The 72,089-nt window shown below is 38.5% G+C and overlaps 1 protein-coding gene across 3 annotated transcripts; it reads left to right on the top strand.

Moving 5' to 3' along the window:
- The first annotated feature begins 14,669 nt into the window (after positions 1-14,669).
- On the top strand, positions 14,670-54,916 carry CIST1 (colon, intestine and stomach enriched 1). 3 transcript variants are annotated; one of them, XM_072405144.1, is made up of 9 exons: positions 14,671-14,773; positions 34,354-34,407; positions 34,702-34,776; positions 36,459-36,533; positions 42,926-43,036; positions 51,194-51,274; positions 51,813-51,830; positions 51,926-52,080; positions 53,566-54,916. In XM_072405144.1, the coding sequence occupies exons 1-9, from the start codon at positions 14,707-14,709 to the stop codon at positions 53,611-53,613; spliced, it is 684 nt and encodes a 227-aa protein (XP_072261245.1). In that variant the 5' UTR covers positions 14,671-14,706; the 3' UTR covers positions 53,614-54,916. The 3 variants fall into 3 exon arrangements, with proteins under 3 accessions (XP_072261247.1, XP_072261245.1, XP_072261248.1); XM_072405146.1 differs by lacking the exon at positions 51,813-51,830 and having other exon boundaries at positions 14,670-14,773; XM_072405147.1 differs by lacking the exon at positions 34,354-34,407 and having other exon boundaries at positions 14,675-14,773.
- Positions 54,917-72,089: the final 17,173 nt, after the last annotated feature.

The raw sequence follows: 72,089 nt of genomic DNA, 5'->3' as shown, positions 1-72,089 counted from the left end.
CCCGGCATCAGCTTCCCCTGACGATGCCAGCCGGCATCTGCTTTCTCGGTGTGTGAATGTTGGGAATGCGAAGCCAGGGAATGCAGATGCCAGCCGGGCCGTTGGAGTGTGCGGCTGGACAGCAGGACCGTGCGGCTGGGAGGCGAGGTAAATTGTGTACAGGGTTGGTGGCAGAGAGGACTGTATGTCAGCAATATGCAGTTTAATCAGCAAGTAGAAAAGTTGGGTAGTTTCTTGTACTTGCACTGTGAAGGTAATTCATACACAAAAATGTGGGGGCTGTGCAGTGCAAAGGGCAAGTAAGAAAAGACAAAAAGTGGAAGAGATGTGAGAAGGAGTCATGCTTTATGAGGTGAAACGTTATGTTTATGCTAGAAGCCTCCTTGCATCCTGAAAATCATGGTATACTTTTTATGGAAAATTATGAAAGTCCTTCTACCTCCTATTACAAAAGCTCTGCCTCCCTCTCCAGTTATGAGTGATTATTGACAATTCTAGTTGTTGCTAGGGGGAGATCAAATGTGAAGTCAGAAAATTCAGATATTTTATGCAACACTTTAGTTTATTTGACATGTATGGGAGTAAACAAGGTTATCTCAGAGGGCATTTATTGAAAAAAATACTGTATTTGTGGCTTTATACAAAAATGTACAATGGCTGCCTCAATTTATCTAAGTCCACCAGGATTGCCACGGTCCTCAACAATTTTGTCAATGAATGCAGCTTACAAATAGGAAAAAGCATAAAACAAGGACTGTCAGTTTTTCAAAACATGGCTGATATACTGGTATAAGACATCGGTGCCTGCCTACCCTACTAGATACACAGTTCCTTTTAGCACAGAAAAGAACAAAAAAGGAATACTTTAAACATAATTATGAGCTTTATCTTAAACGTTGCTTGCCTAACTTTATGAACCGAAGACTTATATAAGGCTAGGTCTAGATGGACGTTTTTAAAAACACATGTAAATGTTTCTATTCCGTTTAAATGCGTTTTTAAGCACTTTTATTAGCGTTTTAAAGCTTGTGATTTTTTTGCATTTTCCTGCATTTTTAATGTGTTTACTTTTTGATTGCAAGCAACGTTTAAGATAAAGCTCATAAACGTGACTTAAGGAAACGTCCTTGTGTAGATTAGCCCATTGGAATGCATGAGAATTTCAAACATGGGCTTTAAAAGCCTCAGGTTAAACACTGGGGAAAATGTCAGCGTAGACTAAGCCTAAAAGGCATTTTTTGTTATTGCCAGGAGGGAAAAGGTTAGCTTTTTAAAAAAAAATAGTAAAGTAGTAGCAGGTTTAACTCATATTTTATTCCTTTAATAACACTACATTGACATTCCCAGTAACAGTGCTTACCTGTTTCCTAAACCCCAACTAAAAGCTTAGACATCTTCTTCTGTCTTGCTGATGTAAAATGTGGTAGTATATATATAAGTGGATGCATTGCATGTGGCTTACATGCTGCAAAAATCTATCTACAGCTTACATACTATAGCTGACACATGGATCATTGTAGTGCATAGGTACAGCCTACAAGCCATAAGAAATGCAGAAGAAGAGGCAGGAGTTATTTGGGGCTGATTAACTAAGAAGGTTAAACTGGAATATATTTTGTTTATATATCTTATTGCACTTGGCTGTAGCAGTGATACTTTTAAGAAAACCCCACTTGCTTTAGTACATGTGCATGCAGGGAGGCACTCATGTAAACATGAGCAAATGTGATCCTGTAGAATAATTCACTTAAATAAAGTGTCAGGTGACATAAATACACTGTCCTAAAACCATAAGTGTTTATTATTCAAACTCGGTCCATTCTACAAAATAACTTACCATATATTCTTGCATTGAGAATGCACCCTCCAATGCAGATATAATCAGTAATTATCAAATTTTAACAAATCTGTACAGAGAAAAAAATATTGTATTAAAATGCATAAAGTTTAGCATGAATAGAGTGTTACTCATACATTTATGATAAATATTTTATAAATAATATGAATAACCTTTTTAGTGTAAAATATAAAAGGACAAAGAGTATACAGCATAAAAGATCTATGATTTCAGTTCTTTTGAGGTTCAGAGAGGGTCTTGGAGCTGTTGAAAAGGAAGTCTTTTTAGATACCTAGAGCAGTAGTCGCCAACGTTTTCGGACCTAAAGACAAATAAATTTCCCTTGCTCTGGACCGCGCATGCGCGGGGAGCTGTGTGTCACTCAAAGGGGAAGAAAGTTCCCCCAGAGTGATGTCATGATGCCAGCACCTGCCCACTCTCCCATTGCAGGCTTCGCAGTCCAGAGACACAACCCACCCACCTCCCTGCGATCTGTACGGGAGATATGGTCCGCAGCTCTGACCGGTACGCCCCCCCCCCCCCAGCGGAGTCCTTCTCCTTACCCTGCTGGGGGGCGCACTGGCCAGACTGTGGACCACCAAACAATTCTTATAGACCACCAGTTGGCAACTGCTGACCTAGATGACTTCTATTATCTCATGGTATTATTTCTCTGTTATCATTTTGTTTCCCTGTAAAAGCATACCCATATCCAAAACCAAAAACGTAATGTGTTGCAGCTTACCAGTTCTTAGAGTAGGTGGTTGCAAAGTTTTTTCAGAGCTTTTTTTATTTTCATCTGTTATCCTGACAAAAAATACTGCCTTGGCTAGGGTTACAACACTTACTTATCCTAACCTATGAGGACATCAATAATATGACTGAGCACCCCTACCCCTCTTCTCCAGAACACAGAGGGGAGTGGGTGTTGTAGATGACCGACAACTGATTCAAGAAGTTACTGAAGGTGTTCCAGCATTTCAGAAGCCTTCTCTAAATAAAACACAATTCTAACATGTGTTTTGCCATTTTTGTTAAATAATGGAAAGCAAATTTGGAATGCAAAATGTTTTTTATTTTGCTTTAGCTATTTTTTTTTATAAATCAACCAAGAAGTCTGCCATGAGTGAAAAGCCTGTTTCCTGTCTCCATGCTGCAGATTGGAATTAATCCCTTCTGAGAGGAAGTGGTAATCTTTTTGCAGAGGTCTGACATGTTAACTGCCAAGTCAAAGCTCCCAGTAAGGGCCCATGTCAGATTTCTGTACAGCCTCCCCAAAGGATCCTATTGTGATGGCAGGCTGTAGCAACTAGAAATAAAAGGTAACAAAAATCACAAATAAATATTTTCCAGCATTCTGCAAAATATTTTCAGTTGCCCTACAGTGCATAACATACAAGTGCAATAAAAAGCAATCAAACTATAGACAGATGAGGGTCGGATAGATTAATTGATCTGATTGACAACATATAGGGTCCAATAAAGTATCTATAAACTGTAACAATTTTTTAAACTTTAAATCAGGGTCAATTTTAAATCAGTACTTTCCTTTGTACTCAGCAGTGTTATCTGCTCTGCTTGCTTCCCTGTGTAAATACAGAACTCCTCCCCTCTGTCCTATGGAGATAAGAGGGGATTTTCTTGTAGTCTTAACACATTTTCTGCCCTAGGGTGACAATTTTGTTTTCTTACAGTAAAGTGATCATTGTCACCCAAAGAAAGGAAATTCCTTTTACAGGCAAAGTTTACAGGCAAAATTGCCAGGTAAAATACATTTTAAAAAGTCTAAGAAAATGAAACCTGTCACCACACTTAGAAGTATACCTTTTTGTTTAGGAGTTTAATGAAATATTAACTGATATTGATGACCATTTAAATATTAATACTAATGAATGCTATAAAACACAGCATACATCTACATTTCTTTGTGTCAAATAAAATGATCACAAAGGACAATTCTTATACTGCATTATTTAAAAAAATAAGTAAAGCTGGTAATGCATTACACTCAAAAAGGTACAGACCCTAAATTTTTAGCATTAATTTATAAGACACAGTGGACAAAATATCCAGTAGCCTTTTTTAACACAATCACTTTATTTCAGGGGCTCAAAAGTAATTGGACAAATTAAAAAGCTGAAAATAAAATGGTAATTTCTGATATTTGGTTAAAAAAACCCTTTGCTGGCAATGACAGCCTGTAGTCTTGAACTCATGGACATCACCAGATGCTGGGTTTCCTCCTTTTTCATGCTCTGCCAGGCCTTTACTGCAAGAAATATTCCACTTCTTTGCTTTAATAAACTCCTGGGTTGCTTTGGCTGTATGTTTTGGGTCATTGTCTGTATTATGAAACGCTTCCCAATCAATGTGACTGCATTTGGCTGGATTTGAGCAGACAGTATGTCTCTGAACACCTCAGAATTCATTGGGCTGCTTCTGTCCTTTGTCACATCATGGATAAACACTAGTATTCCAGTGCCGCTGGCAGCCATGCACGTCCAAGCCATCACACTGCCTCCGCCATGTTTTACAGATGATGTGGTATGCTTTGATCATGAGCTGTTCCACGCCTTCCCCATACTTTTTTCTTGCCATCATTCTGTTAAAGGTTGATCTTGGTTTCATCTGTCCAAAGAATGTTTTTCCAAAACTGTGTTGGCTTTTTTTAGATGTTTTTGAGCAAAGTCCAATCTAGCCTTTCTATTCTTGAGGCTTATGAGTGTCTTGCACCTTGCAGTGCACCCTCTGTATTTACTTTCATGCAGTCTTCTCTTTATGGTAGACTTGGATATCGATACGCCTACCTCCTGGAGAGTGTTGTTCACTTGGTTGGCTGTTGTGAAAGGGGTTTCTCTTCACCATGGAAATGATTCTGCCATCATCCACCACTGTTGTCTTCTGTGGACGTCCAGGCTTTAGTTCCTCACATTTTTATGCAATCTTTTTGTTGAACCCACTGAATTAAAGCTGAAGGTCTGCAGTTTAACTGCATCTGTGTTGTTTCATTTAAAATTGAGGTAATTTACAGAACCAAAATTAAATACAATTCTTTCTAAATATTTATGGACCTAACTGTATATACCAATGTACTTCACTACGTTATTGTTATTACCTGTAAACAAAATATATATTTCTAGCTAACAGCGCCACTCACTCAGCTAACTTTCAAGGCTGATTCCTGTACAGTACAGCATGACAAGATGACAGGGTCAGTTTAAAATAAATATTGTTGGTATGTTGGAGATGTTACATAAGAAGTTTATAAATATATGTGTGTGTGTGATTATTTAATAAAGCTCGAGAAGACAGACTATCCTGGGAGAACCTGGGTATTCCTAAACTGGAATAAATCTGGTCCAAAATATATATTATTATGGTTTTATTAAAGATATAGTATTATTGAATTGTACTTAGGAAACCCTTTTTCTAGGGCTCTAAATATTAAACATAATGCTCTATATTTTGCTTTTTCAGACTGTTAATGGAAATTAATTGTTATAAACCATGTCTCAGATGCAGGTGCGTATATGATTCCAGATTTAAACCATCAAAAGTGCTGAAGATGGCTGCTTCAGAGGATAACAGTATAAATAAGCAAACATCTTTTCTGTATTCACATCAGTGCTATCATACATATTGTAGGATTTGTCATGGTCATTATCATTTACAGATATCAAACAAACATTGTATTTTTAATAATGCAGCAATTATCATCCAAGCCAAATGGAGAGGTTACCTAACTAGGAAAATGTTATGGCATCTTACTAATGATTCCAATCAAATCCATTTAATGGGATTCAAAGCAAGAAAAATAGGTAATCTGAAAATAGAAGCTTCTGTTATGAAAACCTGTAACCAAGTCCAAAACAATATCAAGGAGACTAGATCTGCAAATGCAACTAGCTTAGAAGAGAACTCAAGCTGGAGAAATTTGTTGAACACTCACAAGTCAAAGGCTGGTTTTCAGGCAATAGAGAATCTAGTAAAAATGCAAAATCTATCTGTTCTATACTATTATTCCAAACAAAACAAAAAACAAATACATAATAAAGCCAAGTATCAACCAAGGAGATACAAGTATTCACCCAAGAGTGTCAGCTTTAATATTGCCCCATGTTACCCTTATAAGAAAAAAATTAAATCTGTTCGAACATCCAGTCCTACAAAACAATGGAGTTCTATGTCTACTGCTCATATCTTTGAAAATGACATTGCAGACAGCTGTACAAGCAAGCTTTCAGAAAAAGCCCCCTCAAAAGAAAAAGGGATGGATAATAATAATATAGCTAGTAATAAAGATATGCCCGAATCTGAGAATGCTATGGAACCAGCCTTAGTTCAGCGGGAGAATTGTGAGGAAAACAGTTTCAAAGGAGGCAAACATTATCAGCATTTGGTAAAGGAAGTTGTTCTGATCCAATCGTATTGGAAGGGCTTTATATTAAGACAAACCCTGAAGACACAGAGGGCAGCTGTGAAAATTCAGTCACTCTATAGAGGTTATAGAATTCGGAAGCAAGTGTCAGCCGTATTTCAAGCAGCCATAAAGATGAAAGAACAAGTTTTTTAATGTTTCAAACAACAGAGTCTACTGCTGTTACAACAGATAAAAGTTTACATCTTCTTGAGACTCTTTCTACCAAGTTTTAAATATACTCAGACTCTATAATAACACGCCCATTTGGTTTCATGTCTAGCAAAGCTGCTCAATTACAAGCACTTTCTCAAACATGCTTATGCTTGCCTGTAATAAACAGTTTAAATGAGTCATGTTTAAATCATTTTTTAAGCAAAGTAATAAAAAGAACCTCTGCATCCACCACTATACATTTTCCCCTCACATTGGGTCTGATTTATTAAAGCTCTCCAAGGCTGAAGAGGATACACTTTCATCAGTGAAGCTGGGTGATCTAGCAATCCTGGAATTGATTTCTTCAAAATAATTTTCTAGCAAATGTTTTGAATCCTGGACCAGATCCATTTCAGGTTTGCTGGATCACCCAGCTTCAATGATGAAAGTGTATCCGTTTCAGCCTTGGAGAGCTTTAATAAACCAGGCCTATTCTATCTATTATCATACCCTCCACACTCCTCTTATATATAGCCTTTGCAATTCTCCCTTGTACGAATTACTCATCCTCATGCTTATACACAGGCTGGTTGTCATCCAGCTCTCCACACTTCTCTCCTACATAAACATTTACAGTCAGTACAATCTGTATTCATCAATTTCCCAACCAAAGCTACGTACACACATAAGATAATCGTCATTGGAAAACGAACGAGTAACGAGAGATGAACTATTGTTAACGAATATTGAACAATTGTATTGTGCATGATTCTGTACATGCTGTAACGATAGGAACGTTAAGATATTTGACCAATAATGTACAGACACTAGATGCAATCATTTGAAAGATGCAGGAAATGACGTGCGCAGGAGGAAATGACGTTGAGGAAATCAGGGCCCTGTGTGATACAAAAAGAACATGCTGGTGAACAATCGGTCATTTATTGTTTGTTTGCAACTACGTTTATTTCAGGTGAGTACGTAGCTTTTTTTTCCCCACTTTAAAATATATAAATAAAAAACTACAATGTTTTATCACTACAAATTAGTCTCCTGAGCGGTAACCCCGAGTGTGGCTTGGGGTAAAAAACAACAGCTGCTAGCGGTAACCGCTATCTCGGGGTAGCAAAAAAAAAAAAAAAGAATAAAGACTTGCCTGGTCCCACTCGCGTCCTCCAGTGTCCTGCCTGTCCAATCCCATTATCTGTCCGCATCCTCTTCGTCCTCCGACAATTGCGCTGACGTTCCCTGGCAGTTCCGGGTGACGTCGGTGCGTGCGAAGGAACATGGCGGGAATTTCAAATTATTTTGTAATAAATTCAATACAAAATACCTGTATTGAATCCAATACAAAGTAATCATTATATATATATATATATATTTATTTATTTAGTATATATATGCTACTGTACAGTTATATTACAGGTTTCAGTATTTTTGATTTATTTATGCACCCTTGTTTTAACACAAAACATAAAACGCATTTATTTATGCACCCTTGTTTTTTGTGTTTTTTAAAGTTTATTAATACATTTATTAAATATTGGACATATTTTGGTGAGTTATGCCTAAGAATTACAGGTCAACCATGTAAAATAAATTTTCATGAAAGACAATGTACCGCTTTTAGACATATAAATCCAGACAGAAATTAACTGCCCAGGAGGCTAATATACAACAATAGCATAACAGGTACATTATTGAGGTTGAACTCCATTTTAATGTATTTTTTGAAATTCTCTCTCCTTTCTGTTGTAAAGAAAAAGTTCTTAATCTCTGCTTTCTCCAGCTTCCTACTTGGTCCAGCACTAACAACACAAATGCCATTCTGCCAATTTCTTGGGTCACAGTATTCCTGGACTAACTGGTGCTTACAAGTCATCACATGAATACTGCTCAAAAAAATTTGCCAAAATTAAATTGTCTCATATACCAAGAGTTAACAGCAGTCATGTAAAAAAAAAGCAGATGTGGTTTATAGTGCTGACCGAAGCTATCAGTGCAAAAATCTACAATAAAATATATTCCTGCAAAAAAAAAAAAAAACTCTACTCCTGCCCACACTACTGAATACTACTCTAATGGAGAAAAGTATTTACTTTTGAGAAAAGATTCTTCAACGAATCTCACTACTACAGGTATTGCTCACTGGTCCCCGCTGTGCCTGTAGCCTGAAGAAAAAAAAGGTGGCTGAATAGTACTTACCGTTATTTATCCTAGAGCTATGAGAACATTGAGAAGCAGAAAGGAATTGCTTTGGTGTGCAACTCCAGACTGAAAGTGAATATTGTAGTACATGCTGCTTTTTGTTTATTTTTTAACGCAAGATGGCCTGTTATTGTCTCCATCCAAAAATTAATTAAATCTTCCTAAATATACCTTGTGATGGCATGCCTACCTTAGATGACATCAGGGGAAATTGTTTTTGTAGCACCACACACACACACGCTACTCTAAATTTAGTAGCATTTGTGAAACCAGACAAATATTAATAGTTTGCAGAACAAAGTTAGAGGCAGTAAGGATTTTCCTTATTCAAATAAATGAAGGTTAAATGAATAAATAAATGAATAAATAGGTTTATTACTGCATGCATATTGGTAAAACATGGAAATGATAGTGACATGCTAAATAAAATGAAGGTTTTGTTAGTAGTTTAAGTTAGTTTAAATACAAAAATTACTATTCTAACAATCTATAGGCTCCTAATGGGCAGTTTTATATGCTACATAGGCAACAATTAGTCAGTTGGTACAACGAGCAGGCAGCAAACAAGTAATCTTTGCAATACATAGGCAGAAAATGGCAATTTCTGAATGCTTGATTTCTTGCATGCCTATTGTAATTTATTTTAAGCATATTTAGGGGATATAAACAAAACCAACTATATATATATTGATACAAGCAATCTTTTCAGCATAATAATTCAGTCTAGGTCTCTTGTAATTTGTGTATTTAGCAGGTTGTCTGGAGTTCTGCTTTAACCTGCTGGGGACATCTGGTGGTACAAGTTGTATACTGCACTCTCATTTACAATTAGCAGTCCTTTTTTTTTTTTTTGCATGCCCATTCTAGTCTTTGACCATCTCTCATTGCATGCCTGCAGTCTCTAACAGATTACTGTGGAATTATATTCTCTAAATATTATGCGTGGCCCTTTAATGATGTCAATAAGAAATATAGGAAAGCTGACCACCACTGCTGTAAGTATTTATATTTCCTGCTGTTTGGCCTGCCCATCACTCACAGGCTTCCAGGAAAACTGACACTTCCGGGAGTTTTGTGAGCACTGTGGTCAATTCATAGGACTCCACTCCACCATGGCTGGCACTTCTGCTAACAGGAGTCCCACATATTACTGTGGCTAGTGCTAAAAAAGAGAACTTCCTAATTAAGCTTCTGCCAAAATTTAAAATACATTTTTCACATGAAAAAATCTTGCAAGCCAGGAGAAATCTTCTGCATGCAAAAATCTTTTACCATAGACATTCCTCAAACAAAACAAATCTTGCATAAACCATCACTGCCTAATCCACACTGATGTTATAGGGAATGGAGGCCCCAAACCATTGGCATATAACAAGGCTGGTAAAGTATTCCAAAAGCAGAGAAAAAAAAGCAAAAATAAACATTTTTTATGATCTATACCCCTATCCTTCACAATAAACATTTTCTATATTTGTTTCAATAGAGAAATTGAACTAATAACTAAAGGCTGTTAACCTAGCAAAGTAAATTATCTGTAAACTATAATTCACTTAGTTTAGTGAAAGAGATTGCTTTGTTGTCTTCAGCCATTTAATCAAGAATTTACATTCCCTTGTATGTTATTGGATATTCTTTGCTAAATGAATTTTTAACACATTTACTAAGGTGAGTGAATTATCCAATGCAGGTTGACAATTTACTTTGGTAAGTTTATAAAAAATATAAAACAACTCTGCTTATTCTTATTTTTCTAATCATTAATTCTATTAATATGTTACATACAGACCCCAGTGTACTTTGACTATTAGTCACATCCTGTTTGCCAACATGATATGACATATCTGTTCCATAGATCTAGGCTTAACAGAGATGTGTCTCACCATATCAAAAGTTTGCAGAATTATCTAAATATTTTCCACATTGAATAATAATAGTGTCACAGTTTATTTGCATTTTTCTGATGCTAATTAACTGTAAACATGAAAACTTCTTTTCCACCTTTTCACTTCTTTCATAGAGGGAGGGGGAAAAAATCACATATAGGTAATATCACGTACTTCATAATAAGATGTTCTTTGCTAATTATACGAATAAAAACCTTCCAGGCCCAAGACAGACAATGACTGTTTTTTTTACTTAACATAAAAAAATGTAAAAAAAAAAAATTATATTGCAGACATATTTGAATCATCAAGATTCAGACACTGAATGCATTATTTCTGCTCACAGCATTAATTAATTATTTAATGGGATTAATCTCAAAGTTAGTATTTGTGTATTAGGCTTTCTGTTTACGTTTGGCCATGCATGCTATGTTTTTCTCTCTGAAAAAAATACTTCCCTGACTATTGGGTCCACAAGCCTTATAACATTAAACTTATTAAATCAGTGTTGATCCTTTTCAGCTATCTGTAGGCGTGACATTCTTCCCACCGGCCAGCAATGTAGGAGGCATTCTTCCCACTGACTACCATGCTAATATACTGTGAGATATGGATATAGTAAATATAGTAAGGGTCCCTGAGGACCCGAAAATTATTTCAAGGGGTCCCAATGTTAAAACGTTTGAGCTAGGCTTTTGTAGACTTTTGTAATTGCACATGGCTATAGATTAGCGCTATAGTTGGCTCGATAGACCAGTAGATAGAAGAGTGTGAATCATGCTAATATCTTTACCAATATGTTTTGCCTGCTTCCTTTGCAGGCTTAATCAGGGTGTGATTTTTAAACTCAACACATTCAAGTAGTGTAATGACTCCCCTTGTATTTTTCTTACAGGTGTTGCGAGTAGTTACTAAACTGAAAGTAGCTCAATAAGTAATGTACTATAACCGCACACACGCATAAAATTCCAGTTTGTGGTGTACTGGCAGTAATCTTTTTTGTAATTGGGTATGTATGTATTTTATCTGGTATTATCTCTATATTTAGACCATTTGAATGTAAGGTATCATGGTGCATAATGACAAAATAAAACATTTACATAAGGATTGTGTGAACATTTGGATGCTACAATGGCCAGGACACATAAAAAAGGTTAAATGATGTAAAAAACTAATAATCACAATATACACATTTTAAATAAGTAGAGTAACCTAGAAGTTCCTTGTAAACAAATCACTGCTGGTTTTACCCCAGACATTGTATCTTAGATACTGTGGCCCCACACACTTTCCATCCAGCACTCTACTTACACTGTTTTACTGCGATCATTGTAACAGTGGAGGGAGCTCAAAATTTAATTTCAGTAAGTCTGAAAGATAAGAATGCTCAGTTTTCATTCATTCATTTTATTGATAAATTGTTGTTTAATTAAGATTGATAAATTCACACAAGACAAAAAAGCCTATTCATGCAGCCTTTATCAGTGCAATGGTGAAATGAAACATGAAAGTAAAATGTAACCTGCTAATATTTTGCCCCCCTTTGTTCCTTGTTTCCTTCTTCATCAAATTATAAAGTATAAAATTAACCCTTAGGGGCTGACCAGGTACTTCACAATGCTTCCACAAAACATAAACAAACAAATAACTGAACAGGGAATTAAGAAACGTTTTGCGAAAATAAAATAATATATATATATATATATATATATATATATATATATATTTTTTTTTTGCAAAGACTCTAAACATGGTGTTTACCAAAACAGTTAGGTGTCAGGGGGATCTATAAGAACATGTTCCACATTTTAAGGCTATGTCCACACGTACAAGAATTGTCGTTGGAAAGGATCCTTCAGCCTCAAAGACAACGAGCGCTATACAAAACGCCAGATTCCCGTCCGATAATTGGCTCATTGCACGTGTGTACCCAGCTTTAGGCAGCAACATTCCAGGCAATGGGATGCTTTTATTCAGTCACATTCAGTCAAACCTAATTTATTGTATAATTAAGGCTGGGTCTACACGGACGTTTTTAAAAACACATGCAAACGTTCCTATTGCGCTTATATGCATTTTTATGTTTTTTTAAGCACTTTAATTAGCGTTTTAAAGCTTGTCTCTAAAACGCTGGAAACCGCCACATTTTCCTACGTTTTTTCACGTTTTCCTGCGTTTTCATTTTAAGTGCCTAAAAACGCAGGAAAACACGCGAAAACATCCCATTGAAGTCAATGGACCTGCATTTTTAAGCGTTTTCCAGCTTTAACCTAGCGTTCTAATTTTTTAAACGTTGCAAGTAATGTTTAAGGTAAAGCTCATAAACGTGCCTCAAGGAAACGTCCCTGTGAAGATTAGTCCATTGGAATGCATAGGGATTTCAAACATGGGCTTTAAAAGCCTCAGGGTAAACGCTGGGGAAACAGTCCGTGTAGACTAAGCCTTAGGGACATTTACTGGCTGCATCTTAGAGAAACAGTGTAACAGATGAATACACGAAATTTTAAATTATTGTGGTTAGAATGTCTTAAAGCTGTAGGTATTTATTTCTTTGTGTATATAAAATAAAATATTAAAACAAGACAATTTGAGGCATTGAACCTGTCTGGACAGTAAAAAGAATGGGCATGGGCCACAAACATTCAGGAACTCCTCTTCCCATGCCAGGCCACCTGTAACCCGACTGGCTAAAAAAGTAGGGGTTCAATAAGCATTCATCCCACCTTCTGAAGATACCAATATCCTGATTTCCCCAGCTGTGGGGTGAACTTAGTGGGCCTCATCCCCACAACTTATCCTCCCAAATAGTACACCTTACCAATTACCAAAATGGATTAAATAAAGACACTAACAATATAAGCACAACCTATACTTACAGATTTAATCAAAAGAACTTTTAATAATGCCTCCTTAGGTAAATCTATTGTCAATTACAATGTCCATAGATTTGAACTTACGTCAGTCATGTCAATTTGCTGCTCCCAACAATTTTCCATTCAGCATTATGTAAATAAAGCAGGTTTGCTTACAGTTGTAGAATCAGTCATCGACTTACACCAAATATATGTTAAAGTGTAGGGTAAGGAAAACCTGTTTTTACAACCTGCTTACATATTTTTGGTTAATTGCAAAGCGCTTGAACATAGTGATGGATTCATTCAAAGAGTCATTGACAGATTCTACAAATGTAAACAATTGAGGGAAGAACTGTGTTCACATAGTACCTTTACTAGCAAAAGTATGATGTACCCTTGTACTCATTACCCCCAACCATTTTACTTTAACTTTGACTGTCCACCCAGGTTTCAAGTCTGGATCCAATTTCAGTGGTAGGGAAACCAAACAATTTTTTAAAATAAATAAATAAAAACTATTGCTTTAGAATGGTATCTATTCACTGACTGCTTTCAAAAAATACATGCTTTTATACTAATATTACATGGTCCACAATCTTTTTCCTAGTTATTTACTTTTCACATACAGCCCTGTAAAAATAAACTTTGTTTGATTTGCAGCAGCTTCTAATGCACACTGTGATAAGCAGTGCACTTTACAGTGTAAAGGGCATTCAAAGCGATTTCAATACAGAAGTGAAACTTGTACAACTCTGCAGAATGTAAGGTAAGACTGGAGTTTGGCTTTATTGTATAGCTAAACCCAACAACAAAAATGTAATATTTTGCAGTATCAGCACTTAGTGCAGTAGATGTTGTGTTTGCATTTTTTTTCAAGCTAGGTACATTTTCTGTAGGTACAAAAACTAACCATTGATCCCTTAGTAATCATGTGTCCTTGTGTGATCCTTGTGCGATCAGTAGTTTACTGACTGATTTAGTTGCATGGTCTCTTTACTATATTTACTAAAGATATACATGAGGAACATTATAACCTACAATATTATTATTAGCATCTTGCTGAGTAAATAAAGTGTTGATGAGTAAATATTTTAGCAGAACAGAGTAAGGAAAAAATATAGTTAATGGAAACTAATTTTACGGTACAAAAGCAGCTGTCTTAATATTTACATTGACATTATATTCTTTTTTTTTGTCCACATGATGCAACCTCTATGTGCTTTAACAAAGAGTTAAGAGTAGGTCCTACCTATTCTCAGATTACACCTGTTCATATCCTTGCCACTAGGATACACAGACGTGGTTAGAAAGCATTTGTCAAGCAGTTGCCGGACTAAACACCTTTCTACCATGGCTGAACTTCACTGTCTCTGCTCATTTATACTTCTAGTTCTGCTGAGTGACCCATTTGTTCAAGGTATGTGTGTGTGTGTGTGTGTGTGTGTGTGTATGAGCACATGTATTACAAATTTCCTAAAATAGTATATATAGTATATATTTTGTAGCACTTTAAATATTATAGACTCATAAAGTTATATACTAGCTGACTTTTCCTTGGAAAAAGAGTACCTCATTGCCAAAAGTATTTTTCTGCAGCAAAATAGAATGTAGAATAAAGGATTATGGGTAATGGAACAATAAATTAGTTGTGTATTTCATTCTCTTTTTTTCACAGTGTCATACAACGTATTCTTAAATAGTTTGCCATTTCATGTGAGATACTTAGTCAAAACTCATTTAAAATTAGTTCAGTGGTTCAACACTATTCTAACTTATTTCCACTGGCAAATTCAATAATTTGACACTTTGTTGGGTCTTTATGTTTGTAAATATATGCATGATCCTTGTTCACATGCAAAGGAAGAATGGTTGCAAAACATCAAAAGGGCTGCAAATTGACCACATAGCAAAAAAAGTTTCATATCCCCAATTTTACCACCTGACTGTCAGCATGCAAAACAACTAAATCGGCACCTGAGGACATGTGTAAGGCATCTCCAGCAAAGGAAGAAAGAATATTGGCTGCATGGTATGATTTTCCTCTAACAGTTGAGAAAAGATTCATCGCAGTGCTACGAAACAACAGAGGAAAAAGTTTAAACAGAAGATACAATAGCATTGTGTGCAACATAGGTGAAAAGGTGTTACAGTTACCTGTGCTGATAAAGTGGCCATCTTTACGGGAGTTACTACATACTGGGCGAGCCAGGGCTGGGACCTGATAAAACCAGGATTTCATACAGATAAAATATGCAAGTGTTGTTTATTTTATTGAACTCCTTCCTATACAGCTGAGAACTGCCAAATGTTAAAGGGAAAGTATAGTTACTACTGAAATATAACCTTAGTGTGATTTTTATCCATTTTCACGTTGTTCGCTATGCTGTCTTTTTAGGTTAGTTGTACAAATACATGTATGTAGGTTCTTTCAAACTAGAGGTATATGATACATGTATACTTGTTGAACAACTGCTGAGATAGAAACAATTATTATTTGGAACACATTAATCTTATTCATAAGCACAAAAGTATTGTGTAAAAATTTCAGAGCTCATTTAGATCAAAGTTGTGGTAGTACACAGTAACATGCATAACTTGTGTTGCCATTCATTTTAAATGGCACACCAAAACACTAAGGCAATGCATTAGCTTGGCAGCACACCACAATAAATATTAGTGCATTGTTGTGCGGTGTCTTTGGAACATCTTTTGCACATTAGGGTGGTTTGCTCTTATTCATTGTAATGGACTGTCTAAACAAATGCATATAAAAGAGCAATATAATTCCCCACAAAGATCTGAATGGGCCCTTAAGAAATGTAATTTTCATTTATAATTTAAAACCATTAAAAAAACGAAACTACCCCAATATATGGTGTACTTATCTGTAAAAAAAAATCTCAATACAGACACACAGTTAAGGATTTTGCAGAAATGAACAATTATACCAAATCAAAACAAATATGCTAATAATCCCAAAGATAGCTTGTAGGACATGGTTCCCCTCTACGGTCTGGGAAAGTCTGCTTAAAAGTGGTTTTCATGCAAAACATGCATCTAAAAGAGTGGTGTCAAACTCAGAATGATGGAAGTTACATGCAAGTTTTGGGCTGTATTTCTGCTCATAAAATTGGTGCTTTGGTTAGAATGAAAGTATAAAAAAGTATACTTTTCCATCCTGCAAAGCCAATCATTTAGCCTGTCTGGAAATACATGAAAAGACAGAAGCAACTAGATGTTTGGAATAACCTACCGCCCAAATTCTTTAAATCTGAAGTCTTGGCCTCAATTTAAAAGAACCCTCAAACCTCCCTCTCTTTCTCTTGTGTAGTGTCTCTTAGTGCTTTTTGTAATTACTGTGTAATCCCACTTTTTGGCCCCATTGTAATACCATTACAAGGTCAATCCTGTGCAACCAGGAGAAAGAGGAGTCCACAGTTTAGGTGGTCAAGGTCAGTCTCTCTACTGCTCTCACATCTCAGCACAGTCACCTTCTAGTACCATACATGGTTCTCATACTCACCTAACAACAGGCATGCTTTAGATTGTAGTGTAGTTAGAGTTTTAATAAATCAGACCCACTGTATCAACACATGGTCATAAATAGACTTTATTTGCATATAGGTTGCCCTAGGACACACCCATATATGAAGCAGGGACTAAATGTCTGACAAGACTAAAAGCAAATAGATGAAAGGGGAGGGCCAGGACAACACAGATTGGGAGAAATGGACTTGATGATCACGTTAGTCCCTAAAACAGGAAATTATGTGGACTCAAGATACCTTATGTAACTTCTCGTACTTGTGGAAGTCACAGTGTGCAGGGAAATGGGATTAAACATTTTCAGCAAAGGAGAGGACAACCTACAAGTGTGCAAAAAGGAAAGTAAGGCAAATGCACAGAAAAAAAAACCCTGTGCAATTATACCTAAGAGTATTGATGCCATTGTAAAAGCACAAATTTCCAGTGGGCACATATATAGAGCACAAGGAATAGAACATTCCTGCCAATTCCAAAACCACCATTACATATCTACTCCCCTCATTGGTTTTAACCGACATGATTTTATATTTACGTTTCAAGTGTAGTAATATATTTTTTCGCTTTTTCATACTATTAAGCCCTGCTACTGTACATTTCAAGAAACTAAGCATAGCTTGATATTGAAGATGGTTTTAGTTTGAGATCTTTAGGGCTCAGAAAGTCTCATGGCCAATGCAGCACATTACATTTCTTCCCCAACTGTTTGGGCTGACTGCATACTCAGCGAACCACATCCAGGCCTTAAACCACTTGAATCCAACAATCCCACACAATCCCATGACAACAAATACTCTGTGCAAAAAGCAATTTTCATGCGTTAAATCAAGGGTACAATTTTCTCTTTAATTTTAACTGCCTCTCACTTCTGGTTAGAGAGCAGTGTAGTAAATGCAATAGATCCATACAAAACAATAGGAACCATGCAAGAACAATGCAAGTAACTTTCAAAACCAGAACATGCAAGATGTGCAGTTGAGGTAGAATTAAAACATTTTAGGTTGATGCTCCCTTAATAGGGGGATGATGACCTAAGTTACCCATGTCTGACCCAAATGCTACTCCTCTGCCTGTAAACCAGCATTTAGGAAGAATTATGGTCTGTCTAATGGATGCAGCTGAGCACCTCCTGTGGGTCTTCAAATATTATGGTTTTGCCGGCCCCCGTAACCCGCAGTTCAGCCGGATACATCAATGCGGAGCTTGCCCCCAATTCAACCAAGCAATGACATGCTGTGACAAACAGCTTAGGTTTTTGTGAGACTGAAACAGAGAAATCTTGAAAGATTGAGATCTTCACCTCTCCCACTCTCAATTTCCTTTGCCTTCGATAAGCTCTAAGCACAGTTTCTTACCATACCATACCATACCATGTAAGAACTTTGATATGACCAATCTTGGTCATTGGCTCACAGACGGTCGATCAGGGCCAAATCAGTACATGCTTTCAAGAGCACACGTGGTAAGAGGAGGAAGACTGAGGCCCCACATAAGATCCACCACCAAAAATTTCAATAGGGCCTTTGTACTCCTTCAGGATGCCAATAAAACGCAGATTAGAGTGCCTGTTGTGATTTTTCAGATCTTCCCTTTTCTCTTAAATGGATGTAAATAAAGTATATTCAACAGCTTAGTCTTCTATGTCCCTTCACACATTGCTTCAAATATATAATCTGTTTGATGTTAGAAGATATGTTAGTTAATGCCGATTCAATTTAGTTGAGGGGCATGAAATTTCCTATCAAAATAAGGCAAGGGAATATTTGAGACATCGTTGGCCATAGATCACAAGCCTGGGGGGTTAGATAAATCCCCCAAAGCCATGTCATGTGAATCCTCTTACGTGGTTAAGGAAAGTAGCTTTGGCAGAGCTGGGGATGCAGATGGTGGGGACAGGCCCTTTTTGTTTGGTGGATTGTTTGTTAGTAGATTTAGACGTCTTGCCCATGTATCTGTCCATTGGCCCTTTTTATGTTAATATGGTGCTCACAATGTAAAACCGGCAGCCAGAAGGATAGTAGATATTGAAGTAGTAAATAGTAAAAAGAAAAAGCTCAGTGCTGTGTTTAAGATGTAGATTTAGGCAGCATATATTTCTGTATGGCAAGGTTTCCTTCTTCACAAAAAAATAGAGAGAGACAAGTAAGGCAATAGGACAGTGGAGCCCAGGTGCATGTGTAAATAAACTTTGGGATAACTCACCAGACGTCCATCCCATGTGCTGCAGTGGTGGCTGTGGAGAACAAGAAGAGTTGGCCCCAAGGAGCAGTTGTGGCAAATGAGAAGGGGTAGAAAGCTCCCAGTCCTCCCTTGTAGCAGGTCCCATAGGTGACTGGTATTACTGCAGCCTGCTATCCCGGACTCCATATGGCTGGCCTAGAAGCTTGGACCATAGGTTTAATAGTGGAGAAGTGGGGGAGAAAAAAGCCCCCCCGCCTTTCCATATCTGCTCCCTGGCACTTGTCCAAGCTCCCTGAGTCCCAGGGGAGCGATCTTGATGAATGCCACCGATAATGGCTCTGCGCCTCTCAGGAGCCAAGCTAGATCGCCTATTTAATTTTCATTGTGATTTTAAGAGGATTTTAAAATACTTAGATAAAAACAGAGAAGTGAACGTGTTAGGGATCAGCCATGGGAAGCAAGGATTAGATGCAAAGTAAATTTTATGTTGTCACCTTGTATACTCTTTGTAAAAGCGCTTGTAAGCATGAAGCATGTCTTTATTCTGTATTCTGGATCCTGCTTGTTTATCCATCTACACAGCTTGTCCTGACATCTGTCATTGAGTAGCTTAGGCCAACAGCATGAAATACAACTTATTTGCAGAGTACACTCTTGCTGGTAGTCTCTGTATTTGACCATATAGCCTTTAATAAAATAGACCTTAAATAAAAATGACCTCTTTGCAGCCAACAGCTGGTAAGACAACTAATAGGTTACTCACAAGTATGTAATGTATAATATGGCATTTGGGATGCAAAGGTTAGATATATTTAATGTCAGAGTCCACAAAATGTACAAAGTGCAAGGGCCAATAGCATGAAATATACATCGCAATGGACAGAGAGCAGGGTCAAAAGTTTGATAGCATTATGGCAGTCAAGGGTATGTAACATACAGCAAGACATAAAAAGTATGGCAGCCAGTAGTATATGTACAAATTGTACAATATATTCCTTTGACTCCTTCATTGGGCCTCATTTATTAAAGCTCTTCATGACTGGATAATTCTTAAAATCATTTGCTATTATTTGGCAATTGTTTTATTTCGGGTTTGCTGGATCACCAAGGTTCACCCATGATGGTCTATCTTCTTCTGGAAAGCTTTAATAAATAAGGCCCATTCTGTAGGTTCTGTTGTAAATAGCATACTCCTGATCACCACACTTTAGCATACCTCAAACTGCTATACTTCTAACATTGTCAGTAGTCAGAATTACTTCTGCAGTACTAATTTAGCTACTAGCAAAAATCCATCACTCCCTAACCAAAAATTCCTTTCTCTCCAAGCAAAATTTTTCCCAAAGCACAAATTCTGACATCACCTAGAAAAAAATCCCAACACAAGAAGTAAAGAAATTTAAACAAATGGTTGTTGCATCCAACATATAAAACAGCGCTGTACAATAAATAGGAGTTGGTCGCCACTCCACAAGGCCGGCCAAACCCCTGACAGATACAGAAGAGCTTACAATCTAAGAGGTGGGGGCACACACAGTAGAAAGAGGGTATATGGAATGGTAGGTAAATAGTGAGGGTTTAAGAGACAGAAAAAGACGGGTAGGCAAGTTTGAAAGGATGGGTTTTAAAAGCTCCTTTAAATGAGCATGAAGTAGGAGCAAGCCGAATAGGACGAGGAAGAGACAGTCAGTGCAAGTCTATAAAAATCTTGGAGCGGTGCGTGTGGCGAGGTTATGGGAGAGGAAGTCATTAGTAGGTCATTGGAGGAGCAAGGGAGCAACTAGGGGGTATTTTTTTATCAGGTCAGAAATAGAAGGACAAGAACTGTAGAGATTTGAAAGCAAAGCACAGGAGCTTGAATTTGATTTTAAGGTGAAATCGAAGCCAGTTAAGAAAAGTACAAAGAGATGCAGCAGAAGAGGAGCGGTGGAAAGAATGGATGAGTCTGGCTGCAGCATTCATAACAGATTGTAGAGGAGAGAGTCGGGTTAGTGGAATACAAGAGAGGAGGATGTTACAGTAGTCCAGATGAGATATAGTAAGAGCATGTACAAGGAGTTTGGTGGTTTTTGTTAACAGCTAGGGCAGATTTGGAAATGTTGCGCATGACAAAGAAATGTTCTAAATATTGGGGGAAAGGAGGGGCAGAATTCAAGGTGACGCCAAGACATCATGCATGAGAGGAGGGATGGATAACAGTGTTAATAACAGTTAACATTATGGAATTATGGGAGAGATTTGGAATTTTAGGGGGGAAGATGATGAGTTAAGTTGTGTTTCAGAAATCTGCCAGCTATCCACAATGAGATGGCCTACAGGCAGCATGAAACATTATCCATGACTGAGGGAAACAAGTTTGGGGTGGACGGATAGATTTCAGTGCCAAAAACATGCAGATAGTACTGTAAACCAAAGGAGTATATGAGACTACCAAGTGAGGTAGTCCAAGGACTGACCCTTGGGGAACAACAGGGAGGACAGTAGGAGAGGAGGAATTACCATTGAAAAAAACTTGAAAAAAAAGAGCGGTCAGACAGGTATGGGGATAGGTGGCAGAGCCAAAGAAAATTGTTTCTTGTTGTTGCTTTCTGTAAGAGACATCCTAATACTACTTGTCCCCAAAACAATGGCCTTAGACTATGGTAATGACATATGATTATGGTGGGACACTAGATTGTGAACCCCTTTGAGGGACAGCTGGTGACATGACTATAGACTTTGTGAAGCTCTGCATATTATGTCCGGGCTACATTAATATTAATTACCCCTTTTATTCGATTGTGCGTGGCAATACCCCATATGTGTTTTACATTATTTTCTTTACATACCTATGTATGCTCAATGCCGAGGCTTGCACTTATATATGTGTGCGCAGGGTGGAGGGGGGACACTTTTACTACCATGCTCTTTTTAAGTATTACCTACACTTTACTGCTATCACAAAAGGGGTCTGAAAAGCCCCCTATATTATAGCACTGAATAGGTACCTTTTAATATGTATTTGGGGACTACATTAGACCTCTGATGTCTCCGCTGCCCTCTACACAAGCAGATTAGAAAAAAAAAATTGGTGAATCTGCCTCAGGGCCGAGGCTTGGTGGTGCTGGGCTCTCAGCTTATTACACAGAGGGAGAATAGGTTATTTCGGTTTACCTGATCCTCCTTTGGTGGCCATCCTGAGAAGTTTTTACTAGTCACAGTCTCCTAGAACCTGCGAAAGAGTCCTTGGACTATGCAAGGGGAGCACAGATATACAGCCAACAGCATCACTTCTACCTTACAGCCAGAAGCTTCCTGTACAGTTTGGGACCTTTGACTCCTAGCTCAGTTTTACAGTGCAAGGAGTAATACAGGTTGACATTCAAAAATCCCGCAATCAATAATCCGGTTCCTTCAAATTTCTGGCATGAATTTCAGAGTGCATTTTCAAATTTACACTGTTTTATGGAGGTGCCGTTTATGTTTTGATGGCGCTGTACTCCAGAATCAGCTGTTGGGTCTTGCTTGCACATGCTTTCCTGCTCATTCCTTCTCATTTATTTGCTGCTGTATAGCCCCATTATGAATTCAGCATCCTATTTAGGGACTGTACAGGTAGTAATTTTTCCGTTAAATATATACAGCATATATAACCATAAAAAATTCTGAATTTTCGAAAATCCAGCACTCCTCAGGCCTGGAGGTTGCCTTTTGAATGTCAACCTGTACATACAAAGTGTGGTGTTTAAGTTTGACGGATCTGAAGGATGAGAACTGCAGCTAAATTTCTGGGTTGATTGATCAGAAAAAGTCACAAAATAATTACAAGCACAGGCATATACAGTAAATGTAAAAAAGGCATCATTTCATCCTGTCTGATTTATGCCTGACAATATTGATCAGCTGAAGCTATTTACTTTGTAGTAAAGAAGCATTTAGGATAAAGTACAGAACAAAAAAAATTTTTTTTATACACTTCGTTAACATATTATTTTTGAATATATTCTCTCATATTAATTGAAGCTTATGATTGTATGAATTAAACTAATTACTTTGATATTTCTTATGAACTTTTCTTTATTAAATTAATAAATTAACTTTTAATAATTTCTTATTAGAGTTCTTCTAACTCTGTAATTGTAATATACCATTTAAGTCACTGTTTTTAAGTGTGTAATGTCATAGCAGTAATGACCTCTGCTTCCTTAAGATCTTGATCTTAATAACTAGAACAGACGCCTTCCCCATCCCTTCTGTCCTAGAGACTAGGTATCAAACACCTGGTATAAATTGTCTGGAGCAGTGTTTCTCAACCAGAGTTCTGTAGAACCCGGGGATTGCTCCACAGGCTGCTAGAGGTTCCCTGAGCAATTTGTGACTCTCAGGTCAGTTTAAGTGACACCAATGGTCTTTTTGGCTATCTGTAAGGGTGACAAACTTCCTACTGATCACCACACTAATATATTGTGAGCGGTGGATATAGTAATTATAGTAGGGGTTCCCTAAGATCTGAAAATTCTTACAAGAGTTCCCCCATGTTATAAAGGTCAAGAAAGGCTGGTTAAAGTATAAAAGAAGGCAAGTGCAACTCTTTGTGACTTTAGCAATGGCAGGCAGAGAACCCCCATTGCCCCTCAACTACTTCTCAGTCTAGTATGTGGAAGTCATTGCTATCTACAAAAGTATAAAAGTATGTAATAAAAAAAATCCTCATCAACCTGTAAAGTGATTATTTAATAGTGATAGTAATAGTGATTATTTGTGATCATAGTGAATGTTCTTTGAAGATTAATATTGTTGTAAAGACCATAGTTACATAGTAAGATTGAAAAAAGACATAAGTCCATCAAGTTCAACCACTACGGAAATAAACATATCCCAGATATAAAACCCTATAAGACATAGTTGGTCCAGAGAAAGGCAAAAAAAAAAACCCTGGTACAATTTGCTCCAACAGGGGAAAAAACTCCTTCCTGAATCCATGAGGCAATCGGATGTTCCCTGGATCAACAGTCACTGTTATCTTTACTTCAACTTTTTCTTAAAGCAATCTATAGTAGTTGCTGAAACTACTTCCTGAGGGAGCCTATTTCACATTTTCACAGACCTTACAGTGAAGAATCCCTTCCTTATCAGGAGCTTAAACTTCTTTTCCTCCAGACGCAAAGAGTGCCCTCTTGTTCTTTGTAATGATCTCAAAGTGAATAATGGGGAAGAGAGTTCTCTATATGGACCGTTTATATATTTATACAGGGTGATCATATCCCCCCTTAAATGTCTCTTCTCAAGGGAGAATAGATTCAGTTCAGCTAATCTCTCCTCATAGCTGAGCTCCTCCATTCCTTTTATTAATTTAGTTGTCCTTCTCTGCACTCTCTCCAATTCCACAATGTCCTTTTTGTGAACTGGTGACTAAAACTGGACTGCATATTCCAGATGTGGTCTGACCAATGCTTTGTACAGGGGCAGGATTATGTCTCCATCTCTGCAGTCTATTCCTCTTTTATTACAAGAAAGTACTTTACTAGCTTTAGATATTGCAGCTTGGCATTGCATGCTGTTATTAAGTCAATAATCTACCAGTAACTTTTTTTCTTGCTTATGTTTGCTGTCAATAGTATATAAGAGTGAAATTTTATATTCCACTGTGTGCATAACCTGTCATTCAAGTATGTGCAGAAGAATACAGTCAATTGAGTGTTGTTAAGTTCAGGGAAAGAATACTTTGTAGATACAATAGATACATTCTCTTTAGGCCTTTTGTTGTAATAGCAGTCTACAGGTTCCTGTAGTACAGGTTCTTCCTGTATTTCATATATGTCACTTTTATTTTTTTTGATAACTATACAGTTTGGCCCATAAATATTTGGACAGAGACAACTTTTTTCTAATTTTGGTTCTATACATTACCACAATTAATTGTAAAAGAAACAACTCAGATGCAGTTGAACTGCAGACTTTCAGTTTTAATTTAGTGGGTTAAACATAAAGATTGCATAAAATGTAAGAAACAAAAGACCTTTTTTTTTAACACAATCACTTCATTTCAGGGGCTCAAAAGTAATTGGACAAATTAAAAACCTGAAAATAAAATGTTCATTTCTAATACTTGGTTGAACCCCCTCCCCTCTCCATAGAGCATGAACGGTGCTGTATGTACAGCATCGTTCATGCATCTTGCACTCCCTTGTCGTTGGAAAGGATCTTTCAAAATTTCAAAAATTGGAAGTGTGTACGCAGCTTAAATGTCCTCATGTAGGCCTGTTCCCACTGCCATCAAAATGCATAAGGACTTTAGCTATATTTCCTCTGTCCCTAAAAACGTGCTTTTTTCATAACACCATGTACAGCTCCATCAGCAAATCTGGCTGCATAGGGACTGATTAAATAAACCTCTCCAAGACTGAAGAATATACACTTTTATCAGTGAACCTGGGTAATCCAGCAAACCTGAAATGTATTTCTTAAAAAAAAGATAACAAATGTATTGAAGCCTGGACCAGACCCATTCCAGATTTGCTGGATCACTGAAGAAAGTGTATTTTCTCAAGTCTTTTCTTCAGTGTCTACTTTTTGTGTGAAAGGAGTTAGTATACCGGGTTTGTGAGGGAGTCAATCAAATCTTTACCATGTTGTGGCAGAATTGGTTAGATCTCTGATATGAAATTTTAGACCTACCTGGCTGGAACTGTGTGCAGGGTATGTTTGAGTAGCTGGTTAAACCAACTACCCCTAACTACCCCATGCTGTTCCCTTTAGACCTACTTGCTGTTTTTGGGTACATTTTCCAGAATAGCCTTACATTGTATCAGTTGCAATGGGGATATAGGTGTAGGGAATGTGTGGGTTGGTGTGGTTTTTGATGCATTTTGCCTTTATAGTTATAGTGCTGATAATGATAAAAGACTCATTTAGTGACTGCTTCTGGCATTTAAAGCAGTTTTGTTTGCCTAAAATATTGACATCATTTTTGCTAACTTTGTCATTACAACTAAATGCTTTGAAGTTAAAAGGAAAGTTTAAACTATGGAAGTTTGGTTGGCTTTTAGGGCCTTTAGGAGTTTTAATGGGCTCCTGACTGTCTTTAGTTTATATTCTATTTTGTATTCTTTTTCTGTTAATTTTTTTTTTGTGTATATTCTGCTGTTGTCTTTAGTTTTTTCCTAGTTTTTTTTTTCTTAAGTGTCGTTTGTTGTTACCTGAGGTGTTTTAGACATCAGCTGAGCGGATCATGCATACATAGCAGCCACAAAATGGTGGAGATTTTACACTGCATTTTTTGGTGCTGGTATTTTATATTTTCTAAAGTGGACCTAAATTTAAAGAGTGAAGATTTCCTGTCTTATGTGAAACATTTAGAAATGGTTGCCTATTAAATCTTTTCTTAATGGGATATGTAGTAAGATTTTGTGATATTATCACTGTTCTGCTTGTTAGACTGGAAGCAGTTTTATAGGCAGGGCTGGTGACTAGGGGGTGAGCAAAGAAGACAAACAAAGACATATCTTAGGGCCATAATCAACCTTCTTCCTCAACCATAGTCTTTCTTGTAGCCAGGAGCTTTTCTGCTTTATCTGTATGTACACTGGGTCAAAAAAATGGAGGTGTGTGAATCTATGTATTGTCCAGGCATGTTTGCATGCCTGTTTATGTATGATATGTAATGGTGAGTTTTTGTTTGTGTGTAATGCAAAGATTGTGGGTATGTTTGTGCTTATAGTGCAAAGCACAAGGCCAAGTCTATGTTTGTCTACAAGACTGAAGAAGATGGACTTTCATGGGTGAACATGGGTGATTCAGCAATTCTGAAACAAATAATCATTTGCTATTATTTAGAAAATGTTTTGAATGCTGGACCTGATCCATTCCATGTTTGCTGGATCATCCATGTTCACCCATGATAGTTGATCTATTTCTATTCTTAGCTTTAATAAATCAGTCCCATTGCGTGTGCATAGTGCAAGCCTATGTATATATGTGAGTATATATAACATTGTATGTATTCTTGGTTTTAGGTTTATGTTTAACATGCAAATACTTTTTATTTGTGTGTTTGTATGTTTAATGCATAACTGTGCATATGATTGTAGAAAATATTGTAAGCGTATGTATGCTGGTCCAAATTTTATAGGAGTATATTGTATTAGTATGTCTATAGTACTGGATTATGCCAAAGTGCAAATGTAATTGTTTAGAAAACAAGGATATAGCATTGTCCGCTCCTTTAACATTGGCTGCATGCTTGTGTTACTGTTTTAAATTGCTTAACAACATACTTAAATGAAAATGCGTAACATTATTATTTACATTCTGATTGTGCAGCTCATTGATTAAGAAATCCAGTCATAAAAATGCAAACTTTGTAAACCCGTGCTGCAAATGAGACAGATCTGCAAAGTTCTAAAAAAATCTACCACTTGGGAGGAGACTTTCATTTCAAGACACACAAAATCAAGTAGTGGCCAGGGGCAGGTTTTATTATTTTGCAGTGCTACTTTAGTACAGATGAGAGAGGGATTTATGAATGAAGCAAACTTTACAGCAAACAAAAAACATGTTAATGCTTTCTTACAAGATTTTTAGGGGTAATGGAATGGACATTTCCTACTCTTGTGTGTAATTATGGTATTTTTTTACCAGCTGTAGGTGTGTTTGGACCTAAGCTCCACAGCCATTCCCTAAACTAATGCCCAGCACTTTATGTATATCTGTGCATTGAAAGTGCAGGTAAAAACTTCTGTTACCACATTTTAGTTTGCCTATATTACATTTACCACTCTGCCTGTTGTTACTATAGGACTTTAAAGGGTATATGGTTTGATATAATCTGTAGCTTGTCATTCCAGCCTAAAATATGATAATCACAGTTTTACTAGAATACAAGGGGTTAGTTAAAAAGATATTCCTTAGAAAAAGCCAAAAGCTAACAACAGGAACCACTAATGTGAAAAGAAAAGATGTACTAAACCTTATCCCATTGTTATAACAAAGGGTATAAATTAGGGTAGTCAAATGTCCGTCTGCTAAGCCTTCAGCAGATCATTATTCAGGCAGATTATAAAACCTGAACCGATTACTAGTGTTGGTCGGATATCTCACTATTCGATTCGACAGCTATTCGATCGAATAGTGAGATTTTGTTTGGGTGATCGAATGCCAAATTCGATCACCATTGAAGTAAATGCTGGGATAATTTGGGTTGTTTTTAGGGACTATTAAGGGCTGCAAGGGCAGTCAGATTGCTCTTGCAGCCCTTTACTAGTTGTATGTGTACTTAGACAGAGTTTCTCTATCCAAGAACACAGGGAGTCCTGTGTTCTTGGATGGAGAAACTCTATCGAGGAACAGCACTGCAACAGCGATCCTGATTGCTGTTGCTAGTAGTATGTGTTCTTGGATAGTGTTTCTCTATCCAAGAACACAGGGCACTAGGTGTGATAAATGGAGAAACTTGTCCCGATTCAACACTAGTGCCCTGAGGATTGCCTGCAGTCACAGCTGTGTCCGCAAAGTTCCCACAGTCATGTGACCATGGGAACTGAACTGCAGATGCACTCTGCAGTTCCACTACGTTCCCCTTAACCTGTAGTGCCCCGGGGATTGAACACTCTTCTCTACTGCAATCATTGAGGAGATGCCAGCTGGCAAATATCTCTTACTCTGTAAAGTTGCGTACACACTTCCAATTTTTGTCGTTGGAAAGGATCTTTCACGATCCTTTCCAACGACAAGGGAGTGCACGATGCATGAACGGTGCTGTACATACAGCACCGTTCATGCTCTATGGAGAGGGGAGGGGGAGAGCGACGGAGCGGCACCCTGCTGCGCGCTCTCCCCTTCCCTTTCATTAGGATCGGCTGTTGTCCACCATCGTCCGTGGATCCGGCAGGTCGGTCGTCCGGACGATGGACGACACCGACTGTACACACGGCAGATTTTCGCCCGATAATTGGCCGATGCCGATAATCGGGCGATAAAAATCTGACGTGTGTACGTAGCTTTACACGCACAGTAATATGAGACTTTTGTTACATTTTTCTTGTAGTGGATAAAAGAAAAATGTAACAAATGTATCATAATATTACTATGCTGGAAGGTGTGTTACAGGGTAAGAGATATTATGTCATTGTAGGATAACCTGTAAAAAAAAAAAAGTTAAATAAACAATTTTTTATCCGAATTTTTCCCATCGAATCTCGTTTTTTTCGGGTTGGGTCTACATGATTTCGAATAGCCATTTTCGAGTCGAATATAAGGACAACCCGAATTCGAAAACCAACACCACTGATTACTAAACCTTTGAACCAAAACATATATTTGCCAGCAGTATCTATCTCCTCTCTCCTGTCTGCTGAGTTTTTGAAGAACCCACAGCAAACAAGGCAATTCTGGTTTGGCTTATTGTCACCATTAGGCCATTGTTCACCCATACACTTACACTAAATGTAAAACAGTGAAGCATATTTATCACACAGTACGACTAAACAAGAAAAACCTGCAGATATATTATATAAATGTATTAACAAACTAATGTTTGTAAAGAAAACATTGATGTTGGGATTCATTGCTTACGAGGAAAGTGTCACACGTCAATTTTTCTTCCAGGGACTTTTCTAATGTACATGTCTTTAATAGATATTCCTGAATAAACCCATTCCTAGGTTGCTATCTTTTTACTATTGTACAACATTACGGAAGTTGATGGCATTATATAAATCATATTTATAAATGCAATTTTTAAGATTTCTAGCAGCCACCTTGGGATTTAAGATGTGGGTAATATAGAACTAAAGTGGAAAAGGTAAAAAGACACTGCCCACTTTTATTCACTTCAAAACAGGAAAAACAAAAGTTTAATCTGTGGTTTTCTTTTTGGAGGTGATCAGTGACATCACGCACCACTAAAATAACATATGTTTGGATACCTGGTTCTCTCGGCAGGTTTTCTCCAGACCCGATGGTCCAGTAGACTTAAATGTTTGGGAGAACTCCTTGGCTTTTCCATAACACAGGCTTCCCCCAGCCTTTTTGAATACAGGTCTCAAACAGCCTTGGGCTCCACCTCTACCTCCTAATCTGAAATTCAGATTTCCTTTTATTGGGATTAGGCAGGTGCTCCAGAGCTCCAGGAGAAGGATGGTGTGTTTAGTCTATCCAATCCTTCCAATATACTCCAGACCTGGATCTTAAATAAAAATCCACAAATAATTGCATCCTTATACACCACTATTCCTTTTTTTTCCAGATAAAGTTGAGGAAAACGCTGTAAAATTACCCCAAAAATAAGCCTTTTATTTCTCACTATGCTACACTGTTTAAAGAGCTAAATAGAGCTGGAGACCAAAATGTTTTAAACACCCAAACTGCTGAGGTTATGTCCCCCTTCGATTACTTCCAGTTGTGTCAAATATACAGTAAGTTAGGAAACTATTTCCAAACAGGGAAAAATACAGTAATAAGAAAGTATCAGTTGTTTTTACCCTTTTCCTATTCTTCTAAAAATCAAGAAAAATGGTCTGAAACTAGACTTTAAACAAACCTGGTATTACAATATGGTATATGCTCAAAATCATAACTAACAGAAGAAAATATTTTTTGTAGTTGGAAATAGTATATATTTGAAATAAAGGAATTTCTTAGTCCATGCAGCAATTCTGGAGAGCTTTGTTTGTCCTGCATTCCCATAAGTGCATGCACATGCTTTCACTATGTACCTGAGCGATTATAATGTTTTTATTTAATAAAAGGGTGTGAGTGCTTGTGTGTAATGTAGACTATAGCAATTGGGTGTAGCCATAGACAAACACACGAAACCTACTCTACTTAATAGTGCACTCAGTGGCACAACCACAGTGTGCTAACAATTTTAGTAGACAAGTAATGTGATTTTTATCTGGACAGAGAGTGTAATGTTTAAGCTCAGTTTTAGGTTACACTGCAAACACCCAAAATGGTAAGTGTTCTTGTCTTTTATTCACAATATCTGTATTCATTTATTTAGTAGTTTTTATGAGTAGGAAACAAAACAGAGGATTTTCCTGGTGAAGGTTGAATCATCAAAAAATTTAAAAGGATAGTTCAAGTATAACTGAAAATTCCTTATATAGCTGGGATCCCCTCTATGAAGTAACAGCAATATCCTCTTTTAGCTTCCAAAGTTTACTACGACCCAGAAACACATTTGCCAATATTACCAACAAAATCACATGCTGGTAGACTTGTGGCATGACAACACAGTTAAATTAGTTCTTTTTACTTGTTGCACCAATCTCTAAAAATAGGAGCAGAATAGGCATGGGCTTTCTTGATAGATTATTAAGGATTATTATATTATATTCCTATAACAATAACATTTAAATGTGCAAATATACAATGGACACCCAGGTTCTCCCAATAATGTCTATCTTCTACAGTCTTAGGGAGCTTTAATAAATCAGGCCCAATGTATCATTATTATTAGGCACTAACTCTGAAATACCTCATGTGGTTATAAAATATCAATTTTTATTTTTTTTATTATTTCTATTATTATTTATCCAAATATAATGATCTAGTATGATGAATCGAGTGTTTCCTATTTTAACTGGTATATGTGTGCCTATTTGATTGATGTACAAATAAGGTACACTTTTAAGTATGGTCTGTAGGCAGAGGACATACCCCCATTATACCCTCAGCTACATGGGCCATTTAAAATTCATTAATCATCTCTAACTTTATGCTAGTGTTTGCAACTAACAATTTCAATAGTTTTGACATTGGTTACAAGGTCTGGTGCACAATTGCACATTAAAAGTAAATTAACAAAAGAAATAGTTCTTTTTTTAGAGCGGTTTATACCAAAAAGAGTTTAGAACAAATAGAGCGAAAAAAGAGGAACAGAGGAAAAAGCTTGTCATCTGTATGGAACATATGTAGTCTAGTGCAGACAAGAGGAACTAGTACTCCCTTATTCATCCATTTATACTAAAACTTTTCTTAAACTTGCTGCCTATGTCAACTTTTGCCCCAAGTCCACTGTTTCATTCAAGTTGCTCAGTCAAATGTAGGGTTAAACAACGTAGTTAGTGGGTAGGAGAGAAAGAAAGTGGTTTGAGGCTCGAGGTTTGATGCAAAAAAAAAAAAATAGTGTATTTTATATTCATAGTTAGTACATGAATAAATATACAATATAGGTTTGATACGATATATCCTACACCCTGTTAATTGCACAGGTTACAGTTGCGTATTTCCCGATGCGTTTCGCCGAATAAAAGCTTCCTCGGGGGTATTTTGTTGCAGGGCTTGTATGGTTTCTTTATAGTACAGATGTAGGGCTGATGAACAACTGTGTTAACTATGTTTTATCAAATTGTCTCATAACAATGTATTGCATTTATTTAATCATGTCAGATACATTTTAATTACTGTTGGTTTATTTGCTTCCTTGCCGGTCAAAAAACTCGCCACAAACCACAGCCTCAACAACTGCAAATAATAGACACCTACAATCAGTACACTTATACATTTTATGTTCCACAAAGTCTCACTTTTTAGTTTGTAAGAAATGTATGCAATATCTCCCTCTCTCTCACTTTGCCTGTTTGTATCTTATCTGGTTTTTCCTCTTGTGTTTCACTTCCCCTTCCCACTATCTCTGAATTTTCATTAAAGTCCAGTAGGCACACTTCCTGTCTGCACACATCCAGGGGCCCACAAAGCACACTGACTGCTTTAAGATGTAGGTTTTGATATGAATTAAAATTAGATGTTTCCCTGGTAGTTGCAGCCCTATAAAATATTATCTGGCCTCCACCTACACTCTGACACTCTGGCAAATAACTACTTGCTGTTTTAGGTGTTGCAGTTTTTGAAACCCAGAATGGAAAAATGCCTTAATTAAAATAGTATTATATACTTTATTACCACTGGAATGTTTTTATTGCCTGAAATGTCTGCAGTAATAAGTTCTCCAACACCATGAGACAACTAAGAGTAGTGATTCAAGTCATAGTGACAGCATGGAAGCCTTTCATCAACCAAAGGACTACAGGTCATTGTGGAAGTTCAAGAGCCATTATCCCCAGCTACAAGTGTTTCCTCACAAAGATCTGTCATTAGGTTCAATTTAGCAAGATTTGAATCTCAGTCCATTAGGACTGTGTAGGAAACACCATTATTAGTTACTATGATTACTGAGCTGTAGTATATAGTTGCAGCCCTCCTGGAATGGGACATAATACTTTGCAGACAGAGTTAAAAATAATATTAAATTGGTAAAATTACATCACCTATAAAATTGGTATAGCTGTCTTTGTTCCTTGCGGTGGAGGTTCCCTTTAGAAATCATTATCTTCACCTCCAGTAACACAGATACCAATAACAGCCAGGTAGAAAAAGCAAATTATCTCTCCAGCTGGTTTAGGTGTTTGAGCTAGTAGTGAGAATCTCCAGCACAGAAACACAGGCAGTCACATAGTCTACATTATTAATGTACGTAATCTATCATGCAGTTATAGATGTCTGTGTTAATGGGGAAGTTTCTGAGTTCTGTGAATTTAGTGGTCCGTGAGGTCGGAAAGATTGGCGACCACTGTTGTATTACACTACCTAAAGGTTATATAACAGCAGAAAGAAACATGAAGCAAGAATGCATGGAAACAGGATACAGGTGTAATCTGTACAGGGCACCTTCTGAATGTGCATACATGGTATAGTGTAAAGGGAAGTACTGTAAAATGTTAGTTTGCCACATGCTGGATTTCTGCTTTAAAAAAAATAATCAAAACCTGTTTAGCATGCATTTACTTTGACACACACATGTAAACATTTTTTTTTAAATTTAATCTATACTGATCCTAAATAACTATTCATCTAAATTGTCCTATGGCACAGTGTTTTCCTACTTCCTCATGTTCATTGTCCAGCCCTGTTATTATAATTTAAAAAAAAAAATTAATAACATGGAGCTAAAGATGTAGGCACACATCTATGAAGGCAGGTTGTACATTTATTGCCCTTGCAATGTAGTTAAATATTTTCCTGTGTTCTAATTAAAAATATATCTTATTATTGGAGGAATTAGAATGTCACAAAAGTGATTTTTATATTGCTCTGTCCTCCAGTCTTCCCCTGGATTACGGTAAAGTATATGTTTCATACTGCCAGGTTGGGTTCCAAAGATCAATACTCCACCACTGTTCACTTGCAGGCTGAAAAAAGACACATGGCTATTGAGTTCTGCCACATGAAAAAAAGGGCAAAACTAGGCTTATAAATTGTGGAATAAACTAAAGACTTTTTTTTTCTTTGCAGGACAATCATCAGTTTCAACAACCACACATGCCTCCAGTACATTAACAAGTAAAGGTAATTCATGATGGGCATACGATTTACTAAAAACCCAACACTACATTTTTTGTGAACTTATCGGTATCCTATATTATCATAATCTTAGTGAAAACTCAGTTTTTCTTTGTGTGTAAACCTCTCTGTATCTACTTTTTATCCACTAATATTGTACTGGTAATATTATTAATAAACTACTATAAAAAAAAACTTTATAATCCCAGATTTATGATGCTGACAGGTTCCTAAAAGGGTAAACTAGGCTTTAGTAATAGTGGTTAAAAAAGTATAAACATATATGTTTTTCCTTTTCAGGTGGAACATCAGCATCCTCCTCCACAACAACAACAAAAACAACAACACATGCTTCCAGTACTTTAACAAATGAAGGTAATTGATGTTGGTCACGTGACTCAAAACTCAATATTTCATTTTTAGTTAACCTATGTGAACAAAATCCCAGAAAAGAGAAATCATGTATATTATAGTCTCATGCAGGCTGCACACATTGACAAAAAGACTATTGGGTGTATTTGATGAATTCATTAACTGAACTTCAATAATAAGCACACATTATCAGCAGGGAAAGGGGATAAATGCACCTAGGATCTTAAAGAGACTGCAGGAAGCTTGTAAAGGAACACTTAGAGTAAAGCTTTTTTTGTGTGCTTTGTGAATTATTATTATTATTATTAATAATAGTAATACTAATAATAATAATAATGATAATTATAAAAAACAGTATTTTTATAGTGCCAACATATTACACAGTGCTGTAAATTAACCTCCCTAGCCGTAACCCCATGTGTGACTCGGGGTAGAAAAAAGTTGCTAAAAGCAGTAACTCCGAGTCACACTCGTGGTATGTAAACCTATGGGAGGTAATAGTAAATACAGCCTTATCTGATCCGCCGACGTCCCGCACCGTCAATCGCCGCAATCTCATTCTTCTTCTCTCTTTCTCCGGCCTCTTCTGCACACGACGAGTCACCGGGGAGTTCCTGGTGACATCGGTGCGTGTGTGCGTTGCCGGCGGGGCGGGGCGGGAAATTCAAAATCCATTTGTATTGCATTCAATACAAAATAACTGTATTGAATGCACTACATTGGATTTATATGTGTAAAAGCAGTACATTGTTTTCAAGAACATTTATTTTACAGTATATATATATATTAGTATGTGTATAATATGTGTTTTTTTTTTAATTTAAAAAAAAAATTTGTTTTTAAATATATAGATTTTTTAATTTATTCAATTTATTATTTTACATGATTTTGTGTTTCAAACTTTATTATAATCATACTATTATATTATACTGTAAAATACATTTTCATGAAAAACAATGTACCGCTTTTAGACATATAAAACCGGAAAGAAATGAATCGCTAGGAAAGGTTGAATAGGGGTAAGGCCTAATACACATGAACAAATCAGTGATTTGTACTGTGTTGTAAAAACAACCTATGTCCCTTCTTGTTTGGAAAAAACATATTGATTTCTTTCTCTCACAGGAACACAAACATTTCTTGTATGTACTAACAATTATAGATGTACTAGGTACTTCCTACTTTGTATTATCACACAATATTGATTATTAAAAGGCACCTGATCTTGGTCAGTTTACCTAAAATATATTGATTACTGATGCCCCAAAGAAACCAAGGGGAGTAATGTGCTTTCCCCAGTGGATTTTTCCTCAATCAAGCCTACCAACTCCTCTTCTTCCCTGATTATTTCTAAGTTGTTGCACTTTTGTTTCCTATTTATCACCTCTATCACAGCTCTACACTTGTTTCCTGTATAAAAGTGCCAAGTGCAGGGACCCACTACCCCAGAACATCAAAATTGTGCAGCCACAAGACAAAGACAACCTCTAATAAAACTTTATTAGCATATTTGTATGCTTCTTTTTTATGGTACCACTCTTAGTTTTTTTAAAATTCTATGTTTTAAAGTACCATAAAAAAGCTTTATAATCCCAGATTTATGATGCTGTCAGCTTCCTAAAAGGGTAAACTAGGCTTTAGTAATAGTGGTGAAAAAAGTATAAACATATGTTTTTCCTTTTCAGGTGCAGCATCAGCAACCTCCTCTACAACAACAACAAAAACAACAACACGTGCTTCCAGTACTTTAACAAAGGAAGGTAATTGATGTTGGTCACATGACTCACTGAAAACTCAAACTACTTCATTTTTAGTTAACCTACCTGCATCCTATTTGACCATAATCTTAGGGAAGAGAAATCATGTGTATGATACTTTCATGCAGGCTGTTCATATAGACAAAATGATGAAGACACTAAACTGAACCTCAATAATAAGCACACATTATCAGAACGGAAAGGGGTAATTGCACCTAGGATCTTGATGAGGCTGCAAGAAGCTTGTGACTGAAGACTTAGAGTAAAGCTTTTATTGTGTGCTGTGTGAATTAATATTAATAACACTATTTATATAGGAATTGTAATAGGGAAAGTCTGTGACAAATAAGAAGGCGGGCATTACTGTCATCTTGAAGATACTGCATTTGCCAAACCACGAAAATGTCCCCATTACCAATTGATCAAAATTAGGTAAAGGTAGAAGAGAAATCATTGAAAATTTACCTGAAATAACCTCCCCAAGTCAGCTGAAAGGAAAATTCAACCCATCTAATGGAAAAAACTGTCTCAAAATATGCACTATATTAGCTAGAAAAGTAACATTCAAAACTTCTGATTAATCTAAATAAATTTTATAATTAGATAGTTCATAAAATCTACTAAATTCTGTTATAAATTAGGAAGTATTATTACTGGCTGGGAGATAAAAAAAGATCATCTGCAAAAGCAGCCTCTTTATGTTGAGACTAAAATCACTGGATAACCTTTAGAGGGGTCTCTTGCCTACTGAGCCGATAGTTAATGGGGTAGATGGAGAGGTTAATCAGGATAATCATGTAGGGAGCTGGGTAACTGTATATAGAGGGAGTGGTAGGGGCTTCCAGAAAAGGAAGGCCAGACCTGTGTTTGAGCACCCTAACAAATTTGCAAAGTTATGTGAAGATGTGCAGGTGACAAACCCAGAGGAAGCAGACCCAGATGTTACTGCTACCCCTAACAGCTGGGGGAGAAGCCCATCTAGTAGGTGTGGGGAAGGCAGTACAGCAAGCATAGACAATTGGTTGTAATAGGGGAATCTATGATCAGGAGGACTGATAGAATAGTTTGTAGTTAAGACCGCTTCCAACGAATAGTTTGCTGTCTCACTGGTGCCAGGGTTCAGCATGTGGTGGACCGAGTGGAAAAATTACTGGAGGGCTGGACATGACCCAGCTGTCTTGGTCCATGTTGGAACCAATGACAGGAAATATGGAATATGGAGGTTTCTTAACAGTCAGTTTAAAGAACTACGCTTCAAGTTTAAGGGAAGGACCTCCAAGGTTACATTCACTGGAATATTGCCTGTGCCATGCGCAACACAGGAAAGGCAGCGGAACCTTAGACAGCTTACAAAAGGCTTAAGTCCTGGTGTAGAAGGGAAGGGTTTGGGTTCTTAGAGCACTTGACACTCACCTAAATGTAAGGGGGTCTGCTGTGCTAGGAGATAGATTTATGGGAATGGTGGAGGAATATTGAAAAAAGGACAGAGGGGGTGGGACAGTCAAACAAGGTGGCAGAAAGGTCAGACAGGGGTCAGTCACCAGTGGAGATTTGATTGGGGATAGTTGGGAGGAGGGTTATGGATAAATATAACCAGATTCCTATGTTACACACGTTCATTTGAGGGCGCAGTACTCATTGTACTGAAAAACTAAAGGATTTGCCAAACACTGCTGGAAAATGCACCAATGATTTAAAGAGCCTGTCCACCAATGCTAGAAATCTGGTAAACAAAATAGGGGATTTGGAAGCTCTTAATGAATTAGGCATTATCACTTACTTGGTATTGCTGAATCCTGGCTTTGTTCTTCACATGACTGGGCTGTTAGCATTCCTGGCTATACTTTCGGAAAGATTCAGAAAATGGAAAGGTGGTGGTATCTATATGTGAGAGGTGATTTGAAAGTGAATGTGAAAGAAGATATTTTTTGATGGAGCATGTCATGAGGTTGAGACTTTACGGGTGGAGATGCATAATACACCAGTATATATTGGAGTATGCTATAGGCCCCCCAATGCGAAAGAAGAAATAACAATCTACCACTTGCACAGGTAGAAAGGGCTGCACAGGCTGGGGAAGTGGCAGTGATGGGTGATTTTACCTACTCTTACAATGGCCCAGATAGCAAATGACTTTTGGGAAATCTATTCCAGGTTTGCCACAATGGGTCACAATTGATATGATTGAGAAACAGCTGGATAAAATGAAGGTTGGTGAAGCACCAGGACTTGATGGATTACATCCATGTCTCTTCAAAGAGCTGAACTCAGTTATTTCAAAGCCATTGTTTGTATAAGGAGAGATTAGCTGAACTGAATCTATTCTCCTTTGAGAAGAGACATTTAACAGGGGATATGATCACCCCATATAAATATATAAATGGTCCATATAGAGAACTTGCTTCCCAATTATTCAATTTAAGGTCATTACAAAGGAAAAGTGGGTACTCTGTTGATCCAGGGAGCATCCAATTGCTTCAAGGAATCAGGAAAGAATTTTGTTTCCCTGTTAGGGCAAATGGAACCAGGGTTTTTTGTGTGTTCCTTTGGATCAACTATGTATAGAGTTTTAATCTGGGATATGTTTATTTTCCTAGTGTTTGAACTTGATGGACCTATGGTTTTTTTAAGCTAACTAACTATGTAACTACAATAAACCTATTGAAATACCATGGATATTTAGATTTGAACGAAAGTGAAAAAGGGCAGCCCTATAGTGTTCCGTTAGTGATAAGAAAAGGATCAGAAAGAACTTCAAACCTGCGCTAGGATCTGAGTACAAAGCTCCAACCCATTTGTGTAGTTTTAATTGTAATCCAACATGTGAAAGCCTGGAACTGAAAAATTTCCAATCCACCCAATCTAAAGCAGCATTGCTGGATTGGAAAATAGGGCTGCATAAATTAAATTTTAATAGCTCTAGATGCAATATCCCTGAAATCTGACCTGATCAAAGTGATTTATTTGTGCCAAACATGGAAGAAGCCTAGTAGCTAAAATCTGTAAGTATGACTTAGTACGAGACTGATTGTTACTGGATTCTTTCACTAAACCTCTTGCAGGTAAATTGTATAAAACTTAGCAAAACTATTGGAAGACACTTGCAATCTCTTCCTATAAGTGACAGAGGGACCCAGATGTAGATTTGATAGTACAAACATATGATTGAGCTTGTTTTTTACAAATAGCTTTAGCAAAGAAACTACCAGGCTTTTTACCATATTCATAAACAAAATGTTTTTAAAACATTTCTTCTTCACTCTATGGAGAAGAAGGAAGTTAAAGGACTCTCTGGTGGCAGTAGCTGTCAAATGTGTTGTGTCCAAGGAAAGCATAATCCCCCTTTTAAAACTATAAATGTGGGTGTCAGTAGGGTGTCAGTTTGCCGCTGTCTTGCTTTTTTTTTTTTAAGGAACCTTGTTTAAGTAAAACCCCTCTGATATACCAGTCTGTTTCCCAGACCACAAGTGGGTTAATTACTCCCACAGAAAGAATGGAGTTCCTGGGAAACATCAGTAATATCAGGAAGGGACGATAAATGTTCATTAGGCCTCCATTGCCAAGACTTCTGTTGTATGTTACTAAGATGAAAATGTATAAATATTTGGGTGCATGATCTGAAAAAGTGATCAAATCAATTTCAGACCTAGTAACCTCACTTAGCACCTAATGTGGAGCAAAGAAATAATTGATATGGGTATAAATTTAAAGAACTTTGAAATTATAAGAATAATCTCTATCGGTGATATGCTGGAGAAGCCAGACATTTATTAACTGAAATTCCCATTTCTCATACGTTTCACTGCTGCACAAGAGAGATAGGAAACTCCCTTAGAAACATCTAATATAGGATCCAAAGCAACGTTGAAATCTTCTGCCAATATAACAGTGCCTGCAGCAAAAGTACGTAGTTGTATCAATGCTTTCTCTAAAAAGGAAAATTGATTAGCATTAGGAAGATAGAAGATAGACAACGACCATTGTAATCCCTAGAAATGTCATTACACTGCTAGGGGAGTTACTTAGATATCAAAATACTAACCCCATGACACTTAATCTCAAAAGATAAACTATGGTACCTTTAGGGAAAATTCCAGGAAGTAAGTCTATGGAATTTTTCATGCTTTTAGTGAGTCTCTTGAATAAAACCAACATTAGTACAGTACACTCTGGACTATCAGGCCTAATGTGGCGGAAGGACAGGCTGGATGACAAAAAGGCTGGAGTTCCACTAATACAGTACATAACTTACCTCAACACAGAGGCCAGCACTCCACACGCCGCACCCGCGGACATCTGAACCAGAAGAAGAAGAGCCGGAGAAGTGACGAGCAGGCAGCAGGGTTGTCTCAACCGCAGCTGACGCTCGCCTGCAACGCCACCAAGTGCCCCCTAGGAGAAATTTTTTTTAACTAGGCGGGATAGTACGGAGGCCAGATAGTTGCGAGCCGGATAATCGTGAGGCTACTGTACTTAGTTGGATGGTGAAAAGTTCTCAAATTAAAATAAGTCAAACACTATGAATCCATTAGTAAACAAAAGGGAGAAAGGGTAGAAAATAGGAAGGGTTTAAGGAGATAATATACCTAGTACCAAAGTTTTTGAACTACAACAATAAGTGCACGGGGCCTATGTGGGTGGGAGGTGGGTCAACGACACGACACGACAGGTTACTAATTATAGCTGCTATTATATTACTGATATCAAACTATACAGCCTTAACAAATATAGCAAGCTAGAATCGATCTAAATAAATCAAGCTATAATAGACCTAAAACACTTCTTGGAGTTAAGCTGGTATAATCAGGAGAGAAGAGGAGGAAAGGTTTTAAATCTAGACCTTTAAAATACATAAACATAATACATTTATTACATTTGTACATTTATATACATTTGTGTATAACAATGACTAAAGTGACATCTTTCCTCCCTAAGTGACAGGGAAATCAATGAGTGATTAACTTTATCTAAATTCAAAACAGAGAAAAAACTCTAAAATCTAGACCAATAGTAATATACATAAAAATAACAAATCATTATTGTATAATGTGTTATTACTGTATACAAAAAAAAGCTAAAGTGATCTTTCCTTTCTTTTGTCCTTCCTTTCTTCTTTCCCTTTCTTCTTCCCTTTTCCCTCCCTTCTTTCTTCAAGCATAACCAGTGATCAATCACAGTCAGGTTTCAGAGATTTTAGAAATCTGAGGAGGGCTATTCCTGTTACGATCTATATTTCAATTCTGACGTGGTCGTTAATCAATATAACTTGATGGTGAAGACCCAAAAACGCTTTCAGGAAGGTCCAGCCTATTAGGAAACTGAAAAATCTGTTTCTAAAAATTGAAAAAGGGTAGGCAACTGGCCAGGAGTATGCAAAATAAATATTCTATATGCTTTACGAATAATATTATGAAAAGGATGACCCCAGCAGTATTTTGCACAAGACTGTTGAAGTAAGAGTTTTTGAAGTAAGAGAAGTAAGAGTATGTAAGAGTTTCTTCTTTAATATTAAAAAAGTTTATGTGGCAACGGACATCATGGGGCTGATTTCCTGCAAAAGAGCAATGCAGGGCCACTGTATGTACTGTAATATCAAATCAGAATCATGTTTAAAATATTAGTCACAGTAGTGCACAAATCAGAATTTCTAGTGGTCTCTGGGATACTGCATAAACTAATATTGTTACATCTATTGCCATTTCCCTTCCTGTTAATCTTGAATTTTAGGGTAGTAATATGTTGTAGTACAGAAGTTTGAGAATGCTCCAACAAATTTAAATGAGATTCCAAAGGTTAGCTAAAATTAGAAATAGCAGTGATGAGCTTTCGTATCTTCTATCTACTTCTACACATAGGGAAGATGCAATTTTAGTAATCCAACCATTTATATTAGCTTTAGTAGGAAGAGAATTGAGAATTGCCCTTACCTCAGACATGAGCTCAGGAGGTGAGCCTGCTGAAAGTTATGACAACTATAGCTGGCTAGAGGACAACAGTGTGTTCTCCGAAGATGGAGGATTCCGAGCACATGCATGTTAATCCTCCACTGGAGGCATCCTAAATTGGGCTTGCATAGTTTGAGAGCTGCCATGCTGCAAGGGTCCCTTACTGGCAGACTTTGCAGGCACCATTCCAAAGCAGCTTGTAGAGATTTCCTCAGCATCCAAAACTGGAAAAAAAAAGCACAGAGCTCTGAAGGCTGTTGGATTCCAAGAGATCCTCCCATTTGAATTGATGAATCGACAGAACTGATAATTGAAAATCAGGTTGCTATAGGTAAATATCAACGTCAGATTTATGAAACTTACCTATAGTCAGAACATACCGGAAATATTTAAACAGAGGACTGGCTAATTCAATAAAGCATTTAACATTTGTTTTGTTTTTTTGTGCAGTTACTAGCCATGGATCTACTGAATTATCAACTGGGACACAGACAGAACAAACCAGTAGCAAAACTACAACACATGCTTCTGAATTTACTTCTAATACAACCAGAAGTACAGGTAAGGAATACTGCAAAGGCATTGGTATCATCAGCTCTAAATGAAAGGAGTGCACAACATCAAGCATACACTATTTATGAAAAACCCCCCTGCCATTTAGTGATATAAAATAAAAAAAGAAACCATTTAGGTTATATATAAATATTTTACCGTGATGATTAACAGCACTATCCCTATAACATATCTTGTGTAATAAATTATAAAGTGCAAGTACTCTCATACTTTACTCTTAGGCTGGAGCTACGCAGACTGTTTTAAAAATGCATATAAATGCTCCTACTGTGTCTATATGCGTTTTTACATATGCGTGATTTGCCATGATTTTTTTACAAGTGTTTATTGGAGTTTTAATTGTAACCCTGGCGAATGTGTACAAAGGTACATAATACCCCTTACTCTTTCCCCAAAGGGGTTAATTATACCTATAAATAATGAGATGACACTTTAATGTTAAAGAATTGTTACTATTATTATATGTATGTGATTTGTACTTAAATGTGCTTACCAGTGCTACCAAGGAAGAAATAGAGAATCAGCTACTAGCACATATAGAAATGGCTAAAAAAGCTGGCAATATTTTAGTAATTGGAGATTTTAACTACCCTGACATTGACTAGCGTAATGGCACTACGGGTACAGAAAAGGGGCAGAAATTAATTAATTTATTACAAGATAATTTTATGGTACAGTTTATAAAAGCCTCAAATAGAAATCATACTCTGCTGGACCTATTTTTTTCTAACAATGCAGAGCCTATAATGTGCATATAAAAAAGAATCTGGGTAGCAGTGACCATATTATGGTTTCATTTATTGTAAACTGTAAACAGGAAGCAAAACAGGAAAGATAAAAACACTCAATTTTAATAAGGTTAATTTTTCATTAATAAGGGCGGCTCTCTGTGACTTGGACTAGGAGAACAGAAATGGAAATGTTTCAAGTCTGTTCTGCACAAACACACTGAAAAATATATTCCAATGGGTAATGGGGGTTAATACGCAAGTTAGGGGTCAATAGGTTTAGAAAATTCAATCTGTAAATGGATAGAGAACTGACTTAAAGACCGCATCCAGAGAGTAGTGATTCATGGTTTTATACTCTGAATGATCTAAGGTTATTTTTAAAAGTATTAAAGAGAAATAGAATGCAGAGATGGAGACATAATCCTGCCCCTGTACAAAGCATTGCTCAGATCACATCTGGTATATGATGTTCGGTTTTGGGTATCAGTTCACAAAAAGGACATGACCAGGGTACAGCATAAGACCCTTGCTGCAGCCACCAATACAAAACCTCCCCCCAAAACCCCTTCACTTAAAACCTTATAAATAAAGAAAAAACATACACAATATTTTGGAATAACTTGGCCACAGCAGCCCCTTTTATTAATTACAAAATTACAGCATTATTATGATGGTATTAACTTAACAATCTCTATAGGTCCATGAAAGTTACCACCCCCCTTTTTTCACTGTACCCGATCTACCACCAGGCCCCCAGGCGCCCTACCCCGCCTCGGGGACAGTTAGCAGATATTTTTACACTCCAACTCCGCCTCCACAACAACCGAGTGTCATGCAAGGCCCACCTTACTAAACAAAAGAGAACCAACATTTTGTGTCCCCCATTTACTTAAATTTACAATTAAGTTTACAATTAGCCCCTTTAACTTTCATGAACCCAAACAACCACCAAAAACCGCCACCAGCCGCAAACTTGACTCCTTAAGTTTGCGAGCACCTCCACACCCGGACTGCCCTCTGCAAAGTGTCACCCAAACTCAACATACATAAATCCGTGCCCACCCCATTAAGATGAACACCATCACCCCTCAAAAATAGCTCCGGATTTGATTCCAACTCACGATGTCGTGCCACCACTCCTCCAATGCGACCCAAAAAACGTCCCACCTCCTTGTTAACCTTGATGCGAGCTTTATTTACCCGCACCGCTGAATGTGCATACCTCCAGGACAATCTCACCACCATATCGGACCACACCAGTACTGTACCAGGGAACGCTTCCCTTAAACGCAAGCAATCAAATTTGATATCTCTAATTAACTCGCGCATAGGCCGTACCCCTAAATCATTCCCACCCACATGAAGAACCAACACATCAGGGGCCCTATCCAGGCTAGCAAACCTGTCCACCTCCGGGAGCACACGACTCCACCGCATGCCAGGAATCCCAATCCAACGAACCCTGGCCTCCTCCCTCCGTAATCCCAGCTGTCGACCGTTTTGCCGCACATCGGCCCGTCTGGCCCCCCAATACACGAAAGAATGGCCCAGAATCCATACTAAGCAAACCGGGCAATCTGCAAGAAAAGAGAAAGAAAACCCCCAACTACTAACCACTCTGTCCAACACTGCCCAGGAAATAAAAAACACACCCCTACCCCCCAATAAATTACAATAACCAGACAACACTTGCCTCATAACAAATGCGGTCGCACATACAAACGAAAGCGATGGGATTCCCACCGACCAATCCTCTTAATGACCTCCGGACCCAAGCCCCACCTGGCCGCTTCCCTGGCTGCTCCAATCCTAAAAGAATGAGCCGCATACTCACCAGGTCTCCCACCCAAAGCTTCAACACATCTTCTGAACACTGCAACAAACTGAAAACGCGTCAAAGGCGACCCATCCTCATGCAAAAACAGTGGACAACCCCGGTCTGGCCGAACAGCGAGGTACTCCGCCATAACCGTGACTGGACAGAGCCCTGCCCCCAACAGACCCTGCAACACCACACCTCTCCCCTCCTGATCTGTTTTTGATCTACGTATCCACACTTTTAACACTCCATTGTACGTCACCCACTCGAAGGCCCCCTTCCTTACCTCTGCTGGGACACACCACTTCACCAATTCTTAAAGCAGCGAAAAACGTCAAAACAAAAGCGGCTCTGAACAGAACCGCCTCAAAATTGCTAACGCACACCCCCTCCAAGACCCGACACATGCCTTCCAACATCCGAAAGGACACAGGCCGCCTTTTATCCACCCGCACCCGCCTTTTCCTATAACCCTTCATGGCCTGCCTTACCACAAAACATTTTGTACCATCTGCCCATCCAAACAACTTAAAAAGAAACGCTAAAGCCGCCAACTTCCTGCTCATGACATTACATGACACCCCACACTGTACATTCCACATTAAGAATAGCAAGACCATCTCTTCCCCACCTTTCGTTGCAAAAAATCCCCGTTCACCCTCCACAAAACACCCCCATTCCTTCCAGACCCCCACATAGGCCTTCCACGTTCCTACCGAAACAGAATTCTCAATCAGCTCAGAGAGGATCCCCATATCACCGACCATACCGCTTCCGGACAAGGAGTCCCTTGCAAGTCTGACCCGGGAGCCGCTTCTCGAAAACGATCCCACTGAAACCGAGAAAGGGAGTCCGCAATTACATTTTTACAGCCGGGTACGTGGACCGCCCGCACATAAATATTCAATTGCAAACACAACAAAACCAAATGTTGAAAAAGACACACAACCTTAGGGGAAGACGCTGAGTTATTGTTAATCGCCTCAACCACTCCCATGTTGTCGCAATGTAAACGCACTGTCTCATTCCGCAACAAATGCCCCCATAGAGTCAAAGCTACAACTACGGGAAACAACTCCAATAAAACCAGATTCTGACATAAATCCTTTTGCCGCCAATCATACGGCCAGGGTTCAGCACTCCAATGACCGGCAAAAAATGCACCATAACCGAAGCTCCCTGCCGCATCCGTCCAAAGCTCCAGGGACACGTTGTCCACTGGAGCGGCCGGCCATAAGGACCGCCCATTATACTGTACCAAAAAACGCCTCCACACTCTCAAATCCCTGCGCAGTACACTGGTCAAACGAATAAAATGGTCCGGCCTAAGAATCCCTGCAGTAGCCGCTGCCAGCCTCCGGCTAAAAATCCTCCCCATGGGCATAATCCTGCAGGCAAAATTTAATTTACCCAAAAGAGACTGCATCTCCCGCAAACGGATTTTTTCCACACAACATGCCCTCTGCACTTCCACCTTTAATGCCTCCAACTTGTCAGCTGGGAGCCTGCACTCCATCCGCACTGAATCCAAAATGATCCCCAACAATGACAACTCCGTTATTGGGCCCAGTGTTTTGTCCTCAGCCAAGGGAATGCCAAAATCCCCAGCCACATGTTTTAAAGTACCCAACAAATTGGCACAAACTAAAGAACCTCTCGGGCCAACACAAAAGAAATCATCTAAATAGTGAATTATGGACTTAGCACCTGCCACCTCTTTCACCACCCATTCAACAAATGAGCTAAACATCTCAAACAGCGAGCAAGAAATAGAACAACCCATTGGCAAACACTTGTCCACGTAAAAACCCCCTTCCCAAAAACAACCCAGCAACCAAAAACTGTCAGGATGAACTGGCAACAAAAGGAAAGCTGACTCAATGTCAGCTTTAGCCATTAAACAACCCTGTCCGGCCTTCCGCACCAACGACACGGCAGCATCAAAGGAAGTATACACCACCTTGCACAGCTCAGGCGCAATGCCATCATTAACAGATTCCCCCTTGGGGTAGGATAAGTGGTGTATCATACGAAATTGATTCGGTTCCCGCTTAGGAACCACACCCAGAGGGGAAACAACGAAATTGTCAAATGGCGGTGCCGCAAAAGGCCCCGCCATGCGACCCAAAGCAACTTCTTTTTGCAATTTAGCAGAAACAATCCCCGGATTCAATAACGCTGAACGCAGATTCCTTCTTACCCTGTGAATACTCACCAGCGTACAAGGGATCCTGAACCCATCTGTAAAGCCCCCCGTCAGAATCCTCGCTGCCCGTTGATCAGGGTACCACCCTCACCGGGCTCATCACTTTTTCCCTTAAAGTCATTGGGACGCCCTCGCCCCTTAGCCAAACACCGGGCTCCTGAGTGTCCCCCCCCACAGCTGGAACACTCATGCTTAAATCGACAAGTGGCGCCGAACTTACAGGTGCCCTCGTTGAACAGCCAGCACAAACCCTTCTTCTTACCTGCCAGGGGTCCTGCCATTCCTGAACCCCCGGCGCTTCCAAGAAAAGGCAAGTGGGACATCCTTGCCGACGTCATGAGCCGCATCCAAAGACTGATGTCTTTGTGATCACAGCGCATGCCCGGCCTCATCGACTTCCGCTGGCGGAATTGCTCATCATACCTAAGCCATGCAATCCCTCCATAAACCCTATAAGCTTCACTGATGGCATCCAAATAACAAAAAAGCGCAGAACAATTCTCAGGCGCTCGCTCTCGCACAATGCTAGCTAATATTGCAAATGCCTGCAACCAATTCTGGAAAGTCCTTGGAATCACACGCCACAACCCCTTCTCATCAGAAGCCCGCTTGCCCTCACCAGCCTTCAAGTCCCGCCCACCAAAACGCTCAACAGGTAACAAAGAAAATATCTCAACATACTCCCCTTTCCAAATTTTTTCTTTAGTGTCCTGTGCTAAGTGCGCACCCAGAGGGCCCTCAAAACAAACATATACTTCACCCTTTGCACCATCAGCCACACTAGCAGAGACCCCCTCCCCGCTACCCTCCTTACCACTACTACCAGCAGCCCCCCCCCGGCACTGAATCCAAATCCCCCTTGCCACAACAGCCCCCTCCGTAGACACCCCACTGCATCTCCGCGCCCCTTCCTCTGGACCCCTTGCCCCGCAGGAAATGACACCAGGACCATCCCCCCTCTCATTAATATCAACCCCAGCAGCCCCACCACCAGGCAGTGAACTGAATTTTACCAATAAATCTCTCAAACCACGCAACAAATCACCCCCCCTTACTCCAATCCCTAGACCTTGCTCCAAACAATGACTAGCCACACCCCTTTGTGACCCCATGCTTTTGTCCACCCCCTTTTCCAACACAACATCAGCAATTAAATCTTGCAATCCCCCCCCCCACCCCCCGAGTATCCCAAACCCCAAGGTACTCACAGGGCCGCCGGGCGGTGTCCCAGCCCGCCGCCGCAGTACCGTCACTGCCCCTCGCTGCCGATTCTTACTCCAGATCCGGAATCTCCCCCTCCGATAAGGCCCCTTCGGTTGGACTCCGTCCTCCATCTTCGCCCACTTCCGGGCGCCGTCTTATGCTGTCATTTCCGGTCGCCTCTGCTGACCCGGAAGCTCCGCCCCGGGTTGTTCGAAGTACATCCGGTCAGGGACGCCGCCCACCAGCACACAGGCCGGCGTCCCTCGCGAGGGATCCACGCCTCGACCTCCGCCCAGATGCCACCACCGCAAGAACCTCTTCCCGGGCAGGGGCCCCGACAGCATCCATCACGTGGCCGGACCCCGCGCTCGGACTTCCACCGACGTCCCTCCGATCCTCCATGCTTGGGGTAAGTAGCTCCGCCTCCGGGCCCGGTGCCAATACCCGATTGCTGCGCCGAAGCAACGGGCCGCGCTGATCTTCTCCCCGCCGGTGTTCTGAGGAGGGGTCCCGCCTGAGACGAGGATTCCTCCCGGCTTCACTCCTGGGCTCCGTGGATCGCTTCTTGACCGGAGGAGCCGGAGGGTCCCGTGCGGGGCTCCTACGGCAGCGTTGGACCCCCGGGGTCTTGCTAGGACTTAACCGCTCCGGCGGCCTAGACCGCCGAGCGGGTCTGGAAAGAGGGGGGTTTACGGTGTCCCCCCCTTCAACCCCCTGCAGCACAGCAGCCAGCTGATTCTCCAACCAAGCAGTCCCACGAGATTCAGCTGCCCTCCGCATCTTCTCCATCAGTGCCTCTACACCAGCCATAACGCAGTCCAGGAAAATTTTTAAACAGTGCTGCCCCCCATCCCCAAAAGCCATCTTATAAACCCCCCATCTTCACCTCCCCTTTTCTCACCCCACCAATACAATCATCCAACCTTCCCGCATTTTCATCTCTCCACACACCTCTTTTTTTTTTTTTTTTTTAAACTTCTGACCCCTTACCAACCTTCCTCCACGTGCCCCCCCTGCCATGAGGCGCCTTCCAGCCGTATCCTCTCCTTCACCTCCTTACTTGAACTTTTAACCCCCAACCATGCTTTGCTTGTCTATGCCCCCCCTGTCATGAGGCCTTTCGCCCATTTTTTTTTTTCTTTTTTTTGCTTCAGGCCTGCTTTTGGAGAGAGTGTAGAGAAGGGCAACTAAACTAATTAAAGGAATGAGGAGAGATTAGCTGAGCTGAATCTATTCTCCCTTGAGAAGAGATGTTTAAAGGGGGGAAATGATCACCCTGTATAAATATATTAATGGTCCATACAGAGAATTCTCTTCCCAACTATTCACTTTAGGATCATTACAAAGAACAAGAGGGCACTGTTTGCATCTGCAGAAAAAGAAGTTTAAGCTCCGGTTAAGGAAGGGATTCTTCACTGTACGATCTGTGAAAATGTGGAATCAGCTCCCTCAGGAAGTAGTTTAAGCAACTACTATAAATTGTTTTAAGAAAAAGCTGGATGCTTTTCTAGAAGCACAGAATATAACTGGGTATTAAAGTGTTGAAGTAAAGATAACAGGTTGTTGATCTGGGGAACATCCATTGTTCCCTGGAAGCAGTAAGATTTTTTTTTCCCCTGTTGGAGCAAATTGTACCAGGGTTTTTTTTTTGCCTTCCTCTGGACCAACTAAGTCCATAGGGTTTTATATCTGTCTCCATATGACCTCTCCCTTGATAGAAGAGATCCTATGGGGGCAGCCTGTATGTGCAGAACACATCAGGTACCTTTATGTGGCTATTGTTAATGGAATCCCCACACTTCCCCCTCCACACTCCTCTTGGATACTGGTTGTTAGGAAGTGCTCCACATGGGCTGTCAAAGTGGGGTGGTGGGGGGGTTGGGGGAGACAAAGTCCGTGCTTTGGATTTACAGAATCGGGGAGATATTGATAGTTTACTTGGTTGTCCATCAATCAACTAGCGTATGCCCACCTTAGGAGACATTCGTTTTATTAGGTGACAGTGGAGTGTGAGCAGACCATCCATTTTAGAGGAAGTTCCACTTTAACTTTGTCAACATTGTTAAATGTAAGAATGTCAAAATGCTTTTTTTTTAAATATCTTAAGCTTTCTAAGCAGCCATACAACTTTTGTATGCAGATAGACAGATTGGGTGCCTTCTAACATGTGAATGAATATTTCATAGGTCCTACACATACAACTAATGCTACCACTGGGGAACCATCCTTCTTCAGCACCCTTCATCCAGAAAATAGCACAGTAAATGGTAAGTGGTCAGCAGTGCTATATATTCATATATGTCATTTATATTCAGAAAGATGGATTTATTGTTTGGAAATCAGAATCACCTGTATGCAAATATCTCAGTGACTGATTCTCCCTTGAGGAAACAGGATTCCACTTGCCAAATGTCTTGGGTTCATAAATCGCCCATACATATACTATGTGAAACCTTGGATACACTTTTCATCATACTGTTTTTGTGACTGTAAAATTTGGGAATTTTAACGATACATCCAGCCATATGAAGGTTGGCCACCACTTGCTCTTTTGCTTCCTAATATAAACCCTAATTAGGAATGTGGCAATCTAATTATCTAAGATTTTTGGGGAAACTTTCTAATTAGAACATATAAAACCAATGAGGTGTATAACTTTGAAAACCAATCTCTCCCCCCAGGTTTCTGCTTTGGCTCTTTTAGATGCAGCTTTTCCAGATTGTAGTGTGTTGTTGCTGGCACTAGGTGGCAGTAATGTAGTGCAAATCAAATAGAAATTTACTAAAACTTTTTTTTTTCTCTTAGGGACAACTTCTCCAGGAGGTATGCTTTTAAAAAATCAAATGTGTATGCTATTTGTTAGTTCTGTATCCCTTTAAAAAAATATATGGAAGTAAAGTTCTTTCTTATAATTACAGGCAGTCCATCATACAAAGGCCTATCAGATAATCCTGGCCTAATTGCTGTACTTTGTATATTTATTTCGGCCCTTTGCATCGTTATTGTGGTGGCCGCTGTGAAGGTCTGCCGGAAATCAGGGCAAGGATTTGAAAAACTGGATGAGGTTCCTATGGTAAGAACACAAGCTTTTACTATTAAGGCCAATAATTGATTATAGGCAAATCTAAAATGGAACTATACTCACCCAACCACCAGTACTGCTACCTACATGATTTTTCTTCTGGGTTTGCAACTTTTATTGGCCATGCCTCTGTCTGCATGGGGGTCATTGATCACAATAATAGTGTGTATTGTAGTGTGTATTGTTAAATCTTACATTTTAAATAGCTAGCTAATCTCATACAGCATTCTGTAAACAAAGTATATTTGTTGGCCAACTAAAGCTGCATAGAGGTGCATAGAACACATATGTATCTGATTATATTTTTAGGTAGCTGCTTGAGTGCAAAAAGCTTGGGGTCATTTCACTGCTCTTCAGGGCAATTTAGGCCTAAAGGTTTTCAAATTTTGTCCTACCACTTTTTTGAATTCCAGTCCTCTGTCAAACTGCCCAGCCATATTATATGAAAACACTTTCTTTGTAAGCCTAAAGTTGTGTCATCTCCCCAACATACTGATAAGTATTCAATTTTGCCCCAATATTTTCTTCTGCCAGCAAGTTTCCTGTTGGCATTCACGAGAACACAAATAGTTGCCTGGCTTGTGTGCAAGAATTGATGGGACAGAAAGCACAACCAAGAATAAATAAAATAATACAATCCACAGTTCTGAATTTACCAGCTGTAGGTTACTGTTCTATGCTTGTGATTCATAAATTGATAAAGCCACATGGTCGTAATGGTATCCTGATCACCAGCGGCAGCCTCCATTTGTCTCCTATGACAATTATCCTTTAATAAATCTATTGGTTATAGGAATATTATTCATAGGCTGGGTTTTGGAAAGCCAAAGTAAGAGAAGTGGCTGTGCCTGTATTTCTTATGTGTATATCCTTTCAAAAATCTATTTGATTACTCAATATTATTAACTATAGGATTTATAATTATAGGCTGGGACTAGTCTAGACTAGTAATGGTATATTCCTTTCTCAGAAGTGTGCTTTACCTATTGACCATAAAACAATGCACAGTCGCATGTAAAGCAGCTCAAAGTTCAGATAGCTTCTGGTTCTTTATATTTTTGGTTATTACATTCTTTTGTTTTTTTTTAAAAAACAAATGCATACTTTTATTACATTAACTTGGTGACTGGTAGTTGATGCTGATAGATTTCTATGCTGAGATTGCAGTGTAGTAATTAATGGTCCACCCTAGGGTTTCTCCGAATAACCATTCCTGTATAACTGACACTAGACCTTAACTCCAACCCTTCCAGTATTCCTAAACCCCCGGTAACTCAAGTAGTAATACTAAATGTAACCCCCACATCAACTCTCCTGATTGTACATATACATACTTATGGTAAGGGATTCTATCTGCCAAGTACAGCCCATTCTGCACAGATACCAACACCAAATCCACTGCTACAACACATGTGTTATTTATGTAACAATATATCATTTGCATGCTTTCATATTCCATATGTTTGTTTCATATAGAATGGCATTAATGAAGAAGCTCCCTTCGCTCGCTATCCTCCTAAATAAACCAGAAGAAAATCTTTATAACATCATACAAGTTTTTTTTGTGTAAATAATGTATTCGTGATTGTCTTTGGTAACAGAAAGATGATTTTTTTAAATCTGAGTTTGCAATGTTAATTGTGGCTTTATATTGTGTTCACAGAACAATAATAAAAATTTTGTTTTTATTTTTTTTCCATAATTTAATACATGTTTTGATAGCCACAGTTGTTATGTTTTATGAATAAAACAAGTGCATATCTCAACCTGATAAAAGAAGAAACATAAAATAAGTATATGGATTAAGCTGTAGTAAATCACACTATACATTGGTCATTCATATGGTTTTAGCTACTGTGTGTTGATGGAAACAGAAATGAGATGTCACATTTATCTCTCTAGCAATGCTGATCCTGCTGTTTTTTCTACCTCCAATACCAAAAGTAATAGTGTCCTAACTATTTTTGTTTCTTTAATTTTTTTGTATATTGCACACTTTCTAACATATAACAATAAAATACGTAAATAAAATATGTACTGTTGTCATCTTACAAAAATGGTTTTATTGATAATCAGCAAAATCCATTCACCGGGCAAAACTTGAAAGGAGCTACTAGATGCCATTGTGAAGCCTAGCAAATCTTTCACTGAGAAATGGAGGAGGGGGTTAATGGTTGTGTTGTTTTTTATGTAATTTTATGTATGTATTTGAGACCATATAAGGACCAAAAATAACTCTTCTAAACCCCAGAAAAATTATGCTTTGGGGTTGAGGTATTATATTTCAAGATTTTATCACTTGGTACTGTATTTGTAAATGTTTCACCCAATATTTTGGCTATGGGATTGTTCACAGCAATTTGAATCCTCATGCAGTGCTCTCTTTAATTCATATTAAAACTAAAGTTCGTTTTGCCATCTAGTGGCCAAATATTAAAAGAACAATGGAGCCACAGCAGTAAATGCTGTAACTGCCAAGAAGAACCAGCTTAATATTCACTGAAATGAATGAAATGACTGGCGAAAAATTTATAAATAGACGCCTTGAAATATATATATATATATATATATATATATATATAAAATTATGAATATAAGTTCAGTCCCGTATTTCGATCCTAAACAAGTTTCCGTGTGGGCAAATAAAATGGCCTGACCATTGTTGTCTCAGCTACCAAGTTACATAAATAAATTAGAAACAATCCATTAATTTCTGCCAAACATTTGTTTAAAAGATGCAATTTCTATCGAACTGGCAAATCAGTTTGTTATCGACTAAAACTAATTAGATGGTTTGAATGACAATAAAAATAATTCAGTATATCTATTCAACAGCATTCTGTGTTTTTTTTTCCAAGTAAACTTTTTACTTTGTTCTTTTAAGAAACAAAGAAATTAATTTAAGAAGACTTAATTAAAATAAAGTGTGATGTTCAGCCATTTTTTTTTATTTTTGAAGTTTTGAATACAAAGAGAAAAGGAGTTTTACACCTGCCAGGTTTTTCCCACCTTATAGACCCTAGTTTATGAATTATAATCTTACTTCCAGCCCTGTTTTAAATGGAAGAAAATAAGGGAAACTATGAGAGAAAACAGCAACAGAGACAGGAATTAGAATTGGCTTTCTTTATTTTTCTTGGGGTGTATGAGGAGATAAACCATCGGGTTTTAGCTCACTGGTTAAAACTATTGCCTGCAAATAAAGCCCTAAATAAAAACCTGAAAGAAGTTTTAATCCTTCCTGGCTCTATACAAAACAAAAAAGAAAGGTTTTGGCTTGGCATATACTGGTATAGTTTCATCTGCATTATCTAAATGGCTGTTTAATTGCACAGCATAAAATTATCATATCCCATCCTACTTCTATCCTGGTCTTGTTTCTGTGCGTCATTTTTTTTTTTTGTAATGGTGCACAAAATGGAAATAAAAATGAACCTATGGAGCAAAATACATGCTTCTTTTAAAGAAAGTATCAGTATCATACTACTTTGAAGGTAGCAATAATATTATTTCTCTGCTTCTTGTCTGCACTTCTACTATGTCTGGGATATCGTTGACATTCTTAACAAGTAATTAAACAAGACTAATTATATAAATATGTATAGTAACTATATGGACTGGTGTATATAAACATTTTTTTTTTGTGCTTGACATGCATGAAATACATGTCAAACGCAGGTCAGCAGGTTCTCATTGATTTGAATTTGTATTTAAAAAGGTCTTATTGAAACGAGTTTGGGTTGTTGCAGGAATGCAGTGTGAAATGCAGCCTTTCCTTTTCAAACATTTTATATTCGAACATGTTAGAATGTGCTTGAGGAGCAATTAACTCAAATGGAATAAGCTAAATCTGGCATGAACACCTGTCTGAAATTCCCCAAAAGACATTTTAAAGGTTATCCTTTTCTGATTGGTATAATTGATACGTATGTAATAAAACAAATGTAATCATATGCCCATTTATTTTATTAGGTTTGTGGAAGAATGTTCTTTTAAACTTGTTGAAGGAAGATGAAGGCATATGTAAAATTTTAAGTGATGAAAACATGTACACCCCATGGAAATTGTTGACTTTAGTTCAAACATTTTAAACCATCACACCTTGACAAAGGTCTTTAACCTATCCCCGTCCTTCTCACAGTGCATGTAAAACACTAGCTTGGTTTGTTTTCCACTCTTTCTGTTCATGCAGTATGGTTAGTTTGAAATAAACTAGAGAACTGGGGATGAGGGTAACGACATACCTGCTTCCTATGGGGTCCTGGCTTGTTGCACTTCGACCCCATATTTTACAACCCCTCTTGATTCCTGAAACACCAGAAGTATGGAGGAGCCATTGTTCATCAATACTATGCTAGTGGTTTTTGAGTATCTGCCCAGTGATAAAGAACATGCACACATCTACCAACCTTTATACCAGGTATGCTATTTTATGGTCTTTTACCTTTTAGAAATAGACAAAGAGTGATATCACAACAATAAAAGGTCAATAAAGATATACAACCACAAAAGCTTCAAAGTGTTGCATTAAAAAAAGAAAACAAACATTTTAAAGTATATTGTAATAGAGTGTCACTAGTAAGTTTATGCATGGTATGTTTAGGACAGGATATATAATGTAACAGACACATCATACAAAAACAGATTCAAATAAAGGAAAATGTATTACCATATTTTCCTTTCCTGATAAGCTCCAAGGGTCGGTATATATGCTGGACCTTATCAGGAAAGGAAAATTATGGTAAGTAATACATTTTCCTTTTACCTGACTGATCCATGTCAGCATGTCAGAAGGTATTCAGGTATTCTTGGAGAGTACTGCTGATGTAAAGTTTGCTGGTCATATCACCATGTATTGGAAGAAATTGGGGAGCACAGTCTCCAGATTAGACAAAAGGTTAGTAGAACATTCTAAGTCCAAGCACTATACCTGCCCCCTCTGGAAATAAAAGCGGTAGAAAAGCTTTAGGCACCCAAGATAATTTCCAAAACTTTTCTGGTCACAATGACAGCCAAGAAAAGGGCTGCCTTCAGTGATAGCAAGCCTAGTGAGACCTTGACCCAGGTCTGAATGTGTGGAGCAAAATCAAGCACAAGGTAGATCCTCTTCCAGTGATCTAGCTTCCTGGGGGATAAATACTGTGCAATTGCCATAAGGAACTGAACACCAACCCAAGTCCTACACCTAAAGGATTTCCAGTTGCGTTTTTGGAAACACTGCTCCAAATATGCTTGGCTAAGCCTATTGTATTAGGCAACCATGATGACCCTATGGATAACAAGAGACATTATTAGCAACTGCTGGATCTCACAGCTTGATAGGTAACACACAGCTTGATCCAGGAACTACAAAGGGATCGTAAATCCAAAAGAAGGTGCCGACAGAGTTTCAAACTCCGCTGGATTCATAGTCAGAGTGCTAGCTTTTACAACATGGAACCCCTAAGGAAATTGCAAAACTTGAATATAAATGATATTGGTCAAAGTTTTCCTAGCTTTCATGTGGGTTTACCACGTAGCAACCTCGGTGCATCCAGCTTTGTCTTTCAAGATCCAGGACACCAGGTGCTGCTTTTATTGAAGTGTCTCACCAGCATACCCATTTGGGGGATTCCAGAATTCACATTTTGATAGAAACAATAAAAAGTTTACCATATCTCTGAACTACAGATGTAATGTGTGTGTGAAGATTTGTTGCTTAAATTTATCAAGCACTATACCATGCCCCAAGGGACCAGCAGTGGGCAACCATACAGATTGGACGGTGAACAGCCAGAGAATTACTCTAGCTAGGTAGGTGGCTACATCAGTGCTGAGGGTACACAGGAGCAAAAAAGAAGGAACATTTGGCATATGGATTGTCTTGAATTTATCTAGTTAGGCCCTGAGAGTGGGGGTGGAAAAGGATTAACCCATCATGTGCTGAAATTTTCAGTAGCAGAAAAATACGTTAGTTACTCTCTTCCCTGTCGCTTTCTCTTTTTGTGTTTTGTTTTATATGAAGCCATTAAAGCAGAATCCCACACACTAGAAGTAAACAGTTCATTTAATGGCTTCCTGTAAGACAGATGTTAATGATGCAAGTAGTGCACTAATAAAATATTGACATTATGTTCAGTGGTTCAAAAACTGATTTTACAAGCAGCCTTTTGCAGACCTGACTGAGTGTTAGTGAAGTTAAAATTGTCTGTGTAAGCTGCTTATTGCAGCAAGCTATAAGTGTAGGAATTTAGCCATATCAAATTCATAAGCCGCTTAAAATAACAAGTGTATTAAAATAACTAGCTGCACACAGAGTTGATTACCGGTACCATTTTTGTAATCAACACAGTTTTTTTCCAGGCATTTTTTCCTGAATGGGATTGTGTTTACTTATTATACTTAATTTACAATGTGCTATGTGACCTATTCTAACACTTTAAAGAGTACATTGAACTATTTATACCAGTTCCTATTCCCAAATGAGCAGTCTTATATCCTCATCATTGTTATAAATATATATTGAACAACAGGGCAAACATGAAAGGAAATCAACAAACCTTTTAGTTTGGCTTATAAAACAATGATGCAACTAGAAGAAATTCACACATACTGTATATAGGACATATGAAACATACAATTTCTCACTTCACTATTGCAAAAGATAAAATTCATGTTTCCGCTCATTTGTACTTTCTAGTAGTCTGAAGTCTCAGGACTAGAAAGATGGTAATGCAAATCTGTTGGCAAGTTAAACTGTTCCCAAATATGAATATCAACAGCGTATTAAGCTGTTTTCCTGGAGTTAAAGTTGAACACCAGCATTACCTTTTTTGGCAATCTTCACAAAGCCTTCTTCTGCCTGATATATGGTATAAGTTTTTTTTTTCCTATGCACTGGTAAATCTGTAGTATTAGCATTAGTATCAGGATTCAAATCCACTTTGTTTTGTCCCACCCCTGTAATCAGCTGGCTGTCCTATATGCTATTCAGTGTAAGGCAGGGTTATCTCATCATTATTAAATATCATGTTAATAAATATAATCATTTTTGTTTCATTTGTTTCACTAGGTTTTCTTCTTCTACTTTTAGGACTTATTTAAAAATCTGATTTTGTTTTAGTTCACAATAATATGAAAATATCAAAAATTTTAAGGGGTTCTCAAACTTTAAAGTACTACTGAATGTTTTAGAGTAAACTATGCAACAGTTTTTATTGGGAAGGTGCAAAAAAAGCAAAGGTTGAATTGAGACCAAATGACTAGAGATCAAGTCACTGTACAGGACACATGAATGCTTTTTTCCGTGGTCCTCAAAAAAAAAAAAAAAAAGAAAGAAAACAGGGTATGTACTGCAGAAAGTGTCCAAAATGGGGGGGGGGGTTACTGGCCAGATACAGGATTTTTACAGCGACCAGGCAGGTTTGTCTGTAGCAGAGAGCGTAGGGTGTTTTTCGTTTTGGAGTGTGGTTGTGCCCTCCTGGTTAGCTTTCTGCTATAGGAGCTTGCCCACAGATCCCCAACTTGTATCTTTGAAAAGATAGTGGTACAAAAGGGGTGAGACAAGATGGCTGGACCAGCAGCTCTGCTGAGTCCAAGGATCCCCAGAAAGCATGCTAGATTTAACCTTTGAGTTATGCCAAGAACTAAAGGTGGAAATACTAGCCCATTTAGGGGTCACCACAGCAGTTGGAGCTGAAGGTACACAGATGGTCTTACCAAATAACTTACCACCCACCTTTCCGATGAATAATCTTATCCACCTGCTCACTAAATGGTTGAAGTCCCGGTTCTGTCCGGGCCCGAGATGATAGAATAGTTTGTGATGGATCTGTATCTGTGCTACCCACCACTTGACCTGCAGCTTTAAGGAAACCTGCAATTTTCTATGTCGCCTGCTGGTGGCACTGGTTTAGCACACCTTGTATGTAGTTCCATTGGCAACCAACAGGGGAAGCTTGCTGCTACCATGCTATGCCTGGGGCTTGTTATTAAAAGTCCTATATATTCTGGCTTCACATGTCTTCCTCTGCCTTAGCATTAGATGCCCACCACAGATACCACTCAGTGTTATCTAGATGACATTATCATTTTTAGTACAGACAGGGAGTATGGACTGCTTAAAGTTCAGACAATGCTGGACTCACTAAAGAAAGGCGGGTTCACTGTAAATCCAGAAAAGTGTGTGATATGAATGGAGGAGGCAATGTACCTTGGGTACCTTGTAGAAAGTGTGCTTAGCAAAATAGAGGCTATCCAAAAAACAGGTATGAACATTTCTAGGCATAGTAGAATACTATCAAAGATTTGTTTCCAACTCTGCCTCCCTTTGACTGACCTGACCAAGTTATAATAGAAATGAATTTGGATGCTGAGAAGGTCTTCCAGGAGTTCATGTTGGCCAGTATCCCATCTTGGTATCTCCTGGCTTCTCAAAAGAATTTGTGGTTCAAATAGATGCCTTTGATGAGGGGTTGGGAGCTGTTATATCCCAGGACATTGATGGTGAGAAACAACCTGTGGTCTTTCTTAGGCTAAAGCTCACAGAGGCAGAAGCCACCTTTGCTATTAATTGCAGACTGTTGTCTGATCCTCTTACATGGATGAAGCAGAAAAAGGCTCAAATAGTAGGGTGACCTAATGCTCTTTTAAGCTGCCTGGGAGGTTGCATCAGAATGTTGATACCATTTTTTGGGTTTCATGGTTTGGACTTGCCTCCACTTTCTTAATGTTGAGGCAGAGGCCTCCAGGGGTGGGTCCATGTACATTCCCCCCTACTTTATGTTATCCAAAAAAAGACAATGGGGTAATACATAAAGAATCCAGCAAATTTTGCCAACCAATGCTTACAGTTTTGTTTCTTTTCTAACACACTCCAGACTCTGGAATAGGCAGAAAGGATTTTGATAGGCCCACCTAACCCACTGCAGTACATACCAAGTTTCATCTGTGTCCGAACAGACATGTGTAAAGCAGTAAAGTAATGTAAGGTAGGTTTCGTCCCAGTTTTGAAATGAGTGGCAAATCAACAATCAGCAGCACTGGGCAGCTCCTGGTTGTCTGGAGAAATACCTGTGCTCCCCTTGATACCTTTGGTAACAAGGTGCTCTGCTGGACCAGTTGCTCAGGCTATGTTCCTGATAATTGGACTAAAAGGTCAAGCAAGTTTTTTTTGTGTTGTGGTTTGAAATCCTGCTGAAGTAAAACTGTTTTATTTTGCTTGAGACCAATATATGGATTAATCTCGAACCACTACAACTCCTGTGTAGTTTTGTAGTGGCTAATGATCCCCTGCCTTCATTGTACCAGATATAGTGACTTTTTTTGGCCATATACAAACACTATAAATAACTAAACATTTATATTGGGGAAAGCTATTGCAATGTTGCCTTGTTTAGCCATAGCCATTAGCTTACATAACCATTGGGTGATAAACTGTGGGGTTTAATTATAGGTAAAACAAACCAGTAAGTGACTAGGACTAATAGTATTTACCTGTCTGTGAAACATCAGTTTTGAGATTACTAAAATTGTTCAGGTTTGCTTTCGCTTAAAGTTTACAATAATAAATGTAAATTTAGTATGGCATGTCTCCTGATTCTTAGTAGCTGACAGGTGAAGTTACCTGGCAAAGTTTACCCTTGTTTACTGTATTTAGTATCCTGGTATCCAGAGGCACATGAAGCCCTTTTTATGGCTACTTTCTCTAATTTGGGATTTTTAAAGGAAACACCTTTTTTGAGCAGGTATATAGTGTTATCCTACTGATCTATTAGAATTTGCCATGCTGGTGTGCTGCATTATAGCAAAACATAAATTGCATTTAAAAAGTCTGCCAGCCAACACACGTGACAGTTTTTCCAATTTTCATTAGTGTGTAGTGAGAAAGGGCATAGTTTGCCTGTATTTTTTTAAACTAATGCACAATCATTTAAAGAAACTAAACCTTTGCCTCCATGGGCTTGTGGCAGCAATATGACAAAAATGTACAATTTGTTGTAACATGTTAACAACACAATTATTACATTATATTTGGGCACTTCTAAGTGCTTTACTTTAATTCAAATGCAGAAATCTATAATGTATGCCCAATTGGAAAAAAAGTTTTGACAACACTACAAACAAAGGTTTTGCAACAATTGCCAGCAATAAACATATGTACATTTGACATTTAAAGTAGAGGCTAGAGCAGGGCTATTTCAAATATAAAATGATATATTTAGCACTTAATGTCATCACTATACACAACAATGAAAGAATTAAACATACATTCTTGTATTAAAAGAGGAATAGACTGCAGAGATGGAGACATAATCATGCCTCTGTACAAAGCATTGGTCAGATCACATCTGGAATATGAAGTCCAGTTTTGGGCACCAGTTCACAAAAAGGACATTGTGGAATTGGAGAGAGTGCAGAGAAGGACAACTAAATTAATAAAAGGAATTGAGGAGCTCAGCTATGAGGAGAGATTAGCTGAACTGAATCTATTCTCCCTTAAGAAGAGACGTTTAAGGGGGGATATGATCACCAGGTATAAATATATAAACGGTCCATATAGAGAACTCTCTTCCCCATTATTCACTTGGAGATCATTACAAAGAACAAGAGGGCACTCTTTGCGTCTGGAGGAAAAGAAGTTTAAGCTCTGGATAAGGAAGGGATTCTTCACTGTAAGGTCTTTGTATATGTGGAATAGGCTAGGCTTCCCTAGGGAAGTAGTTTCAGCAACTACTATAGAATGCTTTAAGAAAAGGCTGGATGCTTTTCTAGAAGCACAGAATATAACTGGGTATTAAGGCTTTAAAATAAACATAACAGATACTTGATCCAGGGAACATCCAAATGCCTCATGGAATCATGAGAATTTTTTTCCCCCGTTGGAGCAAATTGTACCAGGGTTTTTTTTTTGCCTTCCTCTGGATCAACTATGTCTTATAGGCTTTTAAATCTGGGATCAGATCTAGGTTTATTTTCCTAGTGGTTGAACTTGATGAAAAACCTGTCCTAAAGAGAGTCTTACTTTTCTAGTTTTCTTGTTTATATATTAATATTTTCATCCCGGTATTTATCTGTTATGTGTAAACCATGAAACCACATTACTCCTCCTTCTTTCCGTTTTTTAGTATTGCATATCTAATGGAGTATGCAACAATTCAGAGTTGTTGAACCAAGGCCAATTATTGAACTTCATGTAAGATTTGCTAATTTCTAACAAGTCAAAGGCAACATTGCTTATAGCACTGAGTGTAAAGATATCAGGTTTTGAAGCGGATTTTAATATTTAGAGGGTTTTTTTTCTCTAAAGGGAACAAATAGTTTAAATTCAGATGGCCATGAATTTGTGATCATTTTGTTTTTGTTTTTTTATATTTTTATGTTTTTTTTCATGCTTGCTTGTCTTTATTCTTGTTATTGAATTGGATGCAAATATTTTTAGTTTAGATGTTAGAGGGAGTACAGTTAGTCCCCGAGTTAAGGACATCCGACATACGGACGACTTCTAGATACAAACAGGCTTCGCTGCTGTTTCGTGTGCAGGGTGGAGGCTTGATGGGGGAGGGGGGTTGTTCGCATGACTTGCAGAAGAAGTCATTTGGTAACTGCAACTGTAATCCTGTAACTATTTCATGACTATGTTTGTTTAAAAACAAACTATGCAGTTGATTCTTTTGATTGGATAGTTGATTTTTTTGCTTTGTTTGTGACTAACTCATAGTGAGGATTTTATACAGTAACTGACACCACACTGCCTAATAATATGTTGGGACAAACATCTGTGCTAAATACATTTATTAAAATATTCTACCAGTTCCGACTTACATACCAATTCAACTTAGGAACAAGACAGCATGCGAATTAACAAACATATACATATTAAGGTAACCGCAAAAAGAGATTATACACCCTCTGGGGCTAAAGTATCAATTATATCTACACAACATCATAAAGAATGAGAATCCAACCAATTGCAAATTGCTAAGGCTACGTACACACGTGCAATAATTGTCATTGCAAAACAAATGATTCATGACCGAGCACTGATTATGCATCAATATTTTGAAGGATCGTATAGTGCACGATTCTGTACATGCTGCAAGGATACGATTGTTCAAATATAATCCACCAATAACGTACACACACTAAATAGGATTGTTTGAACGATGCAGGTAGTGACGTGTACTAGAGAAAGTGTACTGCAGAACCATCCATGATCACTGGACGACCATACACACAATAGATTGGAAACAATCGTTTCTAATCAGATCTCCCGGGACAATCGTTTGTTTCCAGTGACTTTCCTCGTTCGTCTGCGTCGTTGGCCAGTTGTTGTGCACTTTTTTTGTTAAAGATTATCGGCCGACTGGTCATCAATCATTCGTTTCCAACGACAATTATTGCACGTGTGTACGTAGTCTAAGAATGTACCATTAAACAACTATAATGCAAAAACCCACATAAAGGGCCATAATAAATGTTAAATACACCACCAAGCAGTACCTGGAGATGAGAATTTTAGAAGAGTATGTAAAGGAGGTATGGATGAGGAGGAAGGAAAGGAATAACAGAGAAAAGTGGGGAGTGAAAAGAGTTCCCCTAGTAAAGGCTAAAGGATGTAGTAGCTGTCTGCATCTACCTCATATTCAATTAGCAGCCAGACCCAGACAAAGGGTAAATAGACATTATCAGGTAGAACCCGATGACACCAGTTGGCCCCATGGTGGCCCTATCCTCTGGTGGCCGCAAGGATGTGTGCAATAAGGGCCTTCTTATGTTTAGAGAGTCTCGATATGGGCACATTCAGCAAATGAGTCACTGGGTCCAACCAGACTGGGGCCTCCACCTTTAGAAATATAAAAGAATGATGTGCGCAGGTTCTTAGAGGATATACAATGATATTTATCCTTATAGAGTGTCCAGATACATTTAGTGAAGGTCATAGAGGCTAGCAAGGTGAAGTCAGCATAAGGATGGGATGATCTCCATGCCATGGAGTTAGGATGCACCAAAGCAATCCATTGAAAGCTCTCGGGGGTGCCCAGAAGGCTAATTGTCAGAAATGGGAGGCAAGAAAGTACTTAAGGTGGCCTGGGACACCCAAAGCCTTTGCTACACTTTAGGGAGACACAAGAGGGGACAATGTTGTTTATATCACCAAATAAAATTCCTTACCTTAGCCTGCATATGTCCAGTCACCGAATGTGGAATGTTCAAAGGCAGGGTTTCAAAAATATATAACAATTTAGACTAAATAGACATTTCAATAAGGCCAATACACCCAAAAAAGAGGCAAAGCGAGTTCCATTTTTGTAGAAGCACCTAATGAGGGTTAGTAGGCTTTTTGGAAACAAAATATTTAATGCTGTCCTGTTTCCAACAGTAAGGAAGTTTATTCTGTAGCCATTGTAGCAAATCTGCATAAAGGTTTATTGGCAGAGCTTCAGTTTTTTTGGCATAAGTCTTATACCTGGACAGAGAACCATCTAAAAGATAAAGAGAGGGAAGCATAAGCAATTTAAAGGTTTTCATAAGTATGGGAACCCTAGTATTATCTTTTTAATAGTCTGGCCTAACGGTTCTATACATAATGCAAATAATAGAAAAGTTGAAAAGTGCCGTTATAAATTTTAATAGGCAGGGAGGCGAAGTGGGGAAACTTAATGAGGAACTAAACTGAAAAGTGTGTAAAAAAAAAATACACCTATGTTTATTCCCGCAGGGCAGTCGGATCTATCCGGGGGTGTCTTGAATCGGGTCCTGCGTCGTCCTGGCATCTGTCCCGCCATCTTCTCCTCTTCTTTCTTGTTCTTCATCCTTCATCACCCAACCCAGGCGTGAGATTGGATGACAAAGGATGGAAAAAAAAATGGGCATGCATAAGATCGGCAAATTTTTTTCTTTGCGAGAAAAGGCTCATCTGCACATGCCCGATATGCTCGGGCATGCACAAAAGTAGCACCCAAGAGCCTCCCAGAATGCGTGACAAAGGTATCCTGGAAGGCTTTTGCGCTCCCCTGAAATTTCTGAGTTTAGGTATGCTTTAACTGCAACCATGGAGTTTTTCTGCGTTAAGACTACACTGAGGCTACCATTGAGACTAAGCAAAAGCGGGGGGGGATGTCAATCGCTCTATTCTGCTCAGTGCATCAATAATATCCTTCATTCTCCATGTATTTTCTCCTGCCTGGTGGTGAGAAATAAATTCAACCTGATCTTTGTGCAATACTTAAGGCAAATATCTCCCCAAATGTGTAGCCAGGATTCTCATAAAAAAAGTCGAAGTTTGGCAAAGCAATAGGGTGAAAACTATTTTGATTGAAAACCGTTCACCCTCTAATACACTGTTGTACAATGAGTGGAGGTGGGGGAGCCAATCCAGAGCAGGGGCCTTGATGGAAAGCAGAGATTTAAAAGTTACTTCTATCTCCTCAGGAGTAATGGAAATGTTAAGCTTCTCAATGATTTCATCCTCCAGAGGTGGGAGGGAACACTGTGCCAGGTATATATCTATATGGGATTGTAAAGTCAGTCCACCAACCAATTGCAACTTATGAACCATTGAGTACAAATCTGAGTAATATTCCCCAAATACCTGGGCCGAATCACACTGGAGGGTGCCAATGCAATCTCAAATGGCCTGAGGGACAGCCAAGGCCACTTCCTCCCTAGGTTTAAAGGCCACTTGTTGTCCACTTTATTACCTTTATCATAAAACCTATGGTGCAAGTACACCATGGCTTTTTTTATTTTGATCCAGGTTTAGTTCCCTAAGTTTGCCCCTAATTTCTACAATCTTAGGAAGAGATGAAACCAAAGGTGAAACCTGTATGGCCTTTTCTAAATCCTTGAGGGAGGATGTTAGTTGAACTCTCTTGGTCGATTCATCCCTCTTAAGTCTGGTGGACTGTTTGATACAATGGCCTCTTATAACAGCTTTGTGTGCTTCCCACAATGTAGACACCTGAGAGTCTGGGCCTGATTTAATAAAGCTCTCCAAGGCTGGAGAAGGTACACTTTCATAAGTGAAGCTGGGTGATCCAGCAAACCTGGAGTGGATGTCCTAAAAGTTATATGGTATTTGTTGGCAAATGTTTTCAATCCTGGACTAGATCCATTTCAGGTTTGCTGAAACACCCAGGTTCACTGATTAAAGCGCATCTTCGTCTTGGAAAGCATTCTTATATCAGGCCCACTGTGTACATTTTTTTTCAGAAAATACCTCCCCAACTTGGTTTAAATGGCATATTAAATAGGTTCATATTTCAAACAATTATTATTTAAACGCCAATGACATTTACGGGTGGGTAGGCCACCTACATTTAATTTAAAGAGGCATGATTTGACCAAGAAATTGTGCCTTGGTCAGACACTGTGACAACCCTAAGGACAAGAAGGTTGGTGAAAAAATAATCTAAACAAGTACGAAATTGGTTAGGGATGGAGTAGAAAGTATATAATTTCTCCCTGGGCTGCTGAGCTTGTTAAAAATCATAAAGACCATGACTATGTAATTATTTATGAAAGTGCGCCGAGAGCCGACCTTAGAAGGAGAGTGAAGGTTGGATCCGCTGAAAGGTTATCCTGTGCCGGAGTGTGCAGAAGAATAAAGTCGCCTGCCATAATAACAAAGATCTAGGATAGTGAGGCTAGCTGGTTGAAGACTGAATCCAGAAATAATAGCTGAGAGGTATTTATGGACATATACATTGCAAAAGTGAGACCTGCGTTTATTATTATAATTTATCTGCCATCCTGGTGAATCACCGACTTAAGAGGGACAAATGATACACCTGCCCTGACAAGTATAGCTACTATAGCTGACTTCGTGCATTTAGTGGTGGCCATAAAAGCAAGGGAATATCGGTGACTCACATTTTAAAAGTGCCTATACTATCCAGGTGAGTCTTCTGAAGGAAAATCCCATGTGCCCCATGCCGTTTAGGCTCCTGAAGGGTCATACGGTTTTAGTGTTAGAATTTAACCCCTTTATAAGAAAAAAAAATTGCATAGTGAAATGTGGCAAGCCATATATAGCTAAGACCATGAGGTTGGTACCTACCTGTTTGTTCAGTTCCACAAGCCAGGCCCCCCAAGTGCCAGATATACAGTAGGAAGTAGGGAGGGAAAAAGACAGAGAGGAAAAAGAAAAAGAGACAAAGACAAGGAACACAAAATCTTTATGTAAATCTAACCATGGTTGAGGAAGTTTTCCGCCATGCCAACTGACAACTCTGGGAAGAAAACACCCCAAGGGCAGACAAAAAGTGGCGTGGGTGAGGACCCCAGTGAAGGCATAGCCCACATCCTTACAAAAAAAAAACAACCCGCACACCTTGAGGCATGTGCTATCATAAACATAGGCTCCGGCAACAGAGCAGCCAAAGGTGTGGTCTGGTGTGCTGGATCAAACTCCGCCAGGTAATTAAATATGGTTTAAAATTCCAGTGGGGCAGAACCACAGCTTGTGATTAGACATGCTCTTGAAGTAACGTATTCATACCCTTAGCTGCCTAAATTTCAGTACTCACCGTTTCCAACTGATCAGCCAGGGCACAAAAATCAATGTGAAGTATGTTAATTTCTTCCCTGCAGGCTTTCCTAACTTTCAGAACTAAGGCAGAAGGCCTCTTTAGTGGACATACACTGCACATAATCCCTCCACATGACAGGATCTATAGGGTATACATTAGTTAATCTTGAATCAACACTATTTACACCTTGGTGGGCAGAAACTGGGGGATTCTTCTTAATACCTAGTGAAAGGGGAAGAGACGAAAGGGCACGGGCATGACCCCAAAGCATCTTCCCTGCTAGAGGCCCCTGTAAGTGGGGGCAGGTATTGTATCCACAATTTTGAGATATTAGCCACATAGGGCATGCATTGGTTTTAGTGCCTTCCAGACCAACAGATGTATATTTTGAGACAGAGCAGTAAAGCACAATCACTGCCTAGCACTGCAAGTAGAAAAACAGTTCCCGCTCATAAATTGTGCAATATGGGTGTAAATCATGCATATGTAAAAAAGCAATCATATTTTCCACAGACAGCTTTTATCTTTATCTTTAGGTATATCTAAACAAAAATAAACTATTTACCCTGAATTAGATTATTTTTTTACATAAATATGTGAAATTACAATATATACAAAAATATGTAATTCCACAAATGTTTTTATAGGGTGGGGAATGGGTATAACATCTGACAAGTTTATTTTCTGTCTGTGTACCCATAGACAAAACAGGAAATGAGAGAAAATCCCTGTTTTTCCTGTTGGCAGTTTCCATCAAATAATCAGACTGAACCTCCCCAATGTGGTTCTCAGGCAGTGTTTTTAACGCTTTAATTAGGGACTGATCTATGCCTAAAAATGTGATTTTCAACAGGATTAAAACCTTTATACCTGAAAAGTATTATTATAAAGAAAATTTACTGTTCAGGTATATACATGTTTGTAGCTAGCAGAGTATGCTAACTAGCCAAAGAAAATGAAAGAGAAAAGTGAACCTGCTTCACATTATTTATAGTCAAATAAATCAGAAAAATAGCACTAATGGAATCATTAGAAAATTTACTTGGCCAACAGCTATGGTGATGGTGGGAACATAACTGGCTTGTGTTTAATTTTGCAGCAATTCCCACAGCTTTGCAGGATCTTAGGCTAACAAAAAGCCAGAGGCAAAAAGTTAAATAAACATTCTACATCTAATTATATAATCCACCCATATACATTACTGTCTACTGCAGTACATCAAAGAATTTTGATAAGATTTTACAATGATTATGTAAAAAAATAAATACAAATGTTGAATGAATGAAAAGTTACATGACTGACCTAAGCTATGCTAAATATTTTTTATAGTAAACATTTTACTAAAATAGTTTAGGTGAAACACAATGGAAAGCAAATTAGGCATACAATCTATGAGTGGTAAAAGTATGATTATAAAGAAAAACCATGCCAATATAGCAAAATAATATCAGAGAAGCAAGTAGAGGTGAATATGATGAATAAGGTTGGCCGTAAGCATGATGAATCTGTTTTCAATTGATTTTAATGCACTTGTATGGCTTGTTGAAAACATATCAATCATTTAATAAGGCTTTTTTTAAAGGCTATGTAAAACTATTTAGGTTTTGGAAGGAGGAGATTTAAACCTCAACAGAACAAGAGATAAGGGCCTCACAGTCTCTCAGAGAGCACCCCCAGCCTACCACTGTGCCCAGACCAGTTCTCACAATGGCCTTGGCATGGCATCTTCTCACAATACTCATCAGCTCCCAGAGTCCTCTCTAAAATTATTTCACAATTCATTCCAGCCTCTCACTAACTGTTACCTAAATCCTACAGAACCTCGAAACCCTCAGCAATGTCTCGTAGCTTGCTGCAGAGCCACTCAGCCACATATAAAACCCCAATCCTATAAGGAACTAGTTGTCCCCCTGCAGAGCCCTCCAAACCCATCTGGAGCCCCTAATGCTCTTTAAACCCATATTTGTTACTAAATGACACAAGTGTGAGAGTGGGAGTGTTCTTGCTCCTATTGATCACCAGCCACCAGGGGGTTCTGTCTGTATTGACTAATCAATTACTCCTGCTAACCCCATACACCATGACATTTTTTCCTCCTACTGACCATCAACCCTGTAGCATGTTTTTCTCATATAGATTACCAACTTTCTCAGAAAAATATTTATTCTGATAAAGTTTGTTCAATTGGTTTTGTTACAGTGAAAGTTTACAAAACCACATATTTGTTTATCTGTTAGGGGCAAATATTGGAATCCTGCCTAGGTCCCAATCACACATTATTTATTACAAACATTTAGAGGGTTATATTTACTTTCTCCTGAAAATGCAAAACTTTTCATTTATGTTATGTCTTACAATGCTTTATGATGTCAGCCTGCCAAAGCAATTGGTCTATAGACAGGAAATATATTTGACCAATACAGGGTCAATGAGATAGGAAGGGATTATTGGGAATTAATAGATTGTTAATCATATAAACCATTTAAACAATTCAAATAATATACACTTGCAAAAGAAAGTTAATATTGGTGTCTTAGAGCAAATGAGCATTACAATTTTACTTTCACATACAGGTGATAGATGTACAATACAAATAAAGGGTGAATAGTATTTTTACAGTCCTTGGCAGTGTGTCAAAATTAGGGATGAGTGGAAATGCCTCTGGCATTCTCGTAAAAATTTCCTCGAACTTCCAATGGTTCCACGAAACCATCTGAAGATCAAGGAAATTATAACAGGTGGATTCCCTGGGAATCCTCCTGTTTGTGATCCCCAGGGCACTAGAGATTATTTAACCTCTGGGGCCCTGGGGATCGCACAATGTTTTCAATTAATGCAGCCACGGCCCCATTCATTGAGAAGATCCCCGAGCACTAGAGGTTAATTAACATCTAGTGCCCCGGGGATTGCACACGCTTCTCAATGAATGCAGCCACAGCTGCAATCATTGAGAAGATGCCCTGCAAAGGAGAACCTCTTGACATTGTAATATACCGTAAGTATCTCTTACAAATGATACATTTGTTACAGATACAAATTAATTAGCCGCTAGTGACGGGGATCGCAGAGCATTTCAAGGGCTGCATGATACAGCCCTGGAAATCCTCCTGTTCGTCGAGAGCTCAACTTCTCGGTGAATCAGAAGGCCGTTCTCACTTACATTTTCGGTTGAACTTAATATTCTCGCTCATCCCTAGTCAAAACACTTTCCCATAACAATATTGCTGTCACAAAGTTTAAGTGCCAAGTGTATCACATAAAAGAGGGTAGAGGGATATTGTCTCAGCCCTGATGTGTTTTGTGTTGGACTTATTCAGTGGTTAGGGTTTAAAACCCTGGAGTTTAATTGCAGTTGTAGAGTATTGATTGATAAGTGACAGCCAAAAACTGCTCCGATCTGCTCATGTAGTGAACTCTGGTAAAGCCTCATTACAAGTTTTAAAACGCATGTAAAAATGCATGAAGATGTATATAAACATGGTAGGAGCA

Source organism: Pyxicephalus adspersus, chromosome 3, assembly GCF_032062135.1.
Source record: "Pyxicephalus adspersus chromosome 3, UCB_Pads_2.0, whole genome shotgun sequence".
Taxonomy (NCBI): Eukaryota; Metazoa; Chordata; class Amphibia; order Anura; family Pyxicephalidae; genus Pyxicephalus; species Pyxicephalus adspersus.
The sequence above is the reverse complement of the archived record's forward strand: the minus strand, read 5'-3'. Positions and strand labels throughout refer to the sequence as shown.

Coding starts and splice junctions, on each gene's coding strand:
- CIST1 (XM_072405144.1), top strand. CDS start 14,707: ATGGCTGAACTTCACTGTCTCTGCTCATTTATACTTCTAGTTCTGCTG. Junction 14,774..34,353: donor GAGTGACCCATTTGTTCAAG/GTATGTGTGTGT, acceptor TTTTCTTTGCAG/GACAATCATCAGTTTCAACA. Junction 43,037..51,193: donor TAATACAACCAGAAGTACAG/GTAAGGAATACT, acceptor AATATTTCATAG/GTCCTACACATACAACTAAT.